The sequence below is a fragment of the Phocoena sinus genome, chromosome 17 (genome assembly GCF_008692025.1).
Source record: "Phocoena sinus isolate mPhoSin1 chromosome 17, mPhoSin1.pri, whole genome shotgun sequence".
NCBI classification, from domain to species: domain Eukaryota; kingdom Metazoa; phylum Chordata; class Mammalia; order Artiodactyla; family Phocoenidae; genus Phocoena; species Phocoena sinus.
Window position 1 is genome coordinate 32976620 of NC_045779.1, and position 71964 is coordinate 33048583.

General features: G+C 40.3%; 2 protein-coding genes across 2 annotated transcripts; both read right to left on the reverse strand.

Moving 5' to 3' along the window:
• Nucleotides 1-36038: 36038 nt before the first annotated feature.
• Nucleotides 36039-38190, reverse strand: LOC116742529 (DPEP2 neighbor protein-like). Its single transcript, XM_032610245.1, has 3 exons — nucleotides 38124-38190; nucleotides 36483-36782; nucleotides 36039-36203 (listed from the first exon to the last, which is right to left on the reverse strand). The coding sequence occupies exons 1-2, from the start codon at nucleotides 38188-38190 to the stop codon at nucleotides 36520-36522; spliced, it is 330 nt and encodes a 109-aa protein (XP_032466136.1). The 3' UTR covers nucleotides 36039-36203; nucleotides 36483-36519.
• A 1005-nt stretch (nucleotides 38191-39195) lies between these two features.
• On the reverse strand, nucleotides 39196-40821 carry LOC116742224 (DPEP2 neighbor protein-like). Its single transcript, XM_032609567.1, has 2 exons — nucleotides 40755-40821; nucleotides 39196-39779 (listed from the first exon to the last, which is right to left on the reverse strand). Exons 1-2 carry the CDS (start codon nucleotides 40819-40821, stop codon nucleotides 39196-39198), a joined length of 651 nt encoding a protein of 216 aa, XP_032465458.1.
• Nucleotides 40822-71964: the final 31143 nt, after the last annotated feature.

Sequence of the window (71964 nt, forward strand, 5' to 3'; positions counted from 1 at the left end):
ATTAGACAGTTTGGAGGAGGCTTGGAAAGGAGATCTAGGTAGAGAAAGAAGCATATGAAAGACACATAGATGAGAAAATACGGTGACTCAGAGGAACAGGGAGGAGATTTGTCATATACAAGCATAGAAAGGGAATTAGTAGTGAAAATGAAATTGGACAGACAATAATTACAGCTAGTATTCTTTTCTATTACTATGTGCCAGGCAGTCTCCTAAAAACATTAGAGGATTTACCTTATTTAGTCTTCACCATAATCATATGAAGAGATATCCCCATTTCAAAAATGAGATTTTGGAGACTTAGAGAAATTATGTATCTGCTTAAGACCCCCATCTATTAGATGACAGAATTCAAACTGAAGCTTTAGATTCCATGTTCTTCATCACTATACTGTGTGTCTTCAAAGGAATAGGTTGAGACACGTTGAGAGGTTTGAAATTTACAGGGTATTTGACAACCACTGAGCAGTTTTTGGTCTTGAATTTTAGCAAAGTAAAACCAATAATAAAGAGTGAGTACAAGGGGCTTCCCTGGTGGCGCAGTGGTTGAGAGTCCGCCTGCCGATGCAAGGGACACGGGTTTGTGCCCCGGAACGGGAAGATCCCACATGCCGCGGAGCGGCTGGGCCCGTGAGCCATGGCTGCTGAGCCTGCGCGTCCGGAGCCTGTGCTCTGCAACGGCAGAAGCCACAGCAGTGAGAGGCCCGAGAGGCCGGCGTACCACAAAAAAAAAAAAAAAAAAAAGAGTGAGTACAAGATTGGAGGGAAATGATTCTGCAATCAGGATGCTATTTTAAGATTCTAGAGAATGATAGGAGTATAACTAAGATAGTGGCAGAGATTCCAGAGAAAGATTGGAGTGTAACTAAGATAGGGAGAAAATTGGAAATTTTTGAATGATATTAAGGAGGCAAGAGGTAGCGTCAAGAGAACTTGTTGAGGGAAATGTTGAGGAATAAGTTGGAGTGGCTGAGTTCTTGGCTTCCAGTTTAAACATTTTGATAGGTGATAGCACTACCGATTGCAATAGTGGTAGCTCAAGTCTTAGGTACTCTTGGAGGCCTTTTCTATATCTGCTTCTGCCACACACGTCTTCCACTACAGAATTGAGAAGTAGATGCCTGTTCTACAGGCATCTACTTTACAGCAACCCAAGGACAACATTATCCACACTAGTCATCATACTTCATGGCCTTTCCCACTTAGGTTCATTGAGATTATCTTTTATATTCAGTATTTCCAGAATACTGGACTATCAAAGACTTGTTTATATACTTGTTGAATGAATACAGTGACATATAAAAGTGTAAGGTGAGTAAGGGATCAGGAGATACTAAAGTCTATGTTATATCTGTTACTTCAGGAAATAAGGAAAGGAATTGGAAATTGGGGAGGCATTTTTCTCCATTCTTTCTCATTAAGCGTGGGGTTTTGGAAGAGAAGGGAGAATGTGGGAAAAGATGACTGGTTATATATACTTTATTGAAGTATAAATTTTGCCTCTTTTTGATCGTGGCTTAAAATATTGCAAGAGGGGTTTTTTTTTGTTTTGTTTTGTTTTCCTGAGGATGAACTGCATCTTTATCAAGAGATATTTATCCAGACCTTTTCAAAATGAAACTTCAAAATCTGGATGGGGGAAATCTGTAAAATATTTTTATGGAAAACATTGGGAATGACCTGATAAGAGGATTAAAATGGAGGAAGTAGTGAGGATGAGATAGTTGCAAAAGGGACCTGGAATAGTGAGACTGGACACGGTATGGGAGCAAAGCGTGGATTTGAGACCAAGCGAGATTGTGCTGGGCACTACAGTGGAACACAAGGAACACCTTACAGGTGAGCTTGATGGTGCAAGACTCAGCATTGTCTCCTTCCATTAGGCATGCTCTTTGAGCTTAAGACCTCAAATATTATTCCTACCTAGAATTGGGGCAACTTCATTGACCAAACTTTCAGTTTGGAACTCTGTAGCTGACTGGCATCTTATTTGAACCCTCATCTCTCATCTTTTAAATCTTAATTATCTCTTTGTATCACTTGAATATATGTCCTTCTACGTCCTATTCACCTGGTTATACATTTATCTGTAAGTGCATTTATAGGTGGAAAGCAACTTTTTAGTGACTGTATGTTAGTTCTTTCTATCTCCCTAATGCTTCACATGAAGTCTTGCACATAAAAGGCATTTGAAAAGTGTTAAATATGTAATAGAAAAAAATGTGATGTGATAATTTTATAGTCATTTTTTAAGGAGGATGGATCAAGATAAATTGGAGGATCTTTTATTTGCTGCCCTTTTGTCAACTTGAAGACAGTATAAGTTATGACTGTGGGATGTGATAGATTGGAGGAGATAAATTAATCCACATCTGAAAAAAAAAAGATGTAAAGGGGCCAAGGTAGAACTGGAACATGTTGGGAGATAGGGCAAGAGAAGTATCAAGGGGAGACTTTAAAAGAGAGAGCAACTGGATGCTGTGGACCTAACTTAAAAACAGGAACTTGGAAGTAAAGGTTTATGCCCTGAGTTATGAAAGTCCTTCGACTAATACCTTTAATAATCTTTAATAAAATACCTATATCTGAGAAGAATTTATTAGAGACTTTTTAGAATGGTAGTGAATGAGGAGAAGAACTGAGTCCTGGTCAGGGAGGCAAGAATAGAAACTTCCCATAAGGAAGTGAATCAGTATACTCAAAATGTGAAATTTGAGGTACTGAAAGATTAAATATGTTAACATGTGAAAATATAAAACATAGGTACTTAGACCATAGCAAATACTCAAATAATGTTTACTTCTTTTCCTGAAAATTCAACTTTTCAGATAGCTGCTGCAATTCCTATTCATGTTTAAACAGGGAGAAGTAGAATGATGGGACCCACTGTCAAAATAACTTTTGGGCTTCCCTGGTGGTGTAGTGGTTGAGAGTCTGCCTGCCGATGCAGGGGGCGCGGGTTCGTGCCCCGGTCTGGGAGGATCCCACGTGCCGTGGAGCGGCTGGGTCCGTGAGCCATGGCCGCTGAGCCTGCGCGTTCGGAGCCTGTGCTCCACAGCAGTGAGAGCCCCGCCTACCGCAAAAAAAAAAAAAAAAAAAAAAAAAAAAAAAAAAAAAAAAAAAAATAACTTTTAAAACAAAGGAAAATATATTTTTTTTAAATAAATTGATGTATTTATTTATTTATTTTTGGCTGTGTTGGGTTTTCATTGCTGCGCGTGGGCTTTTTCTAGTTGCATCAAGTGGGAGCTACTCTTTGTTGTGGTGTGCAGGCTTCTCATTGCGGTGGCTTCTTTTGTTGTGGAGCACAGGCTCTAGGCATGTGGGCTTCAGTAGTTGTGACATGTGGGCTCAGTAGTTGTGGCTCACAGTCTCTAGAGCGTAGGATCAGTAGTTGTGGCACACGGGCTCCACAGCATGTGGGATCTTCCCTGACTAAGGCTCGAACCCAGTGTCCCCTGTACTGGCAGGAGGATTCTTAACCACTGCACCACCAGGGAAGTCCCGGAAAATTGTTTTTTAGTATGAGAATAATGGAGACCTTGTGGGAAGGGCTGTGTCACCTTAAAATTTCCAATTGTTAGTGAATGGAAATGCTCGTCATAGTGAGACATGTGCCCAAAATACTATAAAAGGCAAGTTAAAAATCTTCGGTGCAAAAAAAAAAAAAAAAAAAAAAAAAAAAAAAAATCTTCGGTGCGAAGTAGTTCCCAGACAACATAAGCCTAGGTAAATGGTCCTGGTACTAGATAATCATTATCATCATCATCATCATCATCATCCCATTGCTCTTTGGCAGTATCTTTAAAATGACTACTTCTGGCACCTCTGACTTACCTTTTAGCTTCCAAGGTGGAAGAAGGTTGTTCCAATTCCCTCTAACCTATTTCAATAACACTCTGTGACACTCAGCTACAATTTAAGAAATATACAAAGTGCAGTGCTGTTCCCTTCATCTTTGCTACCACCACTGAAACTCCCTGACACTAGTTGTTTCTTCACTGACCATGAGGAGGTAGGCATTGTCAGAGGTTGGTGTGCAATCACAATCACAGAACACATCTGTACCACTTTAATGGTCCTTTTTATGTGTATCCCCTGGGACTAATAGGATTAGAAACTAGATTGAACTCTATAGAGCTCATCCTATCTACACAGTCCCTTCCAGGAAACTGTTTTATTTACATTTCCAGACAGCTGGGTTTGTATAAGTTGATTGGACTTAAGTCATATCATCTCCAAGCTTCCACCATAACAGATTTGATCCCACTGCTTGACCCTCTAAAAGGGAGGATGAGTTAAGAAACCTAGGAGCCTCCAAAAAGGAATATCAGACTCCACAACTGCAAATGATTCAAATGAAAAAGAAAATGAGGACGATAATACATAGAGATAGATATGGCTGCATAGAGATCAATTTAATAAAAAAAACAAATTGGTAGAAAAGATAGACTGGATGATACTTACCTAAGGACGTATATTAGAGTGAAATGGAATGATACATGATGTACAATGAATGCTGAAATCTGCAATGTGAAAAATGTATAGACAATAGAAAGGCTTTTTTGTTTTTCTTTTTTTGTTCAAGGCATGAGAAGGATTAAGGTGTGACTGTACAGTAAATCCATAGATGTAATGTAAAGAGGTGAGGAAAGTAGATGTGCTCAACCACCTCCATTTCTTTTCCAAGCAAACGGGAACAGGTTTTAGATGAGGAAGTTTAGGATAAACTTTGATGCAAAATCATAGTTGAGTGAAAAGACTGTAAGGGACAATTTGGCAGCACTTCCAACTCAGAACAATTGGAGCTCAGCTAGTATAAGAACTTGCATATGCACTTGAAATTTTCTGTGATCTCCAAAGATTCAGGGAAACTAAAAAACAAAAGAAAAAAAAAAAGAAAATGCAAGAAGACAAGAGACAGGCACCTACTGTCCCCATTTTTATCGGGGCAAAACTGGAGGCTGGAATGTAAATCAATAAGTATGCCTTCAGCACTGGGCAAAATTCTAGAATGGCTTATCATATAGCTGATTTGCAAGAATATTTAAGATTTAGAACAATGCTAGCCTAAATTCATCATATACTATATTCTAGGTTAGGCTCAATATTTCAATAAATTAGATAAATGGTATTCAAGAAATGTATAGATATAGTTTTCAAATGTTAGTCAGGAATCCGAATGAGTTTTCCATTGCATCCTTTGGAAGAAAATGGAGAAATGAGATCTCTGTGCTAGAAAAGTACATACCTTTGTAAATCTGTACCTTTTTGAAAAATTTACGTAGAATGGACTAGGTCACAAGTGTCTTGAAGAAAATGAGTATATTTTATTAATATTGATATACCAGAATGGAGCACATTGTAGATAATCAAAAAAAAAGAGTTAATATCTTACTGAGTACAGGGTTGAATATTGAATAAATCCATTCAATTTTAGTTGGTTGTCTAAGCACTTCTGAGCAGGGACTGTACTAAAAGAAACATTGCAAGGTAGCCTTGGTTAAGGTTCCATGGATACTTCCGGACTGAATGCTTGCTGGCAGTGATAAGTGAATCTACTTTTTATTTACAAATATACTTATGATTATCATCAGTTAGACTGAGACATTTGTGTCAAGTTTGTAATTAATTATATCTATAAGGCACAGAAAGTAGAAGCTCAAAGATTGATATTCTCTTAAAATTTTTTGAATGTGCCCAGATCTTTTGCAGAACTACCTTACATCATAAAAAGCTGGAAGTATTGGAGGCATTGTCTCTAGAACTGTAGTTATTTTCTGTATGTGATATGGTATCTAACTTGAGGTTGTATATTTAATGAGCTCGAAATACTTTTACTTAATACCTAGTTTCATTTTGCAATGAGCAAGGAAACTTTGACCTTACAATGAATGGATCAGAGTTGGCAAGAATTGTACATGGGACTTTTGTAATGCAGATTTCAACTAATGGACCATGTAATTAAAATGACCAATTGCAAATATAGTTGGAGAAATTCCAAGAACTCTGATATGAAGCCTACCAATTATATTGCATTTCCCAGTACTATCTAAAGGGATTAATAATTCTTTTCATTGGCTTTATTGAAATTCTTCAACAAATTTAAGAATATTTCAATTCATAATGGAAGAAATAGTATTATATCTACTTGTACAGTAAAGTACAGGAAATGAGAGAGGCATAGCTCATCTCTAAGTATCTATAATAGTTCTATCTGGTACTTCTTTGTGTAATAGTACTTTCATCATTGTATTTTATCTCACTAATATTGAATGTATATAAATGAATTCACAATATATTGATTTTTTTGTCAAGGATTAATAAATAATCCAGATAGAGGTAAAAGACAGGGAATAGCATACATAGATGAATCAAATTTTTTAGACAGTGTCAGTAAGGAATAAAGAAGTTTTCTCATAATTAGAGCATTTTCTTCCCCTTCTTTAATTTCACTGCTAGATTTTTCCTAGGTGTTCAATAAATGTTTATGGAACAAGATTGAATCATCAATAACACAGTCACAGTAAAATTTTATTTTGAAAGGCATACTTCCATTATTGACCTAAACATAAGTGATTTAAATCTCCGTGCTAAGCATTGTATGTGATATTTAATTTTGAGTCAATGTATGTTAATTGAAAGAATGCATAAATAAATCCTCTACTCTTCAGTTAGCTCTAACTGGAAGTTATTTATTTTGGTAACATTGTATTACTCTAAAAGAAATTGAAGCATGTACACAAGAATATCAACATTTATAATATCCAGGTTGTCAGAACTTGGTTGTTTGTTTTATATCATTCTCTTTATTTTTCTATATGTTTAAAGCATTTAGAAATTTAAAAAATACTTAGTTTGTCCTATTTTTGTTGGTTTTTTGCTTCTATCTGAGCAATTCTATGACATTTATTAAATAAATAGTTTTGTGTTCATGCAGTACAAAATGGTGGGAATATGGCTGTATGTAAAAACAGTACATAGTTTTATGTCTTTTAAGTTCCTCCTTTGAGAAACGTATAGGCATGAACTAGGCTAAAATATTTTTAAATTCATAGCTGAGTTCTCAAGAAACTAAAGGAAATATTTAAGTATAATACCTCCTTTTTTCCCAATAACACAGAAGGATTTAAAAGCTGAAATCAAAATTGCAAGCCTGTATGAAATCTGGGGCATTTCTTGGGACATAGAGAGGGAAAACATGATAAACAGCAAGCTGGAATTTTAGGGAATAGCTAAATTGGGATGAGGATATTAGGTTTGGGCCTATGGAAGTAGAGAAAGTCAAGCAGGAGAATTTTCTTAAAATTGTTTCTCCAAAGAGATATACCCTTAATGAAAGAGCATGATGAAAAAAAAACTACTGACCAGAAATGGAAAAGGCTGTGAAAATCTGTCTGTTTTGGCCACAGCTGCTGACCAGGGGATAAAGTGGATCTTTAGAATGTGTGTCTTTTGCTCACCTCACACCAGTGTAGAATTCTACTTTATACTACCTGTTTTATGCTACCGGTCAGGGAAACCAGAAGAGGCTGAGAGATTAAATCACACTAATCCTAGTTTGTTGAGATGACTTGCAGCAGAAGTCTGTAAAAATCCTCTCTGTAGGGAATCATCCTTAAATCAGGTCCCTAATATTCTTCCACAGACTAATTCAATCAAATATGAACATACAACCAAAAAACCCCACAAAATTTCAAATATATATTGGAGAAAAAAACAACCAACAAATCTAAATCCCAAGAACATCAGGCATTGAAATTATTGCTTACAGAACATAAAATAAGACAGGATAAAATATATATATTTTAAAAAGTTTCCAAAGGATAAGAGGATATAAAAAACAACAAAATAAAATTGAAAAATAATTAATTCAAAATTTGTATTAGGATAAGCCAGGCTGTGCCACAGCAAAATTCAACAGTGACAACTAAGATAACTTTCAAAATTTATTTTATTTTTATTAATTTTTTCTTCTAGTTCATTGAGATATAATTGACATATAGCACTTTATAAGTTTAGGTGTACAGAAAAATTGTTTAACTTACATATATCATGAAATAATTACCACAATAAGTTTAGTGAACATCCATCATCTTATATAGATACAAAATTAAAGAAATAGAAAAAAAATTATTTTTCCTTGTGATGAGAACTCTTAGGATTTACTATCTTAACAACTTTCATATATAACATACAGCAGTATTAAGTATATTTATCATGTTGTACATTACACCCCTAGTACTTATTTATGGTATAAATGGAAGTTTGCACTTTTTGACTGCCTTCTTCCAATTCCCCCTCTCCCCATCCCCTGACTCTGGTAAGCACAGATCTGATCTATTTTTCTATGAGTTTTGTTTGTTTGTTTGTTTTGAAGTATAATTTACCTACAATAGTATGTTAGTTCCTGTTACATAACACAGTAATTCAATATTTGTGTACATTACAAAATGATCACCAGGACTAGTCTAGTTACCATCTACCACCATACAAAGATATTACATAATTATTAAATATATTTCCCACACTGTAATTTTCAGAGGAGAGGGATTTGGGGGGAAAATACAAACAAGTGAGGGAGATTAAGAGGTACAAACTTTCTTTTGCAAAATAAATGAGTCACAGGTAACAACTGTTACTTTTAGTCCTTCAAGGTTGACCAAGCACCAGGTGACTGTCTGTGGTAACTGTCTTCTATGCAGCAACTTAGATATCCAGGTGGATTAAAGGTCATGGTTCTGTCATCACAATATATGGTCCTCTTTTTGGCTAAGGCTGAGGGACAGCAGAAGGGCATCAAACAAACTTATCTGATATTCTTCTAGGAAGTGACTTACACCATGGGGGTTGGGAAATGTGTGGGAACATAGAGCATAATTTTCTAGAACTGAAAAATTTAATAATTTAAATCAATACCTCAATTGATGGGTTAAATATAAGATATAGCAGAAAAGCTAAATCATAAGCTAAAAGATAGATTATAACTGATGATAATAAATTATTATGCATAAATTAATAATAAAATAAGTAAATGCAGCACAGAGATGCTAAGATATAGGAACCTTGAAAAACAGCTTAAGTGACATACAAAAAGAGAACAAGAAGACTGAACACATGCATAATTGGAGCTCTAAAAGGAGACTAGAGAAAAAGGGGAAGAAACAATGATAACATTTTTTTGTGAGTTCATGAAAGGTACAAATTCAAATTCAAAAACCATCTTATGAGCTAAACAGTTTAAATATGTAGAAATCCATAGTCACAACACAGTGAAAGCACAGAACAGCAAAGACAAGGACTCACTATAAGAGTCACCAAAAATAAAAGAAACGTCATTTATAAAGGAGTGACAATCAGGCTGAAATTGAACATTAAAAGCCAGTAGAGGGACTTCCCTGGTGGTCCAGTGGTTGGACTTCACCTTCCAATGCATGGGGTGCAGGCTCAATCCCCGGTCGGGGAGCTAAGATCCCACATGACTTATAACCAAAACATAAAACAAAAGCAGTATTGTAACAAATTCAATAAAGACATTAAAAATGGTCTACATCAAAAAAATCTTTTTATAAAAAAATGCCAGTAGAAACTGTATGTTATGGAGAAGTGTTTTCGTCAGAATTCTCTAGTGAAACAGAATCAATAGGACATATAGACATGTATATAAAAGGATGTATTATAGGAATTGACTAACACAGTGACGGAAGTTTAGAAGTCCCATGATCTGCTTGCTGTCTGCAAGCTGGAACCAGAGAAATCAGTGGTGTAATTCAGTCTGAGTCAGAAGACCTGAGAATTGGGACTTCTATGGTATAAGCCCCCATCTGAGTCTGGAAACACGAGAACCGGAAACACATACGTCTGACGGCAGAAGAAGCTGGATGTCCCAGATCAAGCAGAGAGCAAAGTCACACTTCCCCCACCTTTTTGTTCTATTTAGGCCCTCAAAGGATTGGATTATGCTTGCTCACATTCACGAGAGGGATCTTTACTCAGTCTACTGATTCAAATGCTAATCTCACAAACACAGCCAGAAATAATGTTTTACCAGTTATTTAGGCATCTAGGTCCAGTCAAGTTGACACATAAAATTGACCATCACCAGAGGTTATTGTCAACAAAAATTGTGTACATTAGGCAACAAACTTTCTAAAAGAAGATCAAAGAAAGATATTTGCAAATAAATATATTGCTAGCAGAACTTACCTTACCAAAAATAATCTAGTTTATGCAATAGGAAAACAAAACAAAATGATACAGGGTAGAGATAAAACAGTGGGAAAAAATAGCACATAAACACTCATATATTGAACATATGAAACACGTGAACCAGTAAACATAAGAAAAGACCCTCAACCTCATTAATAACCGTGGAAACACGTATTAAAACTACAATGAGATACTATTTTATCCCTAACCTTGTGACAAAAATTAAAAAGTCTAATAAAACTAAGTATTGGTGGAACAAGGTCAAGTTTTATACACTTCTGATAAGAATTTGTTTCTTTAAGACTACTTCTGGGAAACAATTTGGCATTGCTTAGTAATGTTAAACATGTGAAATTCATTTGCTAGCTATAATCCTAGGAGAAATTCTTGCACATGTAGCACATGTATGCCAGAAGATATGAATGAGTACATCTGTATTATTTATAAGAGCAAAAAACCTGGAAACAATCTAAATATCCAAATATCCATTGACAGAGGAACACATAAAATTATATGTATGAGACTTCATGTACACCTACACAAATACTGGTATGCTACACAGTGTTAAAAATGAGTGATTTCTCTATGACATAAATCACAGCAAGATCCTTTTTGCTCCTAGAGAAGTGGAAATAAAAACAACAATAAACAAATGGGACCTAATGAAACTTAAAAGCTTTTGCACAGCAAAGGAAACCATAAACAAGCTGAAAAGACAACCCTCAGGATGGGAGAAAATATTTACAAACGAAGAAACTGACAAAGGATTAATCTCCAAAATATACAAACAGCTCATGTAGCTCAATACCAAAAAAACAAACAACCCCATCCAAAAATGGGCAGAAGACCTAAATAGACATTTCTCTAAAGAAGATATACAGATTGCCAAGAAACACATGAAAGGACGCTCAACATCACTAATCATTAGAGAAATGCAAATCAAAACTGCAGTGAGGTATCACCTCACACCAGTCAGAATTGCCATCATCAAAAAATTTAGAAACAATAAATGCTGGAGAGGGTGTGGAGAAAAGGGAACCCTCTTGCACTGTTGGTGGGAATGTAAATTGGTACAGCGACTATGGAGAACAGTATGGAGGTTCCTTAAAAAACTACAAATAGAACTACCATACAACCCAGCAATGCCACTACTGGGCATATACCCTGAGAACACCATAATTCAAAAAGAGTCATGTACCAAAATGTTCATTGCAGCTCTATTTACAATAGCCAGGACATGGAAGCAACCTAAGTGTCCATCGACAGATGAATGGATAAAGAAGATGTGGCATATACAGACAATGGTATATTACTCAGCCATAGAAAGAAACAAAATTGAGTTGTTTGTAGTGAGGTGGATGGACCGAGAGTCTGTCATACAGAGTGAAATAAGTCAGAAAGAGAAAAACAAATACCGTATGCTAACACATATATATGGAATCTAAAAAGAAAAAGAAAAAAAAAGGTTTTGACGAGCCTAGGGGCAGTACAGGAATAAAGATGCAGAAGTAGAGAATGGACTTGAGGACATGGGGAGGGGTAAGGGTAAGCTGGGACGAAGTGAGAGAGTAGCACGGACATATATACACTACCAAATGTAAAATAGATAGCTAGTGGGAAGCAGCCACATAGCACAGGGAGATCAGCTCCCTGCTTTGTGACCACCTAGAGGGTTGGGATAGGGAGGGTGGGAGGGAAACGAAAGAGGGAGGAGATATGGGGATATGTATATGTATAGCTGATTCACTTTGTTATAAAGCAGAAACTAACACACCATTGTAAAGCAATTATATTCCAATAAAAAATGAGTAGTTTATGTAAAGTCCAATAACATAAAACTAAATACTATTTATTTGCCGATACATGTGTATGTCCTAAAATCACAATGGTAGAAAATAATACCTGTGAACAATAAGTGGTGGGAGAAAGAGGACGCACTGAGTGAGAGGTGTGCATAGGGCTTCAATAAACTAGTAATGTTGTATTTCTTAAGCAGAGTGATAAGTTATTTATTTTTCATATAATATATTCAAATATATATCCTTTTCATGTATAAAATATTTATACTCAAAGAAGTGCAAAAATTGCAGGCAACCTCTGCTCTCTGTGTAGAAACCCACAAAAAGTAATGTAAAGTTTCAGCCTTAATAAATACTATTAAGATAGGTAGGTACCTGGTGCTACTATTTAAAATAGGGATGTGTGAATTTTGGAGCATAAAGAGACACAGAGGAAATCACCTACATATGGAACGCTTGAAGACTTTCTCCTGCTCTAAAAATCAGCTCTTCTATTCGTTGTTTTATTCTTCCTGCACTGCTCCTGAAACTTTCCTGGTGTTTAGAGTACTTTTTTCAAGGCCCAGGTAAATTCCATCACTATTGTAATCCTAAAGATAAAACAAGTGCCATTTTGCACTTCCCAAATATTAATTCCGAACTTTCCTAGAGCCTCTATCCTTATCATTAGGGAAACTTTTCTACTACTTTGGAGAAGTTTTGAGATATAAATATCTTCCAGTACTCAATTAAGTATATATTAATGTATTTATATTTGCATCCACCAATATCCTATACTTTAATCTAAAGGTGAGAAAAAATTTAACATTTCTTTCTGCTATTTGGCTGCTGTGTCAATTCATTGTATTGATGGCCCCAGATAACGGTAACCTATATCCGTGCTCTTTGTTAGTAATGTGATTTGGCAGTTTCTCCCATCTAACAGTAGCTGGTCTATTTCTCCACTCCTTGAACTTGGTTTCATCTTGTGACTTGTTTTCTGTCCTGTCTCTGCCACAGAACAAGCCCATAGAACAAGGATAGCCTGCAAGAGATTGTGGAGGAGAGCTGAGATACCCAGCTGACAACCAAATAACCAGCTGAAGCAGAGACGACTAGCTGATGTGTAGTTGATTGCAGAAGCACGAATGAAAGAACTACCTCTGAAGATTCCAAGGTAGGGAGAAGCATGAACTCTAGAGAAAATGATGAGAATGCAAATGCTGAGCAGAGTAGAAAAAATTAAGCTGGTAATGTAGGCAAGAGTTCAACCATGTACAGCCTCATAGGCCATGTTTATTATTTCATTCCAATGTTTTGAATAAGAGAGTGACATGATTAAATCTACACTTAAACATATTATTCTTATCACTGTATGGAGAATGGATTGTACAGGGCTTAGGCATGAGTATGAGGAGAGAAGTTAATCAACTATTGCACAAGTCCAGGCTACATAGTGATTGCTCGACTAGATGTTAGCAAAGGAGGTGGGAAGAAGAGTACAGAGCCAAGAGATATGCAATTGCAAAGTCTGTAGATTTGGTGAGGATTGGTTAGGGGAAATGAATAAGATGAGCTTATAAATGACTCCAAACTGTCTGGTTAGAACAACAGATGGATTCATTGAGCTAGAGGGCTGTGGAGAAGAAACAATGGAGACGTGGAAGTAGAGTTCTTGAATTTAGTTTGGATCATGTCTAATTTAAGAGGAGACATTCAAGGGGAACTATCAAGCAGGTAGCTTGAAACACAAAAGCAAAGTTTTAGCTAAAGATACAAATTTGATAGGCAGTTAGGCAAAGCAGTTTGGTGACTTCGGGAAGAGGTCACTGAAGGCAGGGACATGTTCATTAATTCATTCACTCAATATTCAAGAAACAATCAAGGTTCAAGGTCCCAGGGATACAGCAATGGACAAAACAGATAATGTTCTTTCCCTCATGGGACGTATATCTAGTAAGTGACATTCTATTTATTGTTTATAAGATGTCAAGTCAAAGAGTAAGGAGGTGGTGAGAGAAGGGGACTATATGAAGTAGGAAGGCCGAAAGAGTAGAGTTCACAAGTGAAATGCTGCAGAACTGCTGTTGTAATAAGAGTATGAATAGAGGTGGAGATTGAAAGGATGTGGGGCAAGACTAAAAGATTAGAACTGCAGAGGTAGCTTATAAGAGATGAAAGAACAATGGGCATGTAATAGACAAAAAAAATGGAAAAGAGGGACTTCCCTGGTGGCGCGGTGGTTGGGAGTCTGCCTGCGAGTGCGGGGGATGTGGGTTCGAGCCCTGGTCTGGGAGGATCCCACATGCCGCGGAGCGACTAGGCCCGTGAGCCACAACTACTGAGCCTGCGCGTCTGGAGCCTGTGCTCCACAACAAGAGAGGCCGCGATAGTGAGAGGCCCGCGCACCGCAATGAAGAGTGGCCCCCGCTTGCCACAACTAGAGAAAGCCCTCGCACAGAAACGAAGACCCAACACAGCAAAAATAAATAAAATAAATTAATAAACTCCTACCCCCAACATCTTAAAAAAAAAAAAAAAAAAAGGAAAAGAATTGGTAAACCTTGGATACTGGGAGAATAGAAAGTGTCTAATGTAAAAGTCTAACAATTGACCAAGCTAGAGGAAGACAAAAGTTTAGGGGAAAAAGCATAACAGAATAAGGAACAAACAAGGTAAGAGACCATTTGGTATTAGAAGCAAGGGAGAAGAGATATTGAGTGCCTACTAAATACCAGGCATTATATTAAAATTGTATACATGCTTATCTTATTTAATCTACATTAACATAGTGAGTTTTTGCTTCCACTTTACAATGAAAGGAACTGAGGTACAAAGGAGCTAATAATTATTCAAGATCATGGTAAGAAGGCAAGTAGGGCACTGATTCAAACCACAAGTAAGACAAGTATTCTGGTATGGGAAGGTTTATCACTTGCACTGTGTTAGCAAGGCAGAAGGTAAGGCATTTTGGGGGTTGAGATGTGGGAGGGAGGTTATCCTGAGAAGTTGAGAAAGTTCCTATCTGATGGTTCCTATATGTTGCATGAAGTGGTTGAGCTTTGTTGAGCATGATGGGGTAATGAAATAAAATTCATATTTTAAAGGAAAACAAGAAAATTTAAACATAATATTTTTCTCTGCCCATTTAGGCCTCATACCTCCCCTCTAGTGTGCATCGTGCATCTGCATTGAGCGTTAACCAGACCTCCCCAATGGCAGAAATACCTGCTCAACCATAAAGATAAATTTTTCTTCTTCTGACAGCAGCCATGTAACTCCTTAGAAGATAACATTCCTTTCTCAATCCTGTAAGGGGGCATGATGACCCACCACTCACCTTGTACATGCAGGTATGTATGGTGAACTTTATGCATGATTCCAACATATCATGTCTCTTAAAGACAGTGATCGGTGCAGAGCAGACTGGATTAGATGATCTGGGGAGATACTGGGCCGCACCTAATGGAAGATTTTCCCTTGAATATTTAACTTATGACCTTATTAATGTTACTAGGTATATTACTTGTAGTCTGCTTATTTTACAGGATTATTGCTTCTTGCATTACCAAATGTGTGACTAAGCCTCTGATAAAAAGAATGATGACTAGGCAAATTGAGACCATTGACCAAATACACAGTTCAATAATATCAATGATTATAACAGTGTAACTCTAGATTTAGGAAGAAGCAATAAGTGGGAACCATTTCCTGGACCATAATAGACTAGTAAGACAGACCGTCCAAGGGCTTTTGGCTACTGTTAACAGAGCCTAGTCCTGTAATAGCACATTGAGTGGCTTACTAATGAAATCCTCTCCTGACCTGGGAATAAGCATTCCTAGTGCCATGGGACAAATCACTCACAAAATGCTTGACAGATCTCGGTTGAAATTAAGACCAAAAGGGAAGGGATTGTAAAATAAAGAATGTTGTCCACCATCCAGTTCTATAAGAATCAAGTCATTAGCCACTGAAGTTGCTGACCTACAATACACCCTAAAAGGAATTCAGAGCAAAGATCAGGATGAAGCACTTTGTGCTCTGAGAAAACTGGCAGAACTGGCCCTCAGATAGATATTTTCCAGAGAAAATCTTGTGAACCCCGTTTCTTGCATCTTCCTATACTTAGAAAACACTAAAACCTTTCACTAATATATCTGTCCCTTGCAAATAGCAGTAACCTTCTACCAATATGTGTGCTCAATTGCATGGACCCCTTCTCTAAAATCACATATATATTGGCTTTCCCCTTTACCTCTTCAGAACAGGCCTCAGAGCTTTCTGAAGGACTGTCTCCCAGGTCATAATTCTCAGGTCAGCTCAGATAAAATTTTCCATTTCTTTCTTAGATGGACTATTGATTAATTTTTTCATCAACAGGGGTAAGGTAGAAAGGATAGGGGCATGAGAAGAAGGAAAGGGATTGAAATAGCTGTGGTAAGGAACGAGTGAAGGACAGTAAAATAAACACATGCACAACCCAAATTCCCCTTTACGTCAAGCCTTTTCCCCAAGTTATGGCTAATCTTTCATTTTTACTTCAAAATTAAGCTTCTGGAAAGAATAGACCATGCTTTCTCATTGCATTCTCTCCCTTCTCATTCTTTCCTCTTTCATTTCTCCTTCAAACTACTACATTTGGCTCTCTTCCACAATACCTCACCAAACCTTCCTTACTGACCTCTTTATCCAATAATGTAATGGACTCATCAGTTTTTACATTACATGCTATTGTCCCTGCATTTGAAACTGTTAATGACTCTGTCCTTCAAAGTCCTCCTCCACTTTTGTTTGCAAGACTGTGCTCTTCTCTTTCTCTTGTGTCTTTAGTCACTGATTCTTATTTCTCTTCAGTTACTTGTTTCTTAAATACTGATAGGTGCCAATGTTCTGCTGAGACCTCTCTCTTCCCTTCCATCTCCTGGACCCCACCCTACCCTTCTTCCCCCCTCCCTTCCTCCTCTCCTCTATTCTATTTCTTCCCACTTAAGTTAATTCCATCAACTACCAAGACTTCAAAATACCTGCAACATTTATAATGGCTATAATAAAATAAGTGCTTACTATGTGCTAGGCACTGTAATATCCAGGAACTAGACACATAGTCATACATATTTGATCCTCAGCATAACTTTTAGGAAGAGATTTTGATTTCCCATTTTTCATATGAAGAAACTGTGGCACAGAGATTCTCGGTGAATATCCCCTAAGGTTACTCAGTTAATAAGTGACAGTAAAATTTCCAACTTGATTCCATGTCTTTTTTTTTAATAATCTATTTTTGTTTGTTTGTTTGCTTTTATACACTTATTTACTTATTTATTTATATTTGGCTGGTTTGGGTCTTTTTTGCTGTGCGTGGGCTTTCTCTAGTTGCAGCAAGCGGGGGCTACTTGTTGCGGTGCACGGGCTTCTCATTGTGGTGGCTTCTCTTGTTGCAGAGCACGGGCTCCAGGTGCGCGGGCTTCAGTAGTTGTGGCATGCGGGCTCAGTAGTTGTGGCTCGCGGGTTCTAGAGCGCAGGCTCAGTAGTTGTTGCACAGGGGTTAGTTGCTCTGTGGCATGTGGGATCTTCCTGGACCAGGGTACGAACATGTGTCCCCTGCATTGGCAGGCAGATTCCCAACCACTGCGCCACCAGGGAAGTCCTGATTCCATGTCTTCCTAAAGTGAAGGTCTGTGCTTTTTTAAACCACTGTCCCATAGATACACTCAAGGCTCCTAAATGTTTGACTCAAGGTTAGAACATTCTACTTAATCCTAGACCCACCGATTCATTCATTCATTCATTCATTCACTCACTCATTCTTTCTTTAATTCAAGAAATATTTATTGAGCAATTGCTATGTGTCTGGCAAGCATGTCAGACATTGGGTAAACAGCAATGATAAAAGAGATAGGGCCTTTGCTCATGCAACTAGCACTCTAACAGGATAGATGGTAATTGTGGTATGTTGAATAATGCTTCCCTCCAAAGATGTCTATGCCCGAATCCCTGAAACTTATGACAATGTTATGTTACATGGCAAAGGGACTTTGCAGACATGATTAAAGTTACTGACCTTGACGTGGGGACATTACCTTAGACTATATGGGTAAGAACATCTAATCACATGAAACTTTAAAAGCCGGAGGATCTTTCCTGGCTTAAGTGAGAGAGATGAGGAGCAGAAGAAAAGACAGGAGAGATGAAGCATGAAAAGGACTTAATCTGCACTTACTGGCTTTAAAGGCAAAGGTGGCATGAGCCAAGGAGTGCAGTGGACTTTAGAAGCTGAGAGTAACAGCCAACAGTCATCAAGGAAATGGGGACCACAGTCCTATACCTGCATGGAACTCAATTCAGCTAACATGAGACTAGAAGCAGATTCTCCCTTACAGACTCTCCTTAGAGATTTTATAAAGGAACACAGTCCTATAGACATCTTGATTTCAGCCTTGTGCCACTCTAAGCAGAGACTCAGCCAAGCCCATCTGACTGCTAACCTGTGGAAACTGTGAGATCAAAATATGTATTGCTCTGAGCCACTACGTTTATGGTAATTTATCACATCAGTGACAGAAATTAATATAGTAATAATCATGAAAACTCACAAATAAATACATTATTAACTATTGTGGTAACTGCTTAATGGGAAAGAACAGGACAGTATGAAAGATAATAATAGGGTATCTGCTTAAAGACATTTTGAGGAGGTAGACAAAACGGTGAACTTGCTTTACATTTTGTTTTTATTCATTGCCACTTGTCTCTATAATGCTAGTATTCACTTTGACAGGTACTTACAGAAGCACTCATTAAGTACTGCAGGGGTGGTAAAGATGAGTTTAGGAGATACCTTTTGTTACAAAACCCATAATCTAGAACACAGGTTGGCAAGCCACGGTTTGTGGGCCAAATCTGGTGTGCCACCTGTTTTTGTATGGTTGGTGAAAGGATTTTTACATTTTTATATGATTGAGAATGAAATCAAAAGAAGAATAATACTTGTGGCATGTGAAAATTATATGAAATTCAGATTTCAGTGTCCATAAATAAAGTTTTATCGGAACACAGCCATGCTCCTTCATTTGTGTATTGTCTATGGTTGCTTTCACCTTAAAATAACAGAGCTGAGTAACTGTGAAAGAGACCAAATAGCCAGTGAAGCCTAAAATATTTAGCCTTCATAGAAAAACTATGCCAACTCCTGATCTAGAATGCAGATAAGTCAAGCATTTAAGTGATCTTGGAGATGAAGTACAAATGGAAAAATACCATCTAGAGAGCGTGTATTTCCTCATGGAGATCAGGAAAGACCACACAAAAGTTTAAAACATTTTAGATGATCTTTCAAGAAAATGGAGTTAGGATTGAGCTGCTCAGAAAGTAGGAAGAGGTTCACTAAGAGGCCAGGTGCCAAAAGAAATTTTGCTGAATTTGTTCTTTGTTAGGTATTTTAAGAACTGAATTTACTTATTAAAATGGGAGAAAAGTCCTTTTTTACTTTTCTTGACTCGAAGTCTTCAGGACAAAAAGTTTGATAATAATTTTATGATTTAAATTTTTTATATAAAATGAATTTCTACTGAAAGTGAATCTCTTGCTGTCTAGAGCTCTTAAGTTGTTCTACATTTCCAGTGTCCTTGTTTTTATCTTGTCTTCTTTTAGTTTTACAAATGCCTAATTTAAATTATTAGAATGAATTACTTATCACCTCCATTTTGCTAAACACATTTGACTGTTCCCCTGTCCCCTCCCTTTATTGAAATTATTATGGCCACTTGACTCCACCTCCCCCCAAATATATCTGGCCAGAGGCTGCTTTGCTTAAAGCAACAGTGTCCAGCAAGCCTTATGGGCAGCCCAGCTCCTTGCCTTGCAAATGCCCTCTTTAGACTCTAAGCATTTCCTTCTTTGTGTTAGCAAATATCTTTACTAATGTTTTAGCTGTTTATTGATGTAATTGAATCTCAAATTGGTTTTACTGTGCTCTGTAATACTGTGGGGATATTCTGAATACTATAATAGTTATTAATATTAATAACTGGTGCTGTTTCACAGGTCAGTTGCTGAATTAAACTCAGTTATGAGTTCACAAATGTAAAATCATCAAAGCTTGCACAGTGGGAGACTCTGGTTTATTTTCTCTGCCCCTGGTTTAGCAAGTTAACTCATCCTTACATTGTTCCTTGCTAATTGTGAAACAGATGCTTTGCATTTTTTTAGATCTCAGCTACATCTAAGAAAGTGGATTTCTTGATCAGATTCTCTAAAATTAGACAGGTGTAGAATGGTCTAGTAATATATGTCTTAATAATTCAACTTGTCATGGCGACATGCAATTAACATTTTCCTTTGGGACTAAAATGAAAAATTCCAGTTACGTCAAAAGAAATTTAGCCAATACATAATGAGAACAATAATTCAAGTAAATGTGACTGAGTTTCATAGAGAAAAGGAAAATAAAAGCAAAATGTTTAAACAAGGAAATTATTACTGCATTTGATTTTACAGTTTTTATCTCACTTATTAGACCCTCTTTATATTATTCTCAATTAAAGCAGTACAATTATTTTTTATTTGCTAGAAAAAGGAGCATTACATTTCTTTCATGAAGCCACCACCCCAAATTATCCTTTCTTTGTAGAATAAGCATAACTGATACCAAATATTACTTTGATTTAAAGGGAATATATGATACCACAATCCTACATTCCACTAATCTAGTGGAAGTATTTTGAACAAAGTTAATCAAAGAACAGGTTTATTTTTATATATTTATATCTATATCAATATCCATTTGGATATTTTTATATCCATTGTAGCTTATTATCTTATATAAACTTTAAAAATTCCTGTAGTAAGACAAGTCATTTTGTTTTATATAAGCTAGAATGTAAAATATTGAATTATAGCTCATGTAAACAATTTCTTTTCTGTGTTTACTGTTATAACTAAATTGTCTATAGAACATTTACTATATTTCATTGATTCTAAGATGCCCATTTCTTTTTTTCATATTTAACATCTCTGAAATAAGGATGCACCTTATAATAGGTGACTTATCATAGTTAAATTGTTAGCATTTTTTTATTTCTAAGTAGTTCAAAATATACTGTAATAATATACCTTTCACAATTAATAGTGACAGATTCAATGACATGCTGAGACCACCTCTCAGAGTGTTGCATAGTTTAGCAGAGACTGCCTGTTGTGCTACAATAATCATTTTCTTTTTTTTCAAAATTTTAACTAAACATAGTGCAAAAAAACTAAATTTTTCCATACCAACTTAAAGGTTACTGTATTGGTTTGCTAGGGCTACCTTAATAAAATACTACAAACTGAGTGGCTTAAACAACAGAAATATATTGTCTCACAGTTCTAGAGGCTAGCAGTCCAAGATGAAGGTGTCAGCTGAGCCATGCTCCTGCTGAAGTTGCCAGGAAAACATCTGTTCCAGGCCTCTCTCCTAGCATCTGGTACTTCCTCGGCTTATGCAGCTTAATATCCGTCTTCACATGGTGCCCTTCCTGTGTTCATGCCTGGCTCTGTGCATGGCATTCTTTTTATAAAGACACCAGTCATATTGGACCAGGGGCCCACTCTACTCCAGTATGACCTCATCTTAACTAATTACATCTTCAATGGCTCTAGTTTTAAATGAAGTCATATTCTGAGGTACCGAGGATTAGGACTTGGACGTGAATTTTGAAGGACACAATTCAACTCATAATAGTGACTAACTTCTGGTCAAGGAGATTTAAGAAAATGTGTCAATTTCCAGGAGTCTTCCTTAAGACATGGTTGTCAGGTATTCCTTACTACTCTTTTTGATTCTTCCTCCATCTTGCTCCCTGGAAGAGAGATATTGCTTTAGAATCTGAGGATAAAAGACACAGCCCAGGTACGTTAGAGCAGTAATGTGATTGGAATCTTGGTTCCTAAAAATTTTGTAGAGAACAGCTGCCAAACCAGCCTTGGATTCTTTTACTCTCAGCCAAACTTAATTTGACTTGATATTTGAGCTTTTCCAGCAGTGGTTAGAATTTTGGCTTTATCACTGGCTAGCTGTGGGCCATTCACATGTGTCTTAAACTTTATATGCCTCATTTCCCCATTTGTAAAAGGAAAATAATTGTATCTACCTCCTCAATACTGGTATTAAAAGTTCTAAGTGGGAAGGAAATCCAAAAGAGAGGGGATATATATATATATATATATATATATATATATATGATTCACTTTACTGTACAGCAGAAACTAACATATTGTAAAGCAACTATACTCCAGTAAAAATTAATTTTAAAAAGTTTCTACTGTATGCATAGCAATTAGCATAGTACTGACACAAAAGAGGTTGCTGTTGCTGTTTTTATGAAGTTTTTCATCTGAGTGAAAAATTGGAATAAATGTTTAGTAAGGGGCTTTCAGTTCTCTGTTTTTTATTATTTTATTGAAACAATATTATAAGTATTTGAAAGGAATTAGATGTTATCAACTTGTAATAGTATTCACTCATTCATCTGACCATTCAAGAAATCTTTATTCAGCACCTGCCCTGTACCAAGCACTGTATTAGGTAATGGACATGGAACAGGGAGCCTCTACAAAATAGCCCTTGTTCCTGCCTGCAGGAGGCCTACACTCAAGTTGAGTATAAAAGCTGCAGAAGAAAAATCATGTGGGTGATGGTGGTGATGTTACTCATGTGTCCTATGATCTCGTCTACCTTGGAATGTGTTAAATTGTGGAAATGTGGAGCTGTGAGAGAAAAACACCGTGCTTGACAGAATCAACCTGGGCCATGAATGCGGTAGTATGAGAAAGCGTCAGATCTGCTGTCAGTCATAATGGAAGTAGCTTGCCAACACACGTGACATTTAACCTAGTGCATTTAAGTTTATATTTGCTCTAATTATTTTTTGATCATATTGATAACACTTATAACAAAGAAACATCCAGTGAAACACAACATGCCATCCATATCAGTAAACATCCATATCAGATGTTCCAAGATTTTATTTTGGAAAAGAAGGCTTTTTTATTATCACTGACAATAAATACAGTAATTATGATTTTTCTTGAGTGTTTTATTCTGAATTCTTTTCCACCAATGCTGTGCATACATAATTGTCTATATCATCTTTTTTTTTTAAACTGATTTTTTAAAAAAATTTATTTATTTTATTTATTTATTTTTGGCTCTGTTGGGTCTTCGTTGCTGCGCGTGGGCGTTCACTAGTTGCGGCTAGCGGGGGCTACTCTTCATTGTGGTGCACAGACTTCTCATTGTGGTGGTTTCCCTTGTTGCGGAGCATGGGCTCTAGGCACATGGACTTCGGTAGTTGTGGCACGCAGGTTCAGGAGTTGTGGCTCACGGGCTCTAGAGTGCAAGTTCAGTAGTTATGGCGCACGGGCTTAGTTGCTCCGCTGCATGTGAGATCTTCCCGGACCAGGGCTCGAACCCGTGTTCCCTGCACTGGAAGGCAGATTCTTAACCACTGCACCACCAGGGAAGCCCTCTATGTCATGTTTGAAGAGAGTTTTTCTCTGTCTCTAACTTTAAAGTTCATATTTTTGCTATTTGCCTTTTCCTTCCAGTAGAGATTTTTTCTTATGTTCTTGTGTTTTCCCAGCAGTAGTACTGCTTTAAACAGATGGCTCTGTTCATATATTCTGCCTCTGGAATTGGCATGATTATGTTTGTATCTTAATGGGAGAATTATTGGGAGTAAGGAAGGTTTCAGCTTGATACAGGTAGAACTTGCATTTGACCATTTTGCAATGAGTAATAACGGTTTAGATTGTCACGTATCAGACCCTAACACTTCAAGCAATGTATTTGTCATAAAAGATATATTTTCATAAAGAATTATTCAAATCGTCCATATTAAGTTACTTCCTAGTTAATAAAAATGAAATAGGTTTATCTTTTGAATAATGTTATTGTAGAAACAGAAGAGCCAGAAAGACATACTCTCCAGTGAAAGCATAGTGGGAGACGGGACACCTGTGGCTTTATTCATACATAGTGTCTAAAAGTAAATAAAACATAATGCAATAAAGAAACTGCCTAGCTTATGTTTATGCCTTCCTCAGTTTATTCAGTTCATCAACAGGACTGGGTTTTGCTCTTCTCAGTTACATACTTCGAATGTCAGAGCCTAAATATTTATAGAATGAATGTCTGTCCATACCAATTACAATAGTTAAGCTTGTCTTTCTACCAAGATAGAGGAGGTTTAGTTACTATAAAAGTATATATTTATCTATTGTGCCAAAGGATATTTATGATTCATACCTCTTATAATAAATATACTTTCAAAATTAACTGATCTTTAATGTAGATCATGGGTTAGAACTATTGCATACTGTTTTTATTATTGTTTATTTGAAATTATATGGTCTGTGATCAACAACAGAAAAAAAATCTGTAGGCTAATTTTTAGCCCACAGATACGTTCAGATGTGTTTACTTTTTTTTCAGTGTAAGGAATGTCTAAAATATCTTCTGACACTCTATGCCTTGGGGGAAAAAGTAAAAGAATTTTAGAGTTGTAGTTTGTGTTGGGTACTAAAGCATTTGCCAGATCTGACTTATAATGACAATGTCCTATCGAATTTCAGCACCTCTTGATCGTCACTCAAAACAGAAGCTGTTTCTGAATCTACATGCAGGTTGTGTAACCACTCACGGGTGCACTTGAACCATGGAAGTGTTCCTTGCTATTGGCCCTTGGGATGACTGCATTAATGTAGTATGCAGACTAATTCGTTTCAAACATTTCTCATCGTCACGACTGGAAAGAATTTCATGCTTTAATCACATGCTTTAGTTCATACAAATTAAAGTTTTCTCTTCATAGTTCAAAAGAAAATTGCATAGGTTTGATGTTCTCCCAGATTGACTATAAACTGCTGATAGAGATGGAATTTGGAGAGAAGGAAGTAGCCAGCATCCTCCTACAGCATCGTTCCTTTCTTGAACATTGTCATGTATAGCCCAAGGCATTTAACAAAGTCCCTAATTGTAGTCCGTGATCAACAATATGTTGGAAGATGGAGTGTTTGTGGGGCTCTCCATCTCATCTTAGGGGCCAGAGAGTCCAAGGGCAGAAGAGTGACAGCAAGGTGGATTCAGAGTAGCCTGGGTTCAGGGTCAACTTATAATTTTACTAGAATTGCAAACTTGAGAAATTTATCTACCCTCTCTAAGCCAAAGATTCTTTGCACGGCAATGATGATAGAGACAAGAGACAACAGAGCCTTTTTGTTTGTTTGTTTGTTTAATGTGGAAATAGCAAGACACTGTAGAGTGTGGTCTTTAAGAAATGATAATTATTTGATGTCAAAGGGGTGCTAGCTAAAGCTACAATGGCAATCATACTGCAGTATATAAATGTTTCAAATCAACATGTCATGCATCTTGACATTACACAGTGTTATATGTCAAATATATTTCAATTTAAAAAATGTTTTTAACAAGAATGTGAGTTCTGGAGGCAGACTAGCCTGGGTTTGAATCCTGGCTCCCTTCACCAGTGTGGGAAAATTACTTAACCTCTCTAGGCTTCATTTTATTCCTTTTAAAATTTATTTTAATGATAGTACTTTCTTCTTAGTGTGTTATTATAAGAAATAGATGAGATTATTCAGGTAGAATATTTAGAATGCCATGTGGAACAGAGTAAATCCTCAATCAAATTGATGTTTTAGTTATAATTACCATATTCTCTATATGGCAAAGTTGAGAGTTCACTTTAGAAGGAAGGCAAGGGCTAGATCCTTAAGGAATTATTTTCTTGTTATATGGAGAAGTAGCCTGAAAATTGGCATTTCAGCAAGATCATACTAGCTGTTTGGAGAAGGCGTTGTGTGGAAGAGGGCTTAACTCACTGGCAAAGTTCAATGTCCTCAACTAAGAAAGAAGAAGTAGAAATGTAAATAAGAAAAACATGGATGGATTTCATGTTATTTTTCGGGTATGACTGACAGCACTTGGTGACTAAATATGTAGGCGGTGAAAGAAGTTGATAACATTTTTGTGCCTTGAGCAACAAAGCCATATCATGATGGTCATTTATATCATCAAGATAGATGATGGTCCCATTAATAAAGATGAGAAAAGCAGGAGAAGAATAAGGTTTGGAAGGGTAAAGATGATGAAAGTAGTTTTAGAAAATTTAGTGCCTATTCTCCAAACCAATATTACATGATAGTGGAAGAAGCAGTAAAAGTTGTTTGGGGAACAGTTACACAGATTTCTCTGGGAATTAGTGAAGATGTTTGGAGAATCAGACAGAGCCTGATTTCCTGCCAACAACAAAATGATTGCTCCTTTACATAACTTAAGATGTACTTGGAAAATCAGGCAGGGAAGAAAATACAAATCTTAATTTCTGCTTCATTATGAATTAATTAAATAACATTCTCTAAAGTACATGGACTACTTGAGTTGAGTAATTATTACAATAAGTGATTAATTTGGAGAATAAAGTCTGTCTAAAGGGCAAAATACTGGGTAGAATATTACACTAAAAAGCAAGAGTGTATAAGGTATTTATAAGAAAGAAGGGAGGAAGGATAGAGAAATGCAAGTGGCAACAAGACATTTTGCCTCTTTTGCACAGTTACTTAGGGTTGACTGTTAATTCTTCTAAAGGAAGTGGTATAGGTCTTTCATTCATTCTATACACACATATTAGGTAACCACTATGTTCTGAGCTTTGTTAGGAGTTTAAGATATAGGGATGAACAAGAGAGTTAAAGGATCTGCCTCAAAGAGTCAACATGTTCCTTTGAGGAGAAAGATTAAATGAACAAGTTATAAAATGATTATAATATGTTCAGATTGTAATTGGTAAAATAAAGGAAATTAACAATGAGGCATGATAGAAAGCAATGGAGGGTTCTTACCTTGGGTACTCAAGGAAAACCTCATCTAAGGAGATATGAAATGGTTTTCTTGTATCCCACAGTGATTGCTAGAAGAGACATTGATTTTATGGACAGAGATTTTAAACAAAGGAAACTTTTTTGGCAGAATGAAAGTTACTAATATATGCTTTAAAAATCAATAAAATGAGAGATATTAGGATATACTTATGTATTTTGGAGAATAATCAAGCATGAAGGAAGAAATTGATGATGCAGGACAAAACGAGCTAGTTTCAAAAGTGGAATCTTGAATGGTGAAATGGGATGGGACCCTGAGCACAAAGAGAGCAATAGCCTTTGGTAGGAAATGGACATTTCTTCCCTTTCAGAGAAGGGGAGCTGAGTATACTAGTACAGCTGCAGATAAGTTAATAGCTTTGTTGGTAGGCAAAAGAAGGGCCGTCCTCCTGGGTTGAGTATTGTTTTTCCCCCATTTCTTATTTTATTCCAAACCAAGTAGGGAGAGAAACATTTAAATTGTTCACAGTGATGGACGTCCTGCTGACTTCCAAACTTTTAAATACACTTAATTAAAGCTTTTCCCATGAGTAAAAAAATCATTTTAATGTAAATGCTGACATACTGAGTAGAGTTTATATTTTGATTTCAATGTTTGAAGAAAAATGTCTCATATAAACTATTAGTTCTATAAGAAGGATTATGCCCAACACTGAGCAATTTCATGAATCATTGGTCTCTGCTATTGCACATAAGGACAATTTTTAGATTACATCTAAAGCACTGCTATGTAGCATTCTAGTCATGTTCGTCATGCCTACAGGGAAACTTTACATATTCTTTACAAATAAAATATCAGTATATAAAAAGAAAATATTAGAAAATCACTTTAAGAACACAAAATGTAAAATAAGCAAAAGTTTTCTGTACTGAGGAAACAGTTCTCCAAAATGTCAATCTCATCTTTACCTAAGTACAAAATTTTGTTATAGTGGAAAAATAAACTCGAATTTCAGTGTAATTCTTCATTTGATTAACATGGTAAATATTCTGAGAGGGCTGCATCTCATATGTCATTTGAATGAATTATGATTAGTCTAGAAATCATAATAATTCAGTATACTGATAAATTCTTAAGTTCTGTTTCTTAAATACTTAAATAGAGAATATAAATTTCTTTTGGTTCTCACTTTTCCTAGGACTCAGGTAACTTGAAATCTACATCTTCAGCTCCCTCTGACATCACTTTTCTCTACTATTTGTTAACTCTATTGTATATAACATTTTGCATGCCAAATTTTAAACAAATTATCACTATATAAAAATTGTGGAAATTCAATTCAAATTTTCCAACTTCCATTCTCTAGTTCAATTGTCAGCCTGAGAAAGTAGGCTTCTCCATTCATTTATCATTAATTAACTCAGTCATTCAACAAATATTCTTTGGCACCTAATATGATAGTGTAGACCTACAGAAGAAAATAAGACAGCAGAGGTCCCTGGCCTAATGAACCTATTGTTTATTGGAGAAAATAGATATTTAACTAATAATTTCAAGTCTGATAAGTGCTATTAAATGGGGAAACACAGGGCTTGTGGAAGCACAAGCCTAGTCTGTGTTTCATAGAACAGAATAAAGATGGAAACAATCAGATGATAGAAACAGAAACATCATCCAACCAATCCTTAACCTTGATTTTCAAACATTATTTTTTACATTTTTGGCTGAGAAATACACTTGTATAATTTTGAAGAATGATGTTTCCTGATGCTTGACCTAAGTACATTAATAACTTAAGTTCACAGAGCAGAAATCATCCTGATTTATTCATAACTACAGCATATTTAGTTCAGTCTGATAATGAAACTTTATCTACAGTTGTCCAAACATCTTGAATTTAGAAATAGCCTTAGGTCTCCAAAGAAATCATTTGTAATTTTTATGCGGTAAATGTGATGACAATTTGAGAACTAGCTTCTAAATGAATGTCAGATACAGATACACTGAATGTATCAGTGTTCCTAATTTGTACTGTTCTTTTTCATTTGGCAGATAAACATTTTCAATGGTAATGATGGAATCAGTGCAGACAACGCCTTTATTTTTTATTTTTTTTATTTTTATTTTTTTTTTTGCGGTATGCGGGCTTCTCACTGTTACGGCCTCTCCCATTGTGGAGCACAGGCTCCAGACGTGCAGGCTCAGCGGCCATGGCTTACGGGCCCAGCTGCTCCGCGGCATGTGGGATCCTCACGGACCGGGACACGAACCCGTGTCCCCTGCATAGGCAGGCGGACTCTCAACCACTGCGCCACCAGGGAAGCCCCAGCTTCTCTCTTTTTACCTCTCCTCTTGCCAGAGACTTCAGATTCCGGCATACTACAATTCAGGAAGAAAAAAAAAGCACACGAATTTACCCTAATAAGACGAATTATCCTCTATATAGCACATGTTAATATATGCCTAAACTGCCCCTGAAAAATATAAAAGGAACTGGTAAAAATGATTACCTTTAGGAGGGGGAAATGGGTGGCTTCAGGAAAACTGTGTAAAATAATTACTTTTCATTCACCACTGTTACGCGGTACGCGGGCATTTCACTGTTGTTGCCTCTCCCGTTGCAGAGCACAGGCTCCGGACGCGTAGGCTCAGCGGCCATGGCTCACAGGCCCAGCCTCTCCGCAGCATGTGGGATCTTCCCGGACCGGAGCACGAGCCCGTGTCCCCTAGCATCCGAAGGCGGACTCTCAATCACTGTGCTACCAGGGAAGCCCACCACTGTTACTTTTGAATTTTGCACCAAAAGCATGAATTATCTAGACATATGGTGAAATTAAATGATGGCAATAAAATACATTCTCTTTCCAGAACCTTCAGTCTTGTTAAATGTCTCTTTGAGATGTTTAGAAGCTCACCAGTTCCACATATTCCACATAAATAGGGTGATGCTAGGCCCTGCCTAGTCCAGAATGCCAGAACCTAAACTTCCCTGGGAGTCAGAAACAGCATCTATGCCTTATTTCTTTGTTACCAGGAAATGAGTTCAGAAGAGGAGGCCTAAACATACCTAAATATAATAAGTGACTAAAGAAAAAATATCACTTAATCAATTTAGCTGGGAAAAATGGGGGTGTGGGTAGAGAAAATTATGTGTGCACTGAAACCATTTAAAAGGCTAGAATAGTAATTACTTAGATGATTATCCAAAGCATGCATAATGTTTTATAGATTCGATAACTTATGTAGAAATAAGGCTGAAATTCTCAGAAGTACGTGTTTTCTTAGGAGTTTTTCAGAAGATGAGCAAACCAAAATTCACTATAAATTTTCTAAATAACATGTATATTGGTACTACATGAAGGAAATAAATATTTCTAAATAGTGTTTGTTTTTTTTTAAATAGAAGGCTAGAATAGCTTCCTGAACATACAATTTGTAAAACATTCATGAATTTTTCAGATTTATTTTTCACAGGAAACACAGAGCTCTGTTAATGGACTTTCATCTTCAAAAGTTCTGTTTTGGGTCAGGAATTAATGCAAAACTTACCATCCTTTCATTTCATTTATGCTAAGTTAAAAGCTAACTAAAAAATACTGGAAAAAATGTGACAGCTGATAATTAACCTTAACCTTATATTATCAGGAAAAAATATCATGACTTGAGGTTCATCTATTTTATCTTGCTACATGGTAGCACTGAATTTGAAATGCCAATATTAGCATTGCACAAATATGCTCTTGAAATGGTCTCTAAACAGGTAAACCTGTGTCTATAACTTCATAATCTTTAACACTTTAAATTTTGAACCATATAAGAGTAAACACTAAATGCTCACTTTGGCAACATATCTACTAGGGTTGGTATGATGCCGAGATTACCATGGCCATTGCAGAAGGATGACATGAAAATTTCAATACTTTTATTAAAAACTTAAGAGAATTTTTTCCTATCAGACTTGTGCTACAAGAACTACTAAAGTGAGCCCATCAGACAAAAATAAAAGCATAAGTCAGTAACTTAAATACATATGAAGAAATAAAGAACATCTAGAAAGGTAACTGCAGAGGTAAATATGAAAAATAATATAAATGTATTTTATTCTAACTTTTTTTCTATCTGATTTAAAAGGCACCAACATAAAGTAACAATTATAATTGTTTATAGACATATAATGTATAAAGATGTAATTTTTATATAAGTAACAGCACAAAGGAGGGCAATGTAAAGGAGGAGAAAAGGTTTTTATACTATTGAAATTAAGTTGGTATTAATTAATCAAGCGTAGATGCTTATACTTAAGATGCTATTTGTAATCCTTAGAGCAAGCATTAAGAATATAATTCAAAAATATAGTAAAAGATAAGGGGATTGAAATTGTACACTAAAAAATATCTCTTTAACAACAGCAACAACAAATGAGTCAGTAATAGAGGAAGAGGAATTAGGAAAAAAAATGTGACTCTTGGAAAATAAATCTCAAATGTTGGACATAAATCCTACATGAATTACATTTAATATAAAAATTACAAAATTAAATATTAATTACACTTAATAAAAAAAGGTTAAACATTCCATCTAAAGACAGAAATTTCAGACTGGATAAAAAAATGAAAAACATGATCCAAACATATGCTGCCTACAAGTGACCCACTTTAAAGTCAAGAAAATATAGAGGTGAAGTGTAAAAGGGTTGGAATAGATATACCATAACAGTAAAAACAAAACAAAACAAAACAACAACAAGCTGGAGTGGCTAAGAAAATATCAGAAAAAAATATATTTTAAGAAGAAAATTTTTACTAGAGACAAAGACATTTTAAAATGATTATTCCATCTAGAATGCGTAATAATTATAAACTTATATGCACCTAACAACAGAACTTCAAAATATAATGAAGCAAAATCGACACAACGGAAAAGAGAAACAGACAGTTCTACAATAATAGTTGGATACTTTAATACCCTTCTTTCAATAGCAGAACAGACAGAAAATCAACAAGAAAATAAAAACCTTGAACAGCATTATCAATCAAGTAGACCTAACAGCCATCTATAAAACATTCCACCCAACAGCATCAGAATATACATTCTTTTCAAATGCACATGGATATACTATATGCTAGAGCATAAAACAAATTTCAGTACATTTTAAAGGATATAAACAATACGAAGTGTGCTCTCAGATGACAACAGAATGCAATAAGAAATCGTTAACAGAAAGAAATTTGTTGAAAATCACAAATGGAAATTAAAGAATATATTCCTAAATAATTCATGGGTCAAGTAAGAACTCATAAGGGGAATTAGAAATAATTTGAGATGAATTAAAATGAAAGTATAACATATTAATACCTGATTGGTCCCACATACTCTTCTGAAAAGCAGAGGGGTTAGACAAAGAGATCTAAATTAATTAAAAAATCATTTATTATTCTGGGAATAAAAAGAACTGGGCTTAGTCTCAGTTTTGCCTTTATCTTTGTGTCTGTTGATTATCTTGGAATAGTCATTACAGAATCAAAATACAGTTGCCAGCTCAGGAATCAAATACTGTCATCTCTAGGGCTACCATAACAAGATACCACAAACTTGTTAGCTTAAAAGAACAGAAATTTATTTTATCACAGCTCTAGAGGCCAGAAGTTCAAACTCAAAGTGTTGAGAGGACCATGTTCTTTCTGACGCCTCAAGGGGAGGATCCTTCTTTGTCTTAACCAGATTCTGGTGGTGGCCATCAATCACTGGTGTTGGCAGTTTTTTGATTTGCAGCTGCATCACTCTGGTCTCTTTCACTGTTGTCACATGGAATTGTCTCTGTGTGTTTCTGTCTCTGGAAACAATTTAAATAGAAATGTCTATTTTTAAAAAACAAACTGTTGATTATTATGCTCTAGTTAGATACTTCCTATAACCCACACCCACCTCCATTTCCCCATATGTATTTGAGAAGGAAAGAGGAACTCCTGTGAGCTATCATATTGAAAAAAAATCAATAATACAATGTTTTACTAGAGATGCCTCTTATCTAAAATATTTGAATTAAATATAAAATCTGGGGAAATTATCACCCAGTTTCCCTCTTCTAGAGGCATGTTCTAAATGATAGGCAGCAGAATATTTTATACACATGAGGTTTGCTGACATTATTGATTTGATCCAGAATCTGTATTTTCGCTCTAAAGAAAACAGTATTCTCTCTTTACTTTCTTTCATATATAATGTTGGTGTCTTAAGTTTATTGTCAGAGAGGATGCTTATAGTTCAAATGATGTGGCTGTATTTCACCAGTATTATTACAAGATAGTCAAACAATGGCCGGGCTCCAGGATAGACCTCGGTCCCTTTGTTCCACTGGGATACTGATCTGAAAGCCACTGTTTTCTTATATTCCAAAGACCAAATAAATAAAACAAATAAATAAACAAAAAGAACAAGTAAATGAAACTATTTTAAAACCAACTCTCTTTTCCTCCTCATCCATGTTAATTCTCTTCTACCTAAAATTACTTCCTGGAAGTGATTTTTATGTTTCTTAGAGCTTCTTTATGTATATATCCACACTAATGCATATAAAACTGTGCCTTGTAGATCTTACACTTTTTCCATTTGAATAACTATTTTCTCATGTCATATAGAGTTTATCCATTGTCCTAGATATGCATTTTTCCTGTGTATTTGAGCATCATAGGAAGATAAATTCTACTCTTGAAAATGTTAACTGGTCACTGAGACACAGAAAGCTATTATTCTTACCAGTTTTCAATAGTGAGTAGATTCTGTAGGGGTGGAATTTTAAGATGTAAGTATACTGTTTTTCTACACTCAAATTATGTTCCCCTTATCATAGAAATTGACCAGTGAAGTGTGCTGCTGACTTTTCAGAATCCATGTACATATAATCCATTAGGTTATTAGATATAACATTGGTCAGAAAAGCATACTGCGAAATGTTGCTTTTATTTAAACTCCCACTATTTTCACTACATGGTTTCAAGATTTTACTTCTTTATTGTCCTCTGGTGGTGGGCTCTGTGAACTGCATATTTACGGGTCTGGAGCACATATCTTCCCGGGGGTATACAACTCCTCAGGTACAAGCTAAAGAGTAGATGATAAGAAGCATTCAGATTTATTAAAACTCATTAAGAATATCAGTAGCCTGACTGTTGTTTCTAAAAATATAAAATATTTATCCTTCTGTTGTCAAACAACCATATTTCATGAAAAGAAGTATAAATCCTTTTTTGCTTGCAATAGAAGAACAATCATTGAAGATATTCTTCATTTGGACCAAATACCTTCTCTGAAAATATAAGTTAAAATAGGAGTTGAAATTTCCAAAATATTCTTTAGGAAATAAAACTCCACATATAATTTCAAATTATAATTTAATCTTACCTTAAATTTAAATATCTATATTTAATTTAATTGAAGGAAGGAAGGAAGGAAGAAAAGAGAAAAGAAGGAAAGAAAGAAAGGAGGGAGGGAGGGATGGGACAGACAGTGGGAGGAAGGAAGGGAGGAGGGAAGGAAGGAAAAAAGAAATAAAGAAAGAAGATAAAGTAAAATAGTAATTAAATTAAAAAATTATTATTAAGAAAAAAGTTAAGGAAAAAAACGGACGGATATAACGTTAGGACAAATGGTGGAAGCAAAGCTATGCAGACAAAATCTCATACAGAAGCATACACATACACACTCACAAAAAGAGAAAAAGGGGAGAAAATCATAAATCTTGCTCTCAAAGTCCACCTCCTCAATTTGGGATGATTCTTTGTCTAAATGAGGGAAGGCAGGAAGGAAGGAAGGAAGGAAAGAAAGAAAAAAAGAAAGAAAAAAAGAAAGAAAGAAAGAAAGAAAGAAAGAAAGAAAAAAAGAAAGAAATAAGATAAGATAAAATAAAGTTATTAAAATAAAAAATAATTATTAAGAAAAAAAAATTTTTTTAAATGGACGGATAGAACCCTAGGACAAATGGTGGAAGCAAAGCTATAAAGACAAAATCTCACACAGAATCGTACACATACACACTCACAAAAAGAGGTAAAGAGAAAAAAATCATAAATCTTGCTCTCAAAGTCCACCTCCTCAATTTGGGATGATTCGTTGTCTATTCATGCATTCCACAGATGCAGGGTACATCAAGTTGATTGTGGAGCTTTAATCTGCTGCTTCTGAGGCTGCTGGGAGAGATTTCCCTTTCTCTTCTTCGTTCTCACAGCTCACAGGGGCTCAGCTTTGGATTTGGCCCCGCCTCTACGTGTAGGTTGCCAGAGGGCGTCTGTTTTTCGCTCAGACAGGACGGGGTTAAAGAAGCCGCTGATTCGGGGGCTCCGGCTCACTCAGGCCGGGGGGAGGGAGGGGCACGGAGTGCGGGGCGAGCCTGCGGCGGCAGAGGCCGGTGTGACTTTGCACCAGCCTGAGACTCACCGTGCGTTCTCCCGGGGAAGTTGTCCCTGGATCCCGGGAACCTGGCAGTGGCGGGCTGCACAGGCTCCCGGGAAGCGGGGTGTGGATAGTGACCTGTGCTCGCACACAGCCTTCTTGGTGGCGGCAGCAGCAGCCTTAGCGTCTCATGCCCGTCTCTGGGGTCCGCGCTTTTAGCCACGGCTCGCGCCCGTCTCTGGAGCTCCTTTAAGCAGCGCTCTTAATCCCCTCTCCTCGCGCAGCAGGAAACAAAGAGGGAAGAAAAAGTCTCTTGCCTCTCTGGCAGCTGCAAACCTTTTACCGGTCTCCCTCCCGGCTAGCCGTGGTGCACTAACCCCTTCAGGATGTGTTCACGCCACCAGCCCCAGTCCTCTCCCTGTGCTCTGACCAAAGTCGGAGCCTCAGCTCTCAGCCCCACCCTCCCTGGTGGGTGAGCAGACAAGCCTCTCGGGTTGGTGAGTTCCGGTCGGCACAGATCTTCTTTGCAGGAATCTCGGCGCTTTGCCTTCCGCACCCCTGTGGCTCCGCTCTCTTCCGCGGCTCCAAAGCTTCCCCCCTCCGCCATCTGCAGTCTCCGCCCACGAAGGGGCTTCCTAGTGTGGAAACCTTTCCTCCTTCACAGCTCCCTCCCACTGGTGCAGGTCCCGTCCCTATTCTTTTGTCTCCGTTTTTTCTTTTTTTCTTTGGCCCTACCCAGGTATGTGGGGAGTTTCTTGCCTTTTGGGAGGTCTGAGGTCTTCTGCCAGCGTTCAGTAGGTGTTCTGTAGGAGTTGTTCCACGTGTAGATGTATTTCTGGTGTATCTGTGGGGAGGAAGGTGATCTCCGCGTCTTACTCTTCCGCCATCTTCCCCTCCCAGGTATCCGCTTTTTCTAGACTTTTCTTCAGCTCACAAAGGGGCCCCTGAGGATTAAGCAGAGGAATGTCAGGGTTTCTTCCAGGCCAGCTTCAGCCCTGGGATGTTCAGGGCAGACTCTCATTACAAACCTCAGTTTCTGAGGCTCCTGGCTTATGGCCATTTAGTATAGAAGGAGACTCCTGGCTGGGAAAGGCTCAGACAAAACGATGCAGGTTCTAATCTGTGGCAGTGAGCAGTGGTGGTGGGGAGTGGCGGACAGTCCAGGAAGAGGCATTCGCTGCCTTAGGCATTTAAACCATTGCCTTCTCTTCAGGATGGATCACCTGCAAGATTCTGTGGGGTCCGCCTCCTGGCACGATGCTACAATCGCTGGATTTGGGGTCTGGAGCAACCCAGGTCTTCGTCCGTCATTTCCGGAGAGTGCTTTGTCTTCGGAGTGCGTCTGGGGACTGGCTTCTCTGCTTCCACCTTGGCTGGCATGGCCAAAAGAGCATTGCCGGAGGCCCGGGAGCCACCAACCAGGCAGAATGTCTCCCCATGCCGGCCCAACTGCGTTTCTCCACACCCGCAGTACAGGACATGGTAGTGACCAGGTGTAGGACGAGAAACGGGAGCCACTGCTGCTGCTAAGAAAATCAGAACTGATAAGTCACTTCTGCTGCGCACAGTCTCCTGCCAGAATTTCCCTCTCTCATGTCTCTCCCAGTTTCTGGCTGAAGACCTTTAGTCTACTTGACGTCCAAAACACAGCCTTGGCGCATCATCTCTATGAGTCCCTAGAGAAGGGACCCTGGCTGCAAAAGCAATCCCTAGAGCCTAGGGCTGCAGTGCATGAGGAAGTCTCCTCACCGTTCCCAGGGAAAACAGTAGAACCCGAAAGTAATTGCAATCATGATCCTCTCCATCTCTCCCTTCTACAACAGAGAAAACATTTCTTGCAGTCTGTCACTTCTGAGGCTTTCATGGAAATGTCTTTCAAGTTTTGGAAAAATATATTCTAATATAAATTGGTTAAGAACCCCGCCCACCTTGGCAACTCCTCTTGGACCCAATTTATACTGCCTGTTTCAAACACACTGAACTCTAGCCTTCTGATACTTTATTTATTTATTTTGCGGTACGCGGGCCTCTCACTGTTTCGGCCTCTCCCATTGCGGAGCACAGGCTCCGGACATGCAGGCTAAGCGGCCATGTCTTACGGGCCTAGCCACTCCACGGCATGTGGGATCTTCCCGGACCAGGGCACGAACCCGTGTCCCCTGCATCGGCAGGCGGACTCTCAACCACTGCGCCACCAGGGAAGCCCCGTCTGATACTTCTATGTCGATTAGAACAAGGCCAAATACAGAGGCAGAGTGATCAGGAGACTCAGAACCTGGTTCTGGGTACCAAGTCTAGGCTCACATCCACACAGGCTCCTGGGACACCATCTCCTCAGCCCTCTAGTCTCTTTAGCACTTCACCCCCACTTTGTTCTTGGTCTTCCCATCAATACGGCACCACCCTCTCCCCTATTACTCAGCAACTCAGTAAGGAATGTGTCTGAGGGGACCGATATAGACGTCTACATGACAGCACAGAGGTCCCTGGGATTGAAGGTGTGGTTCAAGAGTGACCCTCTTCCTCAAACTGCTCCGTTTACCATTTGCCAAGAAAAATGCACTTGTCTTTTGCTAAGAGGCCAATCAGGAAAGGGTCTGAATGGAAGCATCCTTTAGCCCAAAGGGTAAGGCTACATTTATAAAGCTCAGAACCGTCCTGCACACTTATCCAGGAATGACCTTTCACTTGTCCTCAGCAGTGAGCACTGTGGGTCACTGAAGGTGTCCCAGGTCAATGGTATTACTTAGAGCTGGGAAAGTGCTCAGGTGTGTGTGGTGGGCAAGCCCCACAGGAACATGTGGCAGCCAGGGGAGGTTGTGTGTACACCATGCCTCTTGTACAGATGCCCGGTCTCGGTGTACCTGCTGCACTGCCCTCCCAGGGAACAGAGGACAGGTTAGAGTAAATACAGAAGATCTGGTCAGACATTTTCTCTCAGACAACCAAAGAGATTTGTATCTGGTGGAGAACTTTCTCCAGGGAAAGAAGTTTCCTCCAGGGTAGGGAAGTTTCTCTGAGGATAGCACATTTGCATAGTTACCCTGCTATGGAAATTCTGAGAAGACCTGTGAGGTCATCACTACCCAGTGAGGTCATATAAGGAATCTGTGATTTGCGGGTCAGGCTTCAGGAGGAGGGGCAGTTTTGTGGAGGATAGCAGGGTGGAGTAAGAGGTACTCTGCCTCGCCCTTCACCCCTGGACCTCCCCACCCATGCCCTAGTCTAGTAGACACCCCAGATAGGGCGTGCCGGTGGGCTGGCACAGCCCCTGGGGCCAGAGGAGGGCAAGAGAGACACATATTCTGAGTTTGGCTTGAAAGACAAGATTAACATAAGAGACAGCTAGGTTGTATGGCACTGACCCTAAGAGGCAGAGATTTATGTGTCCTGGGGAATCAGGGAAGGCTCCTTGGCAGTCGGCCTGAAGGACAAGTGAGATTTGGACCAATGCGGAAGAGAGGGAAGACATTCCAGTTTGGAAGAATAAAGGAAAAGACACACTCTTTTCCAACTTGTCGTGCCCCAAATATAAATTCATAGCACCCTCACATTTTTACAACTGAGGACTTAAAAGAACCAAGAGGTTAAGGGGCCTACCCAGTGTTACACAGGTAGTGGAGAGGTGTTCTGCTCAATGGTTAGGTTCATGTCGGGGCTCCAGAATTACAGCTGATAGGAATGTGAGGACAAGCTCATGCCATTTCAAACATTTCCAAGTGATACTGAGAGAGATGTTAAAGGTGCAAAAGGAGGGTGCTGAATGACCTCACAAAGTGGAAATGGTGGGCCCATTTTAACATGAAATTGAAAACAAATTCATGACAAAAGGACATAATAGAAAATGACAACATAATCATTACACTCCCCTCTCCCCTAGAAGTAAAAATCATTAGAATCGTCTTTCTCTCCACCATGAAAGGATGAGATAAAGACTCAGCAGCAGCTCCCATGAAAAACATGGTCAACAGTGTGAAGAGGTGTTTCTAAGACGATTTGGTCCGACTCAGAGAAGGAAAGAGACAACTCTGCCCTTAGCCTGATGAGGCCCACAGGAAGGAACATTTGTGGCAACCTTGGGTAGTGTGGCAATGAGAGAGAACCTTCTTTAGGAGGGGACTGACTCCCTGCTGCCGACCTTGAAAAAGCAAATATGGGACATTCGTTTACTGTGGCTCTTGCAGAGGCGATGTGCCCAGAGGTTGGGCCACCCTGCTTGACAATCAAAGCACCTTGTATTCCTGTGCTGCTTGAAAGCTCCAATCGCCGGATTTTGGGTCTGGGGCAACACAGGTCTTCGTCCGCCCATTCCGGTGAGTGCTTTCTCTTCAGAGCACGTCTGGGCACTGGCTTCTCTGCTTCCACCTTAGCTGGCGTGGCCAAAGGAACATCCCCGTAGGCTCGGAAGCCACCAACCAGGCAGTATGTCTCCCCATGCCAGCCCAACTGCGTTTCTCCACACCCGCGGTACAGGACGTGGTAGTGACCAGGTGTAGGACGAGAAGCGGGAGCCACTGCTGCTGCAAAGAAAATCAGAACTGATCAGTCACTTCTGCTGTGCACAGTCTCCTGCCAGAATTTCCCTCTCTCATGTCTCTCCCAGTTTCTGGCTGAAGACCTTTTAATCTACTTGACGTCCAAAACACAGCCTTGGCGCATCATCTCTATGAGTCCCTAGAGAAGGGACACTGGCTGCAAAAGCAATCCTTAGAGCCTAGGGCTGCAGCACATGAGGAAGTCTCTTCACCGTTCCCAGGGAAAACAGTAGAACCCGAAAGTAATTGCAATCGTTATCCTCTCCATCTCTCCCTTCTACAACAGAGAAAACATTTCTTGCAGTCTGTCACTTCTGAGGCTTTCATAGAAATGTCTTTCAAGTTTTGGAAAAAAATAATCTAATATAAAATGGTTAAGAACCCCGCCCACTTGGCAACCCCTCTTGGGCCCCATTTATACTGCCTGTTTCAACCACACTGACCTCTAGCTGTCTAATACTTTTATGTCGATTAGAACAAGGCCAAATACAGAGGCAGAGTGATCAGGAGACTCAGAACCGGGTTCTGGGTACCAAGTCTAGGCTCACATCAACCCAGCCTCCTGGGACACCATCTCCTCAGCCCTCCAGTCTCATTAGCACTTCATCACCCCCCCACCCACCCCCACTTCGTTCTTACGGTCTTCCCATCAATATGGCAACACCCTCTCCCCTAGTACTCAGCAACTCTGTAAGGGATGTGTCTGAGGGGACCGATATAGACGTCTACATGACAGCACAGTGGTGCCTGGGTTTGAAGGTGCGTTTCAAGAGTGACCTTTCACTTGTTCTCAGCAGTGAGAACTGTGGGTCCCTGAAGGTGTCCCAGGTCACTGGTAATACTTACATCTGGGAAAGTGCTCAGCTGTTCGTAGTTGGCAACCCCCACAGGAACATGTGCCAGCCAGGTGAGGTTGTGTGTATATCATACCTCCTGTAGAGTTGCCCGGTCTGGGTGTACCTGCTGCACTGCCCACCCAGGAAACAGAGCACAGGTTAGAGTACATATACAGTATCCGGTCACACATTGTCACACAGACATCCAAAGAGATTGGTATCTGGTGGAGAACTGGTAGAGAAGTTTCTCTGAGTGCAGCCCGTTTCTACAGTTATGCTGCCATGGAAACGCAGAGAACTCTTGTGAGGGCATCACTACCCAGTGAGGTCATATATGGAACCTTTGACTTGAGGGGAAGGCTTGAGGAGGAGGGGCAGTTTTGTGGAGGAGAACAGGCTAGAGGCAGAGGTACTCTGCCTCGCCCCTCACACATGGGCCCCCTCACCCATGCCCTAGTCTAGTAGACACCCCAGATAGGGCGTGCCGGTGGGCTGGCACAGCCCCAGGGGCCACAGGAGGGCAAGAGAGACACATATTCTGAGTTTGGCTTGAGAGACAAGATTAACGTAAGAGACAGCTAGGTTGTATGGCACTGACCCTAAGAGGCAGAAATTTGTGTGGCCTGGGGAATCAGGGAAGGCTCCTTGGCAGTCGGCCTGAAGGACAAGTGAGATTTGGACCAATGCGGAAGAGAGGGAAGACATTCCAGTTTGGAAGAATAAAAGCAAAGACACACTCTTCTCGACCTTGTCGTGCCCCAAATATAAATTCATAGCACCCTAACATTTTTACAACTGTGGACTTACAAAATCCAAGAGGTACCCAGTGTTACACAGGTAGTGGAGAGGTGTTCTGCTCAATGGTTAGGTTCATGTCGGGGCTCCGGATTTACAGCTGATAGGAATGTGAGGACTAGCTCATACCAATATAAATATTTCCAAGTGATACTGAGAGAGATGTTAAAGGTGCAAAAGGAGGGTGCTGAATGACCTCACAAAGTGGAAATGGTGGGCCCATTTTAACATGAAATTGAAAACAAATTCATGACAAAAGGACATAATAGAAAATGACAACATAATCATTACACTCCCCTCTCCCCTAGAAGTAAAAATCATTAGAATCCTCTCTCTCTCTCCATAATGCAAGGACTAGATAAAGGCTCAGCAGCAGCCCCCGTAAACAACATGGTCAATAGTGTGAAGATGTGTTACTAAGATGATTTGGTACGACTCAGAGAAGGAAAGAGACAACTCTGCCCTTAGCCTGATCAGGCCAACAGGAAGGAACCACATCTGGGGCAGCCTTTGATAATGTGGCAATGAGAGAGAACCTTCTTTAGGAGGGGACTCCCTCTTGCAAACCTTGAAAAAGTAAAGATGGGACATTCGTTTACTGGGGCTGTTGCGGAGGGGATGTGCCCAGAGGTTGGGCCACCCTGCTTTAGAATCAAAGCACCTTGTTCTCCTGAGCTGTTCGAATGCTCCAATCGCCGGATTTGGGCTCTGGGGCAACGCAGGTCTCTGTCCGACCTTTCCGGAGAGCGCTTTCTCTTGGGGGCACGTCTGGGGACTGGCTTCTCTGCTTCCACTGCTGGCGTGACCAAAGGAACATACCCGTAGGCCTGGAAGCCACCAACCAGGTAGTATGTCTCCCCATGCCGGCCCAACCGCGTTTCTCCACACCTGCGGTACAGGACATGGTAGTGACCAGGTGTAGGACGCGAAACAGGAGCCACTGCTGCTGCAAAGAAAATCAGAACTGATCAGTCACTTCTGCTGTGCACAGTCTCCTGCCAGAACTTCCCTCTCTCATGTCTCTCCCAGTTTCTGGCTGAAGACCTTTTAATCTACTTGACGTCCAAAACACAGCCTTGGCGCATCATCTCTATGAGTCCCTAGAGAAGGGACACTGGCTGCAAAAGCAATCCCTAGAGCCTAGGGCTGCAGCACATGAGGAAGTCTCTTCACCGTTCCCAGGGAAAACAGTAGAACCCGAAAGTAATTGCAATCATGATCCTCTCCATCTCTCCCTTCCACAACAGAGAAAACATTTCTTGCAGTCTGTCACTTCTGAGGCTTTCATGGAAATGTCTTTCAAGATTAGGAAAAAAATAATCTAATATAAATTGGTTAAGAACCCCGCCCACCTTGGCAACCCCTCTTGGGCCCCATTTATACTGCCTATTTCAACCACACTGACCTCTAGCTGTCTAATACTTTTATGTCGATTAGAACAAGGCCAAATACTGAGGCAGAGTGATCAGGAGACTCAGAACCTGGTTCTGGGTACCAACTGCAGGCTCACATCAACCCAGCCTCCAATGACACCATCTCCTCAGCCCTCCGGTCTCATTAGCACTTCATCACCCCCACTTCGTTCTTCCAGTCTTCCCATTAATATGGCACCACCCTGTGCCCTAGTACTCAGCAACTCAATAAGGGATGTGTCTGAGGGGACCGATATAGACATCTACATGACAGCACAGATGTGCCTGCGTTGGCAGGTTCGGTTCAAGGTGGCCCTATTCCTCAAACTGCTCCTTTTACCATTTGCTAACAAAGATGCACTTGTCTTTTGCTAAGAGGCCAGTCAGGAAAGGGTTTGAATGGAAGCATGCTGTAGTCCAAATGGGAAGGCTACAATTATAAAAATCAGAAACTTCCTGCACACTTGTCCTGGGATGACCTTTCACTTCTCCTCAGCAGTGAGCACTGTGGGTCTCTGAAGGTGTCCCTGGTCACTGCTATTACTTACTGCTGGGAAACGGCTTTGGTATATGTGGTGGGCAAGCCCCACAGGAAAATGCGGCAGCCAGGGGAGGTTGTGTGTACACCATGCCTCTTGTACAGATGCCCAGTCTCAGTGTACCTGTTGCACTGCCCTCCCAGGGAACAGAGGATAGGTTTGAGTAAATAGAGAAGATCTGGTCAGACATTCACTCTCAGACAACCAAAGAGACTGGTATCGGGTGGAGAACTTTCTCCAGGGAAAGAAGTTCCCTCCAGGATAGGGAAGTTTCTCTGAGGGCAGCAAGTTTGCATAGTTACTCTGCCAAGGAAACTGTGAGAAGGCCTGTGAGGGCATCACTACACAGTGAAGTCATATGAGGAAACTGTGACTTGAGGGGCAGGCTTCAGGAGGAGGGGCAGTCTTGTGGAGGAGAGAAGGGTGGAGGCAGAGGTACTCTGCCTGGCCCCTCACAACTGGGCCTTCCCACACATGCCCTAGTCTAGTAGACAGCCCACGTCGGGCATGCTGGTGGCCTGGCCTAGCCCCAGGGGCCCAGGGGCCCCAGGAGTGCAAGGGAGACCCAAATTCTGAGATTGGCTTCAGAGGCAAGATTAACGTAAGAGACAGCTTGCTTGTATGGCACTGACCCTAAGAGGCAGAGCTTTGTGTGGACTGGGGAATCAGGGAAGGCTCCTTGGCAGTGGGCCTGAAGGACATGTGAGATTTGGATCCACGGGGAAGAGACGGAAGACATTCCAGTTTGGAAGAATAAAATCAAAGACACAATTCTAGACCTTGTCCTGCCCCAAATATAAATTCATAGCACCCTCACATTTTTACAACTGAGGAGTTAAAAAACAAGAGGTTAAGGGGCCTCCTCAGTGTTACACGGGTATTGGAGAGGTGTTCCGCTCAATGGTTAGGTTCATGTTGGGGCTCCCGACATACAGTTGATAGGAATGTGAGGACAAGCTCATGCCATTTCAAACACGTCCAAGAGATAATGAGAGACCTGTTAGATGTGCAAAATGGGGTTGCTGAATCACCACACAAAGAGGGAATGGTGGGCCCATTTTAACATGAAATTGAAAACAAATTCATGAAGAAAAGGACATAATACAAAATGACAACATGATCATTACACACCCCTCTCCCCTAGAAGTAAAGATCATTAGAATCCTCTTTCTCTGCACCATGATAGGATGATATAAACGCTCAGCTCAGCCCCCGTGAAAAACATGGTCAACGGTGTGAAGAGGTGTTACTAAGACGACTTGGTCCGACTCAGAGAAGGAAAGAAACAACTCTACCCTTAGCCTGATGAGGCCCACAGGAAGGAACCACATTTGAGGCAGCCTTTGATAGTGTGGCAATGAGAGAGAACCTTCTTTAGGAGGGGACCCCCTGTTGCCGACCTTGAAAAAGCAAAGATGAGACATTCGTTCACTGGGGTTGTTGCAGAAGGGATGTGACCAGAGGTTGGGCCACCCTGCCTTAGAATCAAAGCACCTTGTATTCCTGAGCTGCTTGAATGCTGTAACTGCTGGATTTTTGTTCTGGAGCAACGTAGGTCTTTGTCCGACTTTTCCGGAGTGTGCTTTCTCTTGGGACATCATCTGGAGACTGGCGTCTCTGCTTCCACCTTTGCTGGCTTGGCCAAAGGTACATCCCCGTAGGCCCGGTAGCCACCAAATAGGCAGTATGTCTCCCCATGCCGGCCGAACTGCGTTTTTCCACACCCTCGGTAGAGGACATGGTAGTGACCAGGTGTAGGAGGAGAAATGGGAGCAACTGCTGCTGCAAAGAAAATCAGAACTGATCAGTCACTTCTGCTGTGCAGTCTCCTGCCAGAATTTTCCTCTCTCTTATCTCTCCAGGTCTAGCTGAAGAACTTTAATCTACTTGACATCCAAAACACTGTCGTGGCCCATCACCTCTATGAGTCCCTAGAGAAGGGACACTGGCTGCAAAAGCAATCCCTAGAGTCTAGGGCTGCAGCAGATGAGGAAGTCTCTTCACCATTGCCAGGGAAAACAGCTGAATTGTAGGACACCCAGCTGGTGTTGGAGGACTGCTTGGTGTGGGGAAAAAACCCACACAAATTGGGTGCGGAGCCTTATTGAGAAATAGAGTTATCTTCTGTTGATTCATAAGGAGTGTCTAATTCTTTTTCATTCACAAACAAGCTGTGCCAGGACCTGGGAATAAGAAGTCTATTAAGAATTAGCCTCTGCATAAATTGTAGCAATATTTTTTTGGATCTGTTGACTAAGGTAAAGGAAACAAAAGCAAAAATAAACAAATGGGGCCTACTTAAACTTAAAAGCTTTTGCACAGCAAAGGAAAACCATCAACATAACAAAAAGACGACCTACTGCATGGAGGTAAATATTTGCAAATGATATGACCCTTAAGGGGTTAATATCCAAAATATACTAAGAGTTCATACAACTCAACATCAAAAAACAAAAACAAAAACAACCTGATTAAAAAATGGGCAGAAGAACTGAATAGACATTTTTCTAAAGAAGACATCCAGATGGCTAACAGGCACATGAAAAGATGCTCAAAATCACTAATCATCAGAGAAATGCAAATCAAAATCACAAGGAGGTATCACCTCACACTTGTCAGAATAGCTATCATCAAAAAGACCACAAATAACAAATATTAGTGAGGATGTGGAGAAATGGGAATTCTTCTACACTGTTGGTGGGAATGTAAATTGGTGCAGCCACTGTGGAAAACAGTATGGCAGTTTCTCAAAAATCTAAAAATAGAACTGCCATATGACCTAGCAATTCCACTCCTGGTTGTATATCTGAAGAAAACAAAAACATTAATTCAAAATGATATATGCATCCCAACATTCATAGTGGCATTGTTTACAATAGCCAAGATATGGTGGTAGCAACCTAAGTGTCCATCAACTGATGAATGGATAAAGAAGAGGTGGTATATATACACAATGGAATATTACTCAGCCATAAAAAAGAATGAAATCCTGCCATTTGCAACAACATAGATGGACTTGGAGGGTATCTCACTTAGTGGAATAAGTTGGACAGAGAAAGATAAATACTGTATGATATCACTTATGTGTGGAGTCTAAAAAATAAAACAGACTCACAGAGAACAAACCAGTGGTTACCAGTTGGGAGAGGGTTGGGGGGAGGCATAAGATAGGGTAGAGGATTAAGAGGTACAAACTACTCTTTATAAAATAAATAAGCTACAGAATATATTATACAGCACAGGGAATATAGCCAATATTTTGCAGTAACTATAAATGGATTACAACCTTTAAAAATTGTGAATTACGATGTTGTACACCTGAAACTTATAAATCAACTATAAGTTAAAAACAGAGAAAGAAAAAAAAAAGAATTAGCCTCTGCCCTCAGGGATCTTTCAGTCTAATTGGGAATCAGGTCAAGTAACACATCCAGTGTGGTAAAGGGCTAAGATTCAGGTGTGCCTTGTGTCCTGTGGAAGCCCAGACTGAGGGGCCAGGGAACACTTCTTGAAGGGGTGCAACTTGAGAGATGAGGGAAAGTTTGCAAAGCAAAAAGCATGCAAGGCCTTTCACTCAATCTGACAAATGCAGAAAGCTAGTGTTTACCTAGGGAAGCCTGAGCTCTGGCATCCTGAGTTTCCACCACTGTCCACCATTACGAACTCTGAGACCTGGCAGGCTTAGTACCTTTCTAAGCTCTGGCTTCTTTTCTGACCAATGGGGAATTGCTCCCAGAGCCAGGTGATCACGGGGCATCTTTTGGCCGCCGCTGCAAAGACCGCCCTGGGCAGCAGAGGCACGTAGGAGCTCCCTTCTGGGAGGCGGTGGATGTTCGGAGGCGCTAAGCTGGTGTCCGGCTGGGCTAGGCGGAGGACGGGTCCGGAGACAGCGCCCGCCAGTCTCCCAGGCAGACAGCACTCCCATAAGGCCCCAGATGTGTGTCAAATCAGAGGCCTGACCTCAGGCCGAAGCTGCAGGACAAGCAGACAAGCCTCCCGACCACAAACTCTGGGCGCCCAGCGGCTGCTCCGCACGGGGCCCTGGAGCAGGTGAGTCCCAGCGCCAGGCCCGGAAAAGCTGTTTCTCACGTCGCTACAGCCTTGTGGGTCTTGGGCATAAGAGCCCCTTGGTTTTCAAAGCTACATGTTTTGGGGGCTCGCCTCTCAGGTGCAGGTCTTGGAAGTTGGGGTGCCTGGTGTGGGGTTCAGATCCTTTGCTCCTCGGAGACACTCTGGCTGTTGAGTTCCCTCCTGACTGGGGCGTGGGGGGGCGTGGGGGAGGGGGAGGGGTGGCGTTTATGCTGAGACTGAGTCCCAGCCCTTCCCACGCGCTGCCTGTGGGCTTTCTCCTTGGCCCCATTTATAGAAGTTGCTCAGTTTTTAGGTTTTTTCAGAGGAAGTTGTTCTTTCTGTATCTGTAGATTCAGTGTGTGTGTTGCCATCTTGAACCTGAGTTTTAAACGGAAGTACTTAATCATATATTTTTTAACAAAGTCTATAGTAAATCAATATTTCTGTCTTCCTCCTGAAGAAGATTAGTATTTTTAGAATGCTTTAACTTCGTTTAAATATTCCTCCCATGGTCTGCTGTGAGAGGCTTTTCATCTTCTGTGGCATTTTTATCTAGTATTTTAATTCCATTTTGTTTTTCAGTACAAAAAAGTTATCATTTATGTATTTTTTAAAAAGTACACTATTTTTTAGAGCCGTTTTAGGTTCATGGCAAAATTGAGTGGAAAGTATTGAGAGTTCTCATATACCCCTTGCCCCCATCCTCATTATTTTTAGAGTCAGTTCCTACTTAAATTTACCAACGGGTGTTCTGATTTTTTGCGTCCCATTGCTCCATGCATCCCATACCTCCCTTCTGAATTTATTTCCATTAATGTGATGTGAACCTTTATTATAATTTCTAGGAATGCAAAATAAATATATCTGTAGTTTTTCAGGGGTGAAGAACTTCTAGTCGTTGGTTCTGTGGGCTGAGTCATTAGAATTCCTGTTTGTTTTTCATAGTTTGGTGAGTGAGGTCATCTACACGGATATTCTTTTGAGAGTACCATGCATGCCTGGGATGGGAGACCTCCCATGAGATGTTTTTTTCTGCTTGCCTCTGTCCACGCTCAGTAGTGTTCATGAGTCCCCCATCAGTTTTTGTTTTAAATAATTTTAGACTTAACAGAAGAGTTGCAAAGATAGTACAGGAAGCTCCCACATACTGTTCACACAGCTTTTCCTATTACTGCAGCCCTTAGCAAGCCTACGATTGGCCTTCAGCAATTTGTTAAACATTTCTAGCTCAATTCTTCCTAATGGCTTTTATGGTGTCCAGAGGTGTTTGTCCCAGCCAGGCAAAGGCCTGGGTCCTGTTTCTTCCTGTGGATGCCTGTTTTTCCTCAGATTCTGGGTTGGTTATTGGCTCCGTGACCTCCGCTTTCTGATGAGTTCATGAAAAATTGTTAATTTGCTGTTTGTCTAGCTTGTTCCTTGTTGTAAGTGTGGGCGTGATGCTTTCCAATGCTATGTCTCCAAGTGGAACCAATTTTGGCGTTCCTTTCTTCTTCTAATTTCTGTACTGCTCAGGTGGTGCAAATTTGGGACCTGCACTGGCGGCCAGCACAGGTTCAGTGCTGCTGGCACAGTTGGCTATCTATTTGTTGCAATCCTGGGTTAGTAAGCCAAGATCCTTTGGTCTCTGCTTATGGACAGGTAGGTGGGTTTTATTTTGCTTTTTGTTTTTCTTTATTTTTGGTTCTACCTTTGTAGAAAATTGTGGTTACCAATGACTCCATGGGGATTTCCATGAAGATAGAAATGACCTAAAAGAATACCTTTTCTTTATTTAGTGTTTTCTGTTTTATAAGATACATGGGGGCTTCCCTGGTGGTGCAGTGGTTGTGAGTCCGCCTGCCGATGCAGGGGACATGGGTTTGTGCCCCGGTCCGGGAAGATCCCACATGCTGTGGAGCGGCTGGGCCCACGAGCCATGGCTGCTGAGCCTGCGCGTCCAGAGCCTGTGCTCCGCAATGGGAGAGGCCACAATAGTGAGAGGCCCGCGTACCGTAAAAAAAAAAGATACGTGGACTGCCTATGCACCTCTATGGCACTTTCCATATAATCTGATCTACATGTGATTTTCTTCTATTTTTTTCTGCCTCCATTTGTTTTGCGTATATTAGATTGGAATCACTTTGAATAAAGAGGACATAATTTCTTCTCTTGCACACCATGTTAGTGCTGAGCGTATATATTCATTCAGCAAATATTTTCTGATCCCCTGCTGGGTGCCACAAACTATTCTAGGACCTGGGTGTATAGTGGGGAGCAAGAAGAAAATTTCCTCGCTTTTTAGTATTGTGAGGAGTCAGACACAGAATAAATACATAATTACCAACTATGATAAAGAAAAGTACATGGTGCTCTGAGACCTAGTTTATGGTAGGGGCTCAGAAAGACTTGTCTGAGGGAGTGACTTTTAAATTGAGATTTCCAGGCAAATAAGACTTATGGGAAGAGTGGGAGGGAACAGCATCACAGACAGCAAACAGCATATGCTAAAGTATTTTGGTGGCAAAGAGTGTGGGGCATTCAGAGAACTGAGCAGTCAGTGAAGCTGGAGTGAGTGAGGAAATGAACCTGAAGGAGTGGTCAGAGGCTGGAAGATACAGGGTCTTGAAGGAGTTGATATTTCATTGTAGTCTTGGCAGCCATGGAAGGGTTTTGCTCTAGTTTACATTTAAAAACATTACTCTGGATGCTGGGTAGAAGACTGATAATAAGGGAAAGAGAATGGGAATAAGCTGATAATCTGGGTGGTCCGGGCAAGAGAGTACAGTGGCCTGAACAAGGGTAGGAGCAACAGGGATTGAGGGAAGAAGGACTCGAAGTACAGTCTGGACGTGGAAGGGGCAGGACTTGATGCTGTGTTTGGGGGAGGGGTAGTTGGGAGGCAGAGGAAAGTATCAACCAATGCTTTCAAGCTGATTTATTCACTTCCTCCGCCCACTCAAACAAGGGAAGAAAATTGTCATGTGAGTCTCTTTTTTCATGATTTTCACTGAGCAGAAACCTGCTCTATAGCCACCTAAGTCTGGTTTGTCTCACTCGCTGTGTTCCGTTCTACATTCTGTCTTTTCTAGTGGGATTTTCCTTCTCAATTGGATTACTAGCTGTTTGGGGGTGAGGCGGGGCAGGGGGAAGGAATATGTTGCTTTCATCTCCCTTCCTATGTAGCACATAGCACAGTCCTTTGCTCAGATGCTGAAAATCATTTTTGAAATATACATTTCTTTTGAGCACTTTATGTTTCTTCAGTTGGACAAGAAAGATTTCACTTTCCTGTGGACTTAACCCTTCTTTCAGTTTCTAGTCCATTGGTAAACTGTGGTGCACATGGCATATGGATTATAAATTCAAGTTAATTTTTCCTCTGCTCTTTGCTTTTAGTCTACAGTAGAATCGAGCTGCTGGACCAGCAAAAAGCCAAGTGCTTTATCCAAGCCTGGTATTTGTATTTGTGAGGTGAGCTACTGAGAAGCACATTGAACCATTTTGCACATATGTTTTTCTCTTTTGCTTCTGTGGTAACACATTTTCCTAGCTGTGCTTTGGATTTTTCCCATTTCAGTTTTGAAATTTCCACATGGGGTTTAGCCACTTGGTGAAGTGCTCTCAGCTTCCCTGCTCACCATCAGGTTGGCTTCAGCAGTGAGACCTTTGATATCTTTCTGTTTTTCTGAGCTTGGGTTTACTGCCGCACTTGCTGGCTTCTGGCTTTATTTCTTTCCCAGTATTTTATAGTTGTAACGTATGGGCTTTTCCTTTCAACAGTTCTCTGTCCTCAGGGAAGCACTCCATCTTGTCTGTTCCATGGTTTTTGATTTTGACTCTGTTGCTACCCAGCTGTGACTATTGCAGCTTGAATCACAGCACCCCAGAGCATGGACCACTTTTCTTCAGTTTGCCTGTTTCTCATCTTCTCTGCCCTGACATTGTTTCAGACATAGTTTTTAATTTGTTGGAATTTTTCTCATTATTTTATTTCTTAGTTGCTGATTCCAGTCTGTCTCTTTAAAATAAAGCAGATTCTGTTAATTTCTTTCTTTCTTTTTTTTTTTTTTTTTTTTCTATTTGGCAATGTGGAGATTGCCACTGCTCTTGACAGCTGCTTTCCACTATGTCATTACTCAGCCTTGGAAGTAATTTTAGAATGTTGTGTGCCCCTAACTGTGGACCGCTGCATTACCAATGTCCCGAGTGTGGCACATCTGAAGGTGGGGGTGACCTGAAGAAGAATCTGGGACATTTGTACAGTGCCGTGCAGTTTACAAGGGACCTTTAAATCTGATCTTGTTTAGTACTCACAATAAGCCTAGGAGGGTGGCAGGGCATTATAATTTCCTGTTTTAAAGTCAAGGAACTTGAAGATCATAAAGTGAAGGGTTTTCCCAATGTCGCCTAGCTAGAAGGTGATGGAGCCAGACTTTGAACTTATGTCCAAACTGTGCTCTTTATACTATAGGAACTTTTCAATATCATTTAAATTTCAGGCTGGGAGAGTCAGGGTAGATTTCAGGCACAATTGGATTCAGGAACTCAAGCAATGTTATCAGGGCTGAGTCTTGCTTTCTCTTGGCTCTGCCTTCCTCTGAGTTAACTTTCTCTGTATCCAGGCTCTTCTTTTGGGCGGCACTGTGGCTTCCAGTAGCTCCAGGCTAATATCCAGCAATCTGGGGGAAAGGAGAACATTCCTCTCCTGCAGAACAGTGTTTGCTTCGCATTGTCCTTAATTGAGTTAATGTTTATCTCTGAGTCAATCACTGTTATTAAGAGGGTTGTGATGCTGATTGGACAGGCCTGAGTCCTGAGTCACATGACCTCTCCTGCTGTTCCAGGTGTGATCAACTGGGCTTAAATCATGTGACAGGAGAGTGGGTGGGAAGCGGTTCCCTAGAAGAAAATTGAGGTATTGTTACCAGAATAAATGTGAATGCATGTTGGGCAGAGAAGACATGAGATGTCTTATGTGCTAGATATTTTCCATTTGCCCCTCAGGTCTGCTCACCGCTCTGCTCTGTGCCCCAGGAATCTAACTTGTATAAAGTGCTTTGATGCGCTCCCTTTCCCTCAAGTTTCCAATTACGTTTAGCCAGTGAAAACCTCTGGCAGGAGATTAGAGTCAAGAAGAAGAGTGAGGGAGGGGTATTTATTGCACCAAGCCCTGTCCTGTGAGGCTGCCATCTGAAGCTGAAGGTTACAGCTCCTGCCAGGCAATCCTCTTTACTTGGCTTGCCCTGAATCCAGTTCTGCTAACTGCTTTCCTTGTTCGTTCAAGCCTGGAGTGGTAATACCCTGGGGTATTGTACAATCCCTTTTAGTTTCCCTACCCTGTGCTCACACTTTTTTAAATGGTCCCTTTGTTAAACTGTCCTCAAGCTACAAAATTTCAGTGTGCCATACCTTTCCTGACAGGACCTAATTGACCTCTACAGGTAGGAAAGTAAAAACTCAATGCATGCCACATTAAAAATGATTTGGAGCTTCTGTGGTGTTAGGTTAGGAGTTGAGAAGATTTAGTGGACTATGAAAAGTATGATCAAGGTAGGTGTGAAGGATGGCCACAGGGAAGAGGGAGTAGCGTTTTCTCTGTGTGTGGTTTTATTCAATTCAGAGTTGTTAGAAGTTTCTAACAATTTGTGCTATCTAAAAATCAATCAAGCTGCCTTAAAGGTAATGATTCACCATCATTGATGGTATTCACCTGGACAGCTGTGATTTTTCAGGGGTTTTTCTGAAGGGGATTCCTTCCTCAGATAGTCGGTGGGCTAAATGATCTGGAGAGTTCTTTCCTACAGTTCAAGTGATGCAGGAATTGCCTTCGCAGAGGAAATTTTCATTTCTTCTCTCCTTTGGGGAACCTTCCTAGCATCCCCAAACACCCTCTGGTGTGAATGTCAAGAATCAGATGTAGTGAGCTCTGCTTTGTTATTTTGTCAGTTCCATGTTAAAGGCATTAAAAATCCTCACCTGTGCCTTTGCCATCACAGATGAGCAGATGTCCCCAAGTGGAAGCCACGGAGAGGTAGTCTCTGATGCTTAATACTAATGGTATACTATGTTGTCACAAAGAAATCAGCTGCTAGTCCTAAAGAACTAAAATTACATCAGCAACAGGAAATCACTGTACATTAACTATTGGGACTAATTTAATATCTGTGAAATGGTGTTCATATTCCTTTATATGTTTCTGCATTCAATAATTCAATTTAAAATATCTTTTTTTTTTTGGCGGTACGCGGGTCTCTCACTGCTGTGGCCTCTCCCGTTGCGGAGCACAGGCTCCGGATGCGCAGGCTCAGCGGCCGTGGCTCACGGGCCCAGCCACTCCACGGCATGTGGGATCTTCCCGGACTGGGACACGAACATGTATCCCCTGCATCGGCAGGCGGACTCTCAACCACTGGACCACCAGGGAAGCCCTCTTCTAAGGTTTTATACATTCAAATCAAGACCTCTCTCTCCTAGTCCTATTTTGTTCAGAAGGAATCAGATTCCTTAGAGACAAATTCTCCTACCCTGCAGGTTTTTGTGGACCTATTGTATCAGCTGGGTCTGGTTACAAGTGACACACTGATCTGGCCAACTTCATTTAGAAAGGAATTTACATCTGAAGAACCAGGCTTGGAAAGGACAATTTGCAGAGCAGCAGGAATGAAGAGTCTTGGAAGGGCACTGGTGCAGGTACAAATCAACTCTCACTCAATTTCTGTCCGTGAGTCATGATATTCCAGATGTGAAATTGTGGGAAAGCAGTCCTAATGGGCCATTTGGGTCTCAAGCCTATCTTTGGTTAGAGGAGGGCAGGGCACCTTGACTGAAAGTCCTACCAAAGCTGCACACGGTGGGAGAGGTAACTGCCTGGATGCTGGAAAAATAGACACCACTGTCCACACACCACCTCTTATGGCAAATGAGAAATTACCACATGAAAATAGACATTGAAACAGGTGTTACAATAGTTCTGAGGTGGTGTAGCCTATCCTAGAAAAGTAGATTATGGTTAATGTGGAAAAAGTACCAGCATATAGACATATATGTAAGAAAGTTCCGTGAGAGAAATAACAAAGGGTTATGATTCCATTGTTCCTCTTGCTTGTGGTTTTACGATTGTCCATGGGATAATGAGATATTTGCCAATATAATGTGGGTCTGGGGCAGGGTTGACAAACTTTGTCTGCAAAGAAAGGGCTACCTCATTAATATTTTAGATTTTGCAGACCATACAGTCTCTGCCATTGTAGTGTGAAAACAGCCATAGACAGTATGAAAATAAATGGGCGTGGCTATGTTCCAATAAATCTTTATTTACAAAAGGAGGCAATGGTGAGGTTTCGCCCACAGGCGGTGCTTTGCTGAGCCCTGGTCTAGAGGGATACTTCAGTACTATGGTAGCTTGGTGGAGCCCAGTCAAGGCCAGCAATTGCAGGCTCAGTGTAAGTGAATAGTTTGTGTAGTAGCTGAGTCCCTGAGCAGGTTGAGATGAGCCCTGGAAGACAGGTCTGGTAGAGAGGAACGTACAAAGGACTTTATATTGGGCGGCCTGAGTTCATATCCTTGCTTAAGCACTCTGTGATTGAGGGCAAGCTTTAGACTTTCCTGAGTCTCGGTTTCCTCATCTTTAAAATGGGGAATGTAGTTAGAATGCCCCTTATGTTTGTTGTTTATTTAAATGAAGTAACATATGAAAAATATTCAGCATGGGGCTTCCCTGGTGGTGCAGTGGTTAAGAATCCGCCTGCCAATGCAGGGGACACGGGTTCGAGCCCTGGTCTGGGAAAATCCCACATGCCGCGGAGCAGTGAAGCCCGTGCGCCACAACTACTGAGCCCGCGTGCTACAACTACTGAAGCCCATGCACCTAGAGCCTGTGCTCTGCAACAAGAGAAGCCACTGCAATGAGAAGCCTGTGCACCACAACAAAGAGTAGCTCCTGCTTGCCACAACTAGAGAAAGTCCATGCACAGCAACGAAGACCCAACACAGCCAAAAATAAATAAATAGATAAAATAAATACAATTTAAAAAAAATTCAGCCTGGAGCTTGACACATAATATTCACTGAACACTCCCTATTTCCTTTCTCCTCCCTTCCTAAAGTTATGTGGAAAGGATAAATTGCTTAGTTAGGGTACCCCACTGCAAAATCACTGACATCTCATCCAACTCAGGAAATGTTTGAAAAAAGCTGATGCCGTATCTCTGAAGATTCTCAGAATCGTAGAGTGATGGGGGTGCGCGTTAGTGGGTAGAATGATGAAGAAGATCTGTTCCCCTGACTTTCTTTACAATCCTCTCCCCAGCCTGGCCTCACCTTAGAGCTGGGCAGCCTCCCTTCCAGGAATTGGGTGGCTCTGAAGCGTAATAACAAGCCGGAGTTCCTGTAGAAGGGACTGTATCAGTCAGGCCCTGGGGTAACACTTTAGGAACATGGGGTTATTCAGCCTAGAAACTTGATAATGTATTTACATGTTTGAGGGGCTAAGTACCTTCTGCTGGGTGGACCCACAGGACAAAATTAGAAACAGTAGGCCATCCACAAGTCACATGGACAGCCAAGGGGCAGTTTCCTTTTGCTGGAGATATTCACGCAGAGGTTTTCTGGAATGTTAGAAAGGGAATAAGATCTGCATAGAGCTGTAGATCTGGCTCTCCAACTCATGAATCGTTTTGGAGCCTGTGGAAATTCAGACAGGTTAGTGTATGAACTGTTCCCGAAGATCAGTTGCCCAAAAAATATTAGCAGTAGAGTACTCCTGACTGCAGGCGGGTTCTTCTCCCTGACTGAAGAGTAATTACCAGGCCCCGCCTAGGGAAGGATAACAATAGATAACAGTTACTGAGCTCTTAGAATGTGCCAGGCACTCATATATGTACTGCAAACTTTTTATTTTCTCAAAGTGGCTTTAAGAGGTAGGTGCTCATTGTTATGTCATTTTATAGATGAGCAAACTGAGGTCATAGGAGGTTATGTATGGTGCCTAAGACCACATAGATATAAGTGACGCCAAAATCTGAACATGAATATTCTAATTCCAGAGCCCACTCTTAATCCCAAGATAAAATCCCACTTTTATTCGAAATTAAATAATTAGGGGAGAGAGGCCTTTCTGGCACAACATTATGCTGGATTAGGTGCTCCTCGTGGCACTGACGTAAATCCACATTTAATAAGAAAACTGTATTTCAGGAGCTAAAAGTTTGAAAATTTAATGAAGACAAATGGCCCCTTTTAGCAAAATGAAATAGCAGTGTTTGAGGCGCTGGTATCCAGTTTGTGGTAGCCCTGTTGGGGTAGGAAACTTTCAAGTTATGCTTTGGCTGTGACTGTTCCTTATCTGCATTACAACCTTGAGTCAAAATATCTGTTTACTGCAGACTCTGCTTTTTGTGGAGGCCCCATAAAGAAGTGACCCATTCTGGTAACTGGTGTAGGGAGGGGAGAAAGGGAATGCACCAGCAAGTTCAAAAGAAGTCCCAGGACATATATGCAGTTGGGAAAAAAACCCAGCCACGTTACTTAGACAGCTGGGCTTGGGAGAGAATGGTCATTGTTTGGGAAAATTGCTTAATCAGCCCTCTAGTGCAGAAGGCAAGGGCTGGAAGGAATGATCTGGATGACAGGGTCTGAGAGAGGAGTTCAAGCCCTTTGGACTGACTCTCAAAGGATGTGTTGACGCTAGTTGACAGGTAGGCTGCACATACACACAGTATCTGAATCCCCCATCCCCTCCCTAGGAATAAGGCCAGAGTGCGCTGGCGTACTCTGCTGACATCTTACACACGCTAGGCTGCGTGTTTGGGCCTTTTCCATGTAAGGCTGCTCTAGCGATGTTAATTTTAACCTGATTGTCCTTGGATGTGAATACTGGCAAGCTGAGGAGGGGGTGGCTGACACTGATTTGCTATAGGCGTGGAAGCATTTTTGATATGTGATTCAAGAGAAAAAAATAAAACCACAGAGAACATAATTGGAGCTTCTATCTTGGAAAGCATGGTCTCCAACCAACTGTGGGCTGCTGCTAGCGCCAGCTCTGCTGTGCGACCTTGGGAAAGGCATTTAGGCAGTCTCCCTTGCTTTCCCGTTTGTATAATAAGGACAGCTGGACTGAATGACCTCTCAGGCCAACCCTTCAAGCTGTAAATTCTATGAGTGTTCACTATTTCTTTCTCAGTATTGAAGAGTTTATTTATTTTTAAATTCTATTTTTAGAAGATATAACAATTCATCCAAGGAGGAGAGTAGTGACATGATCCTGGGGAAAAAAAAATCATTGTATTTTCAGAACTTTTCTTTCATGTAAATGTCTGTGTGTTTCTTGCTCCCTCTTCTGTCCAAACTCTAGTTTACTCTGGGTATTTTCTTTTTTAAAAAAAACTTAATTTATTTATTTTTGGCTTTGCTGGGTCTTCGTTGCAGTGCACAGGCTTTTCATTGTGGTGGATTCTCTTGTTGCGGAGCACAGGCTCTAGGCACACAGGCTTCAGTACTTGTGGCACGTGGGCTCAGTAGTTGTGGCTCGCGGGATCTAGAGCGCAGGCTCAGTAGCTGTGGCACACAGGCTTAGTTGCTTTGCGGCATGTGGGATCTTCCGGACCGGGGATCAAACCGGTGTCTCCTGCATTGGCAGACAGATTCTTAACCACTGCACCACCAGGGAAACCCTACTCTGGGTATTTTTACGTTTTGAGGGCCATTGTATAAACTTGCTCTTTTCTGTTTGAAATCTACGCTATTTTTATAATTGTTGATATTTCCTCACTTTTTTTAAACTGCGGTGAAATTCAAATAACATAAAATCAATCGTTTTCAAGTGTACAATTATGTGTCATTAAGCACATTCACAGTGTTGTACAAACAACACTTTTATCTAGTTCCGAAACATTTTCCTTGCCCCCAAATGAAATATCCCATATCCATGAAGTAGTTACTCCCCATTCTTTTCTCCCCTTAGTCCCTGGCAACTATGGTTCTGCTCTCCATCCCTATGGATTTACCTTTTCTGGATATTTCATATAAATGGAATCACACAGATGACCTTTTGTGACTGACTTCTTTCACTTGGCATAATATTTTTGAAGTTCATCAACATTGTAGCATGTATCAATACTTCATTCCTTTTTATGGCTGAATACCGTTGCGTTCCATTGTATGTATATATCACAATTTGTCTATCCATTTATTGGTTGATAGATATTTGGTTTGTTTCTGTTGTTTAGCTATTGTGAATGGTGCTGCTGTGAACATATGTGTACAAGTATTTGTTTGAGTACCTGTTTTCAACTTTTTGGGGCATATACCTAGGAGTAGAACTGCTATGGTAATTCTACGTTTAACTTTTTGAGAAACTGCCTTTTTTTTCCTCAGCCACTGCACCATTTTATATGCCCGCCAGCAATGTATGAGGGTTCCATCTTCTCCACATCCTCATCATGCTTGTTACTTTCTGTTTTTTTTGGATTACAGCCATCCTAGTGGATATGAAATGGTATCTCATTGTGGTTTTGGTTCCTTCTCTTTTCTTTTTTTTTGGTCTTGCCATGCGGCATGTGGGATCTTCGTTCTCTGACAAGGGATTGAACCCTCGTGGAGTCTTAACCACTGGACCACCAGGGAAGTCCCTCATTGTGGTTTTGATTCTTACTTTTAGGAAGTAACAAGGTACCTTTCATATTACCACCACTCCAAGCCAGTATAAGAGCTAATAGATGCCAGGCAAATCCTTTGGCAAAATTCATTTGAACCACCAATCTCTTCTGTATACCTGGCCACTTACTTCACGCCTGTCTCAATCTTGTTCCTAGGGTACAACTGTGTCTTTGTGTGAAATGTCTTTTACTGACCCTTTGTTTGTCCTAACAGAAAATACTTTAAAAAAAATCATATGCCGAACGGGGTATGAAAGCCAAGAGTCAAGGAGGGAAGTGTTTTGGTTTTGGTCAATATTCACTGAAAGATACTGGGTTCTTTTCTCTGGGATAGGTTCTAGGTGAGATAGTTAATTACTCCTGGTCCTATGTGGAGTTGGGTGCACCAAGAGCATCTTCTTGGACAGACGTCTGGAGATCCACACCAACTGATTTAAACACTTGGTCTCTTTGAGGGATGCTTGAAGTTGCTTTTTGTACCGCACTCAAAGGGTAGTCTGTACCTCACCCACCTGAGAAGTGCTGCTTCCGCAGAGGATGCCCTTGGATTTCTAACTGCAGTGGTTCCATCTTGAGGGAACTATACTCAGGTGGTTGATCAGCACAGGGGAAGGTGAACAACTTCCCCTTCTGAATTCCAGACTTAAGAGTGACATAGTCAGTAAGGTCTGGTAGGCTGGCAGATGGCTAAGATTAGCGGGGGTTAGTTGTTTCCCATTGCCATCTGAGTGACCTTTCAAATCAGGAATTTCTTCTCTTTCCTCACACACCATTCCTCTTGCCAGTCAGTCAAGGCCAAGGTCAACATTTTCTATGGACAGTCCAGTGTTTAAAAATTTGAGGAGGGGAGGTTCTCTAGCTTCTGTGGTTAATCAGATTTGCCCACCCTCTATTATAAAATAAAGCACCAAGGAGTTAAGAAAAGTTATTTAAAACTTGGAAGTAAGACAGAAAGATAGGTAATATGTCCTTTTAATATCATCTAGGGGCATAGTTTAGCAGCTCCATCCGAGGGGTATTTAGGCAGGAGAATACGCTTTGTTCATCCCAACCATTATTTTTCATTAAAATTTCCAGACTCAGTGAAGTCACTTGTTAACATGTAGATTTGGCAAATAATTTCTGTTCAGTATAATAGATAACCCCAAAGGTTATGGCTTATTGCACTCTAGGTCATTAGCCAGTTTTGTATTTAACATCGTGATCTTGTTCTAATGTTGTTCCACATGCTTATGAAAATCTAGATCCTGAAAATGCTCTTTGAAGGAGCTTTACCATCTTAACGTTTCCCTCATTAATTAACAAGTTAGATAACATCTTTGACACATGTTCATTTGATATTTGGATGAGAGTCATGTTTTTCACTTTTTGAAAATTACAGTTTCAGAAGATTTTACTGGAAACCCAAGGGAGGATGGAATTGGGTCAAAGGTAGTATCAGTAAAGGGATTATGTCACACAGGGAGTGCTATCATATGCTTTTCTAGACAAGATGATCATGGGTCTGTTTGCTGGGTCTAGCTGAGCAATGCAGATTTTGGGGTGTGGGGTGCATTTGGCTCTTCTAACTTTAAGACTATGACTCACGGTATTTCACAGCCTTGCCTTCCATTGCCAATGATAATTCTGCCCAACGTTGGGACTTCTGCTCCTGGCTTCTCTCTGCTCTTCCAGCTCTTCAGTGTCTTTCTATTCCCAACCCAAACAGACAACTGGTGAGTCCTTTCACTCCCAACTTCTTTTAATCTCCCTCTTTTGAGAGTGAGACTTCTGTACTTCGAGGTTCTAAAGGCTGGATTTTCAAGCCACTCATCAGTACTTGCTGACACTCGTTTCACCTCCTGGCTGTCTGTGGGGCACATATCTGATCTGGCTGGAGAAGAAACGCTGGGGCAGAATTTTTTACAAGAGCAACTTGTGAGTTCTAAAGTAAAAACTTGCCTTCAGACTGAGTTGAGTCTTTTCTACTCTTTGGGGATGAGTGATCCTGTGTGCTCAATTATATCACTGCTGTAATTGGAAATCTACTTGTCATCAGTTCCTCAGGCTGTTTAATCTCTTGGTCACTCATTGGCAGCTTGGGCTGTTCTGTTTTTCCCTCCGATGTGTTATTTCTTCCCACAGTTCAAACCAGGATTTTCTGGAATGTGGGCTCGTTTTGTTACTCCTTCCTCTTCTCCCACCCCTCAGAGAGCATTACTCCTCTTTCTTTTAGCTCAGAGTTAGTTTGTGTTTCATCTTCTCTCTGCTTCTTGGATGGAATGAGCTCTTGAGAGGCAGATCATCCTATCTTGATTTAGGCTGAGGAAAGTTTAATTTTATTGGTAGGGCTTCTTTCTTGCCTTTCTATTCTCCTCTATTCTCATAATGGCTTCTCTGAGGTGTCTCATTTCTCTCAACTTCTGGGATTCCAGGGGAGGTCAGGGCCGAACAGCTGAGGACTGGCTCTACATGCAGAGGTCCTGTCTGTCCTGAGGTAAGCTCAGCTTTGCCCTCCAGCCGTATATCCATGTTGACGTCCATCTTTGGGTCAAAGGTGTCATAATGCCTGCTCTGGCACAGGCTTGTTAGAGTCTGGAGGAAGCTACGACCTCACCTCTGTTTCCCAGGTCATCAGAATCTTTGTAAGGGGCTTCTCAGGGGCAGCAGGGAAGGAAGTGTCTTTATGCCTCCCAGAAGCACTTTTTACATTTTGCCATGGGATGTGATGATGTACGCTTTATAGGTCCCCCACAATGCCTAGAATAGTTGCAAAAAGATGTTGCTCAATCTGTGTTTGATGAATAAATGAATGAATCAAATTAGTGGGATTTATTTTGACACTTGAGTTCCACTTTGGTTCGAGCCTGGATTGGTTCATATAGCATTTCCATAGATCTAGCTTTATAGTCTTCATTGTTTAAACTGTTATTGTAATAATAATTTAAGAAATTTCATATAAAATACAGATGCTGGTATAAATATAGTTGCCTATATAATTAAAAGCTGGGGTCTTTCTGTTTTTAAAATTCTGCAAAACACAATTTCTAGCTATATTGAGAAAATTCCAGGCATGGCAGGTCTATTAGGTGCATGTGAGACCAGGACTGTATTAACAACTCAGCCGCCGCTTGTGGTTGCACCAGGGGAAGGAGGTCAGATGTGGAGTTTAGTCCTGACTAAAGACTAATAAATGTTATTAAACTGTTTGATTACTTAATACAAAAGAAGAATAGAATCTTCCCTGTATAGACTGACTGCACACTGAAAGCCAGAGTTTCCTTTCTGTACACAGACTGAAGAAAGATTATTTTAATTTTTAAAACTTCTTTTTTTTTAAACATCTTTATTGGGGTATAATTGCTTTACAATGGTGTGTTAGTTTCTGCTTTATAACAAAGTGAATCAGTTATACATATACATATGTTTCCATATCTCTTCCCTCTTGCGTCTCCCTCCTTCCCACCCTCCCTATCCCACCCCTCCAGGCGGTCACAAAGCACCGAACCGATATCCCTGTGCCATGCGGCTGCTTCCCACTAGCTATCTACCTTACGTTTGTTAGTGTATATATGTCCATGCCTCTCTTCTTTCTTGCCTTTCTACTCCTCGATTCTATTCTCAAGCTGTTGTTGATGGGATCTAGGTTTTCCCGAATGGGACCATTTGAAACAGAAATGAATTCATTCTCAAATGAAATATATGAGGAAAGAGAACAGCTCTGAAATGTATTTTGGTGATTAGCCATCAAGCCAGGACAGAAAGGGCAGCAGTTGGCTGGAAATCATCCGTATCAAATCTGCATTCATTTAGCATCCTTCTTTATCCGTATGTCACTTTCCTGTTTTAATGGAAAAAATAAAACAAGTAAACACTTTAAAGCGTGCAATTTTTTGGTGAAAAGGATTTAGTCTTAAAATAAGATTATGCACAGTATTCATACAAGAGAATTTTGAAATTTTTAGAAGCAAATGAAATTAGGTGCAAATTCTTGCAGATTGAAGTGATGTGTTCAAATAAATACAATGAAGAGAGGTTTCTCTAATCATCTTTGGGTGCAGACAACTGAGAGATAAGGAGAGTAAGTTTAGAGGGATTGAATGAATAACATTTTTATGAGAAGTTTATGAAACACTGCAGCTTTCAATTTGGATACTGACGTATTTAGAAAAGAGAAGCAAAATGATGTCACCAAGAGAAAAGATGGAACAGAAGATGACACATATTGGTTTTTGTCCTTTTGTTTTTTAGTTTAAATAAATCGAATAAAAAGTTATCCTAAAAAATATGACTCATAGTGTGTTAGAGAGAATTCAGAGGTTATTTTGTCCAGTCTCTTTATTTCACACAAATGAAATTGGTGCTTAGGGATATTGAGTGACTTGCCCAATGTCACCCAGTAACTTAATGGCACATCCTGGGGTTGAATCTGGTCTCCTCTTAAATAAACCAATATTCCTGTAGTGTTATTACTCCCCAGCCCCCATTTACCCAATGTGGGCCAAGTTGAAGGTTTAGGAGAATCCAAAATGCTCCAGTCGAAGACAGAGGATTGCAGAGTAATTTACAATCCCATGACCTTGCTTTGTAGTTAGGGAGTTCGCAGCTCATTTTATTAAAATATGCTGGTCTCTAATGGATAGTTTTATGGCAGACTTATATTTTAAAACTTTTGTGTTAGCCCTTTGGAAAGGATTGAAAGCTCCCAAGGGCATTGCAGTTTCCCTGGATAGACTTTGGTTGTAATTAAAATGTTCAGGCTCTATTCTGCGTTCAGATCCATGTGAAACCAGGGCATTTTAACTTCATTTCTCCACTGCTTTGGTAGCTGAAAATTTGAACATTTATTTTATTATCCTGGCACATGTCTTTGTGAGCATATATCTAATAGGTAAACATTATTGTATTTAATTCTTTCTGAAAGTTTCTTTTCTAGGCTCTTTGCTTTTTTGTGTTTTAAAGCTTTGTTCGTGTGTCCTGAAGATTTACCAATTTTTGCTGACCGTTTGTTGCCTAAATATTTTTTTTCTTCTATCCTTCTGGCTAAATGAATAGATTCTCTTCTATCTAGTCGCCTGACCCTTTTCAGACTTTGCTATTTGATTTTGAATGGGCAGAGATTTTCTGTATAGCTTAATGCTTCTTTTAATTGTGGTAAAATATAGACAACATAAAATTTACCATTTAAATCATTTCTAAGTGTACGATTCAGTGGCATTAAGTAACTCACAATTTGTACAGTGTTGTGTAGCCATAACCATTAATCCTTTTCAGAACTTTTCCATCGTTCCAAACAGAAACCCATTAAATAACAATTTCCCGTTCTACCCTCCCCTGAGTCCTTGGTAACCTCTATTCTTCTTTCTGTCTGTGAATTTGACTAGTCTAGGTACCTCATCTCAGTGGAGTCATACAATATTTGTCCCTATGTGGCTGGCTTATTTCACTTAGCACAAGGTATTTATTAATTAGTATTTGTTTATTTTTATTTATTGTTGATTTACAATATTGTGTTAGTTTCAGGTGAACAGCTTCAGATTCTTTTCCATTATAGGTTATTACAAGATATCCAATTTAGTTCCCTGTGCTCTACAGTGAATCCTTGTTGTTTGCCTATTTTATATATAGTAGTTTGTATCTGTTAATCCCATGCTCCTACTTTATCCCTCCCCCCTGCCCCCGTTTCCCCTCTGGTAACTGTAAGTTTATTTTCTATGTCTGTGATTCTGTTTCTGTTTAGCACGTTTTTAAGGTGCATGCACGTTGTAGCCTGTTTCAGAATTTTATTCTTTTTCTAAGGTTGATTAGTATGCAGTTGTGTGTGTGTGTGTGTGTGTGTGTGTGTGTGTGTGTGTGTGTATACCCACCACATTTTGTTTATCCATTCATTTGTTGATGGACGTTTGCCTTATTTCCACCTGCTAGGAACATTGACTACAAATGTCTTTGTGTCCCAGCTTTTGATTCTTTTGTGTATATACCTAGAAGTGAAATTGCTGGATCATACGATAATGCTATCTTAACTTTGTGAGGAATTGCCAGCCTGTTTTCCACTACTGCACCATTTTACATTCCCAACAGCAATATACAGGGGTTTCCCATTTATTTGGTGATAACCGTCCTAATGGGCACGGAGTGGTACCTCATTGTTGGTTTAATTGTCATTTCCCTAAGATTAGTGATTTTGAGCATCTTTTCATGTGTTTGGCCATTTCATGTCTTCTTTGGAGGAATGTCCACTCTAATCCTTTGCCCATTGTTTTGGATCAGGTTACTTATATTGTTGTTGTTGAGTTATAGGAGTTTTTTAGGCATTCTTTTTTTTGCGGTATGCAGGCCTCTCACTGTTGTGGCCTCTCCCGTTGCGGAGCACAGGCTCCGGACACGCAGGTTCAGCGGCCATGGCTCACGGACCCAGCCGCTCCGTGGCATGTGGGTTCTTCCCGGACCGGGGAACGAACCCGTGTTCCCTGCATTGGCAGGCGGACTCCCAACCACTGCGCCACCAGGGAAGCCCATAGACATTCTTGATAGTAATACCTTATCAGATGTAATTGTTTGCGAATATTTTCTCTCATTCTGTGGGTTGTTTTTTTCCCTCTTCATAGTGTCTTTTGATGTACAAGAGTTTCTGATTTTGACGAATTCCAGTTTATGTTTTCGTTTGTTGTCTGTGTGAGGCTTACTGTGTTTGAGCGTCAGGTAGGCTGGTGACTGTGTTGTAACTGTGAGGTCAGATGTGCAAAGATAGTGGTGACTCTGTCTCCACAGCTGCAATTGTCAGCCATGGATACTCTGGGCTCTGCCTCACCCTGGGAGCACCTCTTACGTGCCCCTGTAGAAGGCTGGTTAAAACCTGGCAGAGGACAAACAGGCCCCTCTCAGTTCAATAACCCAGTGGCACCACTCTGCAGACCAGGGGTCACATACCATAAAACTGACAAGTAGGAAATATGAGGATGGATTTGGCTGAGTGTAAGCCTGGGCTGGAGAGGCAACTGCAGCATTGTGGCTAGCACCTGCGTCTAAATCCTGGCTGGGCTATTTACTAGCTCAGTGACGTCAGGCAAATTACTCAATTCTCTGTGCCTCCTTTTTTTTTTTTTTATAATGTTATAGCCAATTATGTCTGTTTTCTTTAAAATTAATTAATTTATTTTTGGCTGTGTTGGGTCTTCGTTTCTGTGCGAGGGCTTTCTCTAGTTGCGGTGAGCGGGGACCACTCTTCATCGTGGTGCGCGGGCCTCTCACTATCGCAGCCTCTCTTTGAGGAGCACAAGCTCCAGACGCGCAGGCTCAGTAGTTGTGGCTCACGGGCCCAGTTGCTCCGTGGCATGTGGGATCTTCCCAGACCAGGGCTCGAACCCGTGTCCCCTGCATTGGCAGGCAGATTATCAACCACTGCGCCACAAGGGAAGCCCTCTGTGCCTCCTTTTTCATAGGTAATATGGGGATAGGATTGTTAAAATTGTTCATGAGTTAATGCACATAAAGTGATCGGAATAGTGCTTGGTATGTTGTAAGAACTCCTCAGCATTGTCTCTCTGTGTTTCTAGACTGCTTGCTTTTTTCCCTTGGATTCATTCTCAGGTACATCTCCAAGTGGTGGTAAGATGAGCCCCACTGGCTGCTGGCTTACATGGTCCTTAAAGCCTGTGATCCCAGAGTCTCCCAGTCTCTGGTTTAATGGTGGGATACTGACTGGTCCTGTTGGTTATGTGCCCATCTCTTGGACCAATCTCTGTACTGGGTGAGATAACTTGCCAGGTCTGGGTCGCATGCCCATCCCTGTGACCCCACATAGAGAAGGTGTTTATGCCTACAAATGTATAGATGTCGCCCTCATGCACTTTCCATTAATGACTAGAAAGAGGCCTTTAAAAATTTGAGAGGGAGTGTTTTTCCCAAGTCTGCTTATTAATTTAAGGGTAGCTTAGACTAACTTAACTTCATCCACTAGTCTTCAGTTCTATTGGACTTGTTTATACAAAATTAATTGTGGTCATTAGGTCTTGTTTTTAGATGCTAGCACAGTGACATGTAGGTGAAGCTCCCTGTGAGCTCTATCAGCCCAGTCTCTGAGGTGAGGTCAGCCTCTGGTTGGCTTTCTCAGGCCACTGGGCTCACTCACTCATTGGGATCCCACTGCCCTCCACGTGTTGGGGAGTAATCTGACAGGAGAGTAGTAGGTAATTTCATGAGATCTCTCTTTTTATTCTCTATTGTGATACAAAATGTGTGATTCTTTGTCACAAAGCAAATACGACCATGATTGGTTTTGCATTTGATACAGTTTTTTGTGTGTATTTTGTTTCACACTGAATCATGTTTGGGACAGTTAGAAAATGAACATGGCTTTAGAAGTTTTATTCTGACTATAAAAATGATAAATGCTCATTGTAAACAATTCAAGAAGTATGGAGAAGTGTAAAGAAGACAGAAAAATGGCCCCAAATTCTGTCACCCAGAGATAAATGCTGTTAACATTTTTTTTTTTTTTTTTGCTGTTAACATTTTGATGAATATATTTCTGTATACCCTTCTGGGTATTTTGCTATGCATATATATTAGTACCTGTCTAAAAAAATTACAGAATGAATGTTGCATTTCCTCAAGTGCCTTTTGGAGCCCTTTGAAATGGTCATACAGCCTATTGAGCATTTTCTATATTGACCTATTGAAACAATGAAAAACAGTGTTTGTCTACATATTTATTGATCTGTATATGTTTTCCTATAGAAGCTGATGGACTTCCTACAGAAAGACTTACTTAGTCTGGTTTTCGAATTCCTTAATTTCTGCTTTTTTCCTATTGTAAGTATTTCTTGTTTTCCTTAGGCTTTTGCTGTCCTTTTTCTGACTTCATAGTCATATATTATGGCAACCTAAGTTGAGTCCTGTTTTCTGACCCTCCTTTTACCACCAGAAGAAACTCAAGAGTTCATACTAAATAAACATCTCTCTGTTTTGATAACATTTAACTTGGAGTAAAGAGACAATGGGAGAGGCTGGTGACCTTTTCATATAGCTGGCTGTTAACAGATGGTATTGCCATTTACTTGTGTTTTGGAAGCTAGAGGCAAATAACCATAGCATCTGGGATGAGATCAGTTAAATTTAAGAATAGAAGAAAAGAATTTGGGTTTTTCTGCAAGATGAAGATGAAACAGTCCGCTCTAAATGTCACCACCGAAGGCAATGTTACCCTCTGCATAAACTTAGCAGTGCAGGCTCACCCAGCAGGCTTAACAATATTTAGTATGGATTGTGGACTAAGGAGCCTGATGTTCTTAACAGAATTTGGGGATTTCTATGACCTGTTAGAACAGGATGTTTCTGGAAATCATATTTTCTCTGTTGTTGTACTTAGTGTGGCCGGTCTTTTCAGCCTGAGGTCTTACAACCTCCAGCATAAAACCTGCCCTATGAGGGGGACCAAGAGTGCAAACTGGGGTCAGATAGAATCTGTGCTCAGTCCCTAATGAGCTATGACCTTTCGAGTCTCCGACCTCTTTGAGCCTCAGTCTGCTCTTGCAGAATATAAGACTAGTGTAGGAATAAAGTTGGCTAATGAGTGGAATACAGCACTGATTTTCAAAATATTCAGTGGGGGCATTGACCAATCAGAAGAGGCACAGGTCACAATGCTGAAGAGGGTCCTAGCAGACTCCTTTTATGTTTTTACTTCCTGGAGGGAGGGGACACAGGATGTTCTAGCAGTGGGGAGAGCTCAGATGATCAGGGCAGTGGGGGCTCCCTAAGGATGCTCAGCGTAATAGCTGCTTGGTAATGCACGTGACAACATTTCAGTATTGTAATAGCTAGCATTTCAGCCTGGAGAAAAGCACTTAGCACAGTGTCTGGCATACAGTAAGCATTCAGTACATGTAAGTTACGGTTCCTGTTGTTATTTTAAAATGATGAACGTGATGACGATAACTATGCTTATTCCTGCCCACAAGCTTGTGCTCTCATTGTTACCCTGCTTGAAGAATGGTGATTAGTATAAATAGGCAATGTGGTCGGACACAGCTCTTTTTTTTTATTTTGCCAGTGGCATTTCCTACTTAGTCTTCTATTTCTATCATGACCCTCCTTACCCCCAAGTTAGCTCTCCCCCTACCCCTAAGGATCACATTTCTCGTTGACAGGCTCCACTGAATATTAAGTACCTCTGACGTGCTCAGCACTATGTTAGCAGGCTGGATCTGGTCCTTGTCCTCGGGGCCCTGAAACACCTCTTGTGGAGCACGAAGAATAGCAGACCGAGAAAACAGCCAGGACCTCGGGTGGGATAGGGATACGTCTACTGGGGGTCTGGTGAGGGTGCTTTAGTAGGGCGGAAGCCAGCCTGTGAGAAAGGGGTGGGTAGGAAACCAATTTAAATCACAGTCTTAATAGCTACTGCTGATGAAAAGCAAATGTATTGAGAGCATGGAGGGATATTGCATGGAACCTGGGGTTAGGTTGTACAGCCAGGCTCTATGAGATTCTGGGGCAGGATCGGGACAGCCCGTGGTCGGTTTCATTCTTCGTTCTCCACAGAATTTCTTTCCTTTTTTTTTTTTTACATCTTTATTAGAGTATAATTGCTTTACAATGCTGTGTTAGTTTCTGCTTTATAACAAAGGGAATCAGTTATACATATGTTCCCATATCTCTTCCCTCTTGCGTCTCCCTCCCTCCCACCCTCCCTATCCCACCCCTCCAGGCGGTAACAAAGCACCTAGCTGATCTCCCTGTGCTACGCGGCTGCTTGCCACTATTTATCTACTTTACATTTGGTAGTGTATATATGTCCATGCCTCTCTCTCGCTTTGTAACAGCTTACCCTTCCTGATCTCCATATCCTCAAGTCCATTCTCTAGTAGGTCTGCGTCTTTTTTCCTGTCTTACCCCTAGGTTCTTCATCACATTTTTTCCCCTTAATTTCCATATGTGTGTGTGTGTGTGTGTGTGTGTGTGTGTGTGTGTGTGTTAGCATACAGTAGCTTTCTCTTTCTGACCTACATTCTGTATGACAAGAGTCTAAGTCTATCCACCTCATTACAAATAGCTCAATTTCGTTTCTTTTTATGGCTGAGTAACATTCCATTGTATATATGTGCCACGTCTTCTTTATCCATTCATCCAATGATGGACACGTAGGTTGTATCCATCTCCAGGCTATTGTATATAGAGCTGCAATGAACATTTTGGTCCATGACTCTTTGAGTTATGGTGTTCTCAGGGTATATGCCCAGTAGTGGGATTGCTGGGTCATATAGTAGTTCTCTTTGTAGTTTTTTAAGGAACCTCCATACTGTTCTCCATAGTGGCTGTACCAATTCACATTCCCACCAGCAGTGCAAGAGTGTTCCCTTTTCTTCACACCCTCTCGAGCATTTATTGTTTCTAGAATTTTTGATGATGGCCATTCTGACTGGTGTGAGATGATATCTCATTGTAGTTTTCATCTGGATTTCTCTAATGATTATTGATGTTGAGCATTCTTTCATGTGTTTGTTGGCAGTCTGTATATCTGCTTTGGAGAAATGTCTATTTAGGTCTTCTGCCCATTTTTGGATTGGGTTGTTTTTTTTGTTATTGAGCTGCATGAGCTGCTTGTAAATTTTAGAGATTAATCTTCTGTCAGTTGCTTCATTTGCAAATATTTTCTCCCATTCTGAGGGTTGTCTTTTGGTCTTGTTTATGGTTTTCTTTGCTGTGCCAAAGCTTTGAAGTTTCATTAGGTCCCATTTGTTTATTTTTGTTTTTATTTCTATTTCTCTAGGAGGTGGGTCAGAAAGGATCTTGCTGTGATTTATGTCAGAGTGTTCTGCCTATGTTTTCCTCTAAGCGTTTGATAGTTTCTGGCCTTACGTTTACGTCTTTAATCCATTTTGAGCTTATTTTTGTGTATGCTGTTAGGGAGTGATCTAGTCTCGTACTTTGACCTGTATCTGTCCAGTTTTCCCAGCACCACTTATTGAAGAGGCTGTCCTTTCTCCACTGTACATTCCTGCCTCCTTTATCAAAGATAAGGTGACCATATGTGCGTGGGTTTATCTCTGTGCTTTCTATCTTGTTCCATTGATCTATATTTCTGTTTTTGTGCCAGTACCATAACTGTCTTGATTACTGTAGCTTTGTAGTATAGTCTGAAGTCAGGGAGCCTGATTCCTCCAGCTTCGTTTTTCGTTCTCAAGATTGCTTTGGCTATTCAGCATCTTTTGTGTTTCCATACAAATTGTGAAATTTTTTGTACTAATTGTGTGGAAAATGCCAGTGGTAGTTTGATAGGGATTGCATTGAATCAGTAGATTGCTTTGGGTAGTAGAGTCATTTTCACAATGTTGATTCTTCCAAACCAAGAACATGGTATATCTCTCCATCTATTTGTTATCATCTTTAATTTCTTTCATCAGTGTCTTATAATTTTCTGCATAGAGGGCTTTTGGCTCCTTAGATAGGTTTATTCCTAGATATTTTATCCTTTTTGTTGCAATGGTAAGTGGGAGTGTTTTCTTGATTTCACTTTCAGATTATTCATCTTAATGTATAGGAATGCAAGAGATTTCTGTGCATTAGTTTTGTATCCTGATACTTTACCAAATGCATTGATTAGCTGTCCTCTCACTGTTGTGGCCTCTCCTGTTGCGGAGCACAGGCTCCGGACGCGCAGGCTCAGCGGCCATGGATCATGGGCCCAGCCGCTCCATGGCATGTGGGATCTTCCTGGACCGAGGCACGAACCTGTGTCCCCTGCATCGGCAGGCGGACTCTCAACCACTGCGCCACCAGGGAAGCCCTGTTTGTAGATTTTTTGATGATGACCAGTATGAGGTAATACCTCATTGTAGTTTTGATTTGATTTCTAATGATTACTGATGTTGAGCATATTTTCATGTGTTTGTTGGCAATCT

Excerpts from the sequence above, each read along its gene's own strand:
- LOC116742529 (XM_032610245.1), bottom strand. The coding sequence starts at position 38,190 with ATGTCTGACCAGATCTTCTGTATTTACTCTAACCTGTCCTCTGTTCCC. Across the intron at positions 36,783-38,123 it reads CTGGGAGGGCAGTGCAGCAG|CAGCAGTGGCTCCCGTTTCT; the intron begins GTACACCGAGAC and ends TTTTCTTAGCAG.
- LOC116742224 (XM_032609567.1), bottom strand. The coding sequence starts at position 40,821 with ATGTGTGACCGGATACTGTATATGTACTCTAACCTGTGCTCTGTTTCC. Across the intron at positions 39,780-40,754 it reads CTGGGTGGGCAGTGCAGCAG|CAGCAGTGGCTCCCGCTTCT; the intron begins GTACACCCAGAC and ends TTTTCTTTGCAG.